This window comes from Moschus berezovskii, chromosome 16, assembly GCF_049115385.1.
Source record: "Moschus berezovskii isolate FMDL1 chromosome 16, NW_MosBer_1.0, whole genome shotgun sequence".
Lineage (NCBI taxonomy): Eukaryota > Metazoa > Chordata > Mammalia > Artiodactyla > Moschidae > Moschus > Moschus berezovskii.
This window is the reverse complement of record NC_142475.1, coordinates 79,141,558-79,213,646: the sequence shown is the minus strand read 5'-3', so window position 1 is coordinate 79,213,646 and position 72,089 is coordinate 79,141,558. Positions and strand designations below refer to the sequence as shown.

Sequence of the window (72,089 nt, the reverse complement as noted above, 5' to 3'; positions counted from 1 at the left end):
CACAGAACATTATTTGGCAATAAAAATGATGATGTACTGGTGGACGCCTCTAGGTAGATGAACTCTGAGAGCATGCCAAGTGAAAGAAACTGGTCACAGAGGGACGCATCATATACGATTCTATTTATGAAGATGCCCAGATAAGCAAATCTTTAGAGACACAAGGTAAGTTACTGGTTGCCTAGGCCTGAGATCTAGGGTTTATTTTGTCAATTAATTAAAATTTGTCAAATTTTCTATTTTACAGTCATGACTGTGCAAAAGGTGAGGTTCTATTTCTCCAAGTTCTCATTTTCCCCTCCTCTGTATTTTCCTCTACAATAATGAAAGTTCAAAACTGGGTTTTTAGTTTATCTTTATAATCCCTAAATCACCTTGCAATAATATGCTTTATCCAGTGTAATGTAGACTCTTAAATAAGCCCTCCTTTCAAGATATTTATTTAAATCTAGTTACAGTAAACTTTAATGTGAAGAGGAACTAAAAAGCCTCTTGATGAAAGTGAAAGAGGAGAGTGAAACTTTAATAGATGCTCATATTTTTTTTTCCCATTCAATTAAAATGGTGTTGTATTGAATACAACTAGATGGTCTCAATAAATGTCAGGGCTCTGAAATCTTATTACACACACATTTTTACTCTAATCTTTAGAAAAAATATCTAGTCATTCTGTAAGAATTTTCTTCTCCTTTTAAAATCTATTCTCACTTCTGATAAATCTAGACATCAGAACCCTCTACACAAGCTGATGGCTTCCATCTCATACTAAACTGCTTTCTTCTGCCGACCCACCTGTAAATTTCCCACTATAAGCATTTTATAACCCAAGAAGATTTTGCCAAACTTTAATTCACTGTTTTATATTATATTATATAGATTGGGCTTCCCTGGTAGCTCAAATGGTAAAAAATCTGCCTGCAATGCAAGAACCCAGGTTCGATCGATCCCTGGGTCAGGAAGATCATGTGGAGATGGGCATGGCAACCCACTCCAGTATTCTTGCCTGGGAAATCCCATGGACAGAGGAGCCCGGCAGGCTACAGTTCACGGGGACACAAACTGAGTGACCAGCACTTTCACTTATATTACAAAAATAACAGTTTCATTTGATTTTTAAAATATAAAGTATTTTAATGTTGAATACACTTTCCCCACAAGACAATGATCCCTAAGAATATGTTCCAGTTCACCCACCTAGTGATTGCCATATATATGCATATATTTGTATAGTTCATATATTAATATATATACAAACAAATATATATATATATATATATTATTTTAAACAGTAATACTGTAAACCCCCCACTGGACTTTTTTAACCTAAATACATTTTAAAAATTAATTGTGACATTTTACTCAATATCATGCTAAAGGCCCCATTGTAGACTAATCACACACAATAGTTCTCTATTGATAATGTTCGTGTTGGTTCTATTCCTGCTAAGTCACTTCAGTCCTGTGTGACTATTTACAAAACCTATGGACTGCAGCCCTCCAGGCTCCTTTGTTCCTGGGTTTCTCCATGCAAGAATACTGGGATGGTTGCCATGCCCTCCTCCAGGGGATCTTCCCAACCCAGGGGTTAAATCCACATAACCCGTGTCTCTTAAGTCTCCTGCATTGATAGGAAGTTTCTTTACCACTACTGCCACCATATTGTTTCTAGTGTTTTCCTATTACAAAAGATATTATGAAAAATACCCTAGGAGTTATACTTTTTTAATGCAACACTTGTAATTGTTTTCAGGAAAAAGATCAGGGAAAACACTTTTTACTAGACTTGAGTGTGTTTCCAGTCAGTTAAGACAAAGACAGCCTTCCACCTGAGGTCTTTCAAGGAGACACCTGGCCGGTCAGAGGATTGGAGTCACCTGAGGAGGGTTTTAAGGTGCGCCAGCCACATCCTGTCCCCTCAGGTGGCTGCCAGGCTATGGCTTTTACTGTGGAGCTGTTGGGAAATAGAAATATTCCCTTCCACAGTTCTAGGTCATGTGGCTGGCCTAAGAATTAAATTGACACAAAATAGATTAAGAAGAGTCTCAACTTGAAAAATAGTCACAGCCTAAAATTTGAGAGTTATGTTTTATTTGGTGGGAATTCTTAGGACTTCAAACCCAGGAGGCAGCATCTCAAGTAGCCCTGAGGGACTGCTCCAAGGAGGCAAGGAGAGGAACCAGGCTATACAGAATGTTTGCAACAAAGGGCGGGTAATCTGAACATCAAGACATTATTGTGAATTAAAGGAAACCAAAGTAATGCTCAAAATTCTCCAAGCCAGACTTCAACAGTATGGAAACAGTGAACTTTCCAATGTTCAAGCTGGATTTAGAAAAGGCAGAGGAACCAGGCATCAAATTGCCAACATCTGATGGACCATCGAAAAAGTAAGAGAGTTCCAGAAAAACATCTACTTCTGCTTCATTGACTATGCCAAAGCCTTTGACTGTGTAGATCACAACAAACTGTGGAAAATTCTTAGAGATGGGAATACCAGACCCCCTTACCTGCCTCCTGAGAAATCTGTATGCAGGTCAAGAAGCAATAGTTAGAACTGTACATGGAACAACAGACTGGTTCCAAATCGGGAAAGGAGTATGTCAAGGCTGTATTTTGTCACCCTGCTTATTTGACTTACATGTAGAGTACATCATGCCAAATGCTGGGCTAAACACAAGCTGGAATCAAGATTGCTGGAAGAATTATCAATAACCTCAGATATGCAGATGATGCCACCCTTATGGCAGAAAGTGAAGAAGAATTAAAGAGCCTCTTGGTGAAAGTGAAAGAGGAGAGTGAAAAAGTTGGCTTAAAACTCAACATTCAGAAAACTAAGATCATGGCATCTGGTCCCATCCCCTCATGGCAAATAGATGGGGAAACAATGGAAACAGTGATAGACTTTATTTCGGGGGGCTTCAAAATCACTGCACCCATTAAATTAAAAGACACTTGCTCCTGGGAAGAAAATCTATGACCAACCTAGACAGCATATTCAAAAGCAGAGACATTATTTTGCCAACAAATGTCCGTCTGGTGAAAGCTATGGTTTTTCCAGTAGTCACGTATGGATATGAGATTTGAACTATACAGAAAACCGAACACCGAAAAACTGATGCTTTTGAACTGTGGTGTTGGAGAAGACTCTTGAGAGTCCCTTGGACAGCAAGGGGATCCAACCAGTCCATCCTAAAGGAAATCAGTCCTGAATATTCATTGAAAGGACTAATGCTGAAGCTGAAACACCAATACTTTCGCCTCCTGATGCAAAGACCCTGGTGCTGGGAAAGATTGAAGATGGGAGAAGGGAACAACAGAGGATGAGATGGTTGGATGGCATCACCAGCTCAGCGGACTTGAGTTTGAGTAGGCTCCGGGAGTTGGTGATGGACAGGGTAGCCTGGCATGCTGCCATACATGGGGTCACAAAGAATAGGACAGGACTGAGTGACTGAACTGAACTGAAAGGAAACCAGATATCCCAAGTTAAAGAATTTAGTGCTTTTCTATGTATGGGAAGATGCAAGAGTTGGGGTCCCCTGATATCATTCCTTTCGTATGTATCTCAGCTCTCCTGGGTCAATATCCTGTATTTTTGTTTGTTTGCTTGTTTTTACAATCTGATGGCTGTTAAGTCAAAGATACTCTTCTCCTTCCTGAGTGCCATTAGGGCTTACCAGCTCACAGGGATGGCTGGAATCAATGATGACTATAACACCCTTTGTAAGGGGAGTGCAGAGAAAAAGAGAGCGAGCTGGGTAGTCAGGCAAGGAAAGGGAAATTAGAGGGAAAAGAGAGGGTGACTGGCTCCTAGGGAGAACTAGCATTCTCCCTTTCTGACAGAGTCCATCTTATACACCTCACCAAAGAAAAGCTCTCTGAAGGGATGGTCACATAGCTGGAGGTTTGGAATCTGGTGGTCTCGCACCTTTGAGAAGATAAGTGCCAGTGAGATAACAGAATGCCATTTGGGCAATTTGGTCAGTCTCAAGGATCACTGTGATTTATTCTTTGTTTTCAAGGTAGATATAACAAGCCATCTTATCAGTGAAAAGCCATCTTATCAGTGAAATCCCATGTGGACCCTACCACCCTTGTTTACTGATATGGCAGGAAATATTCCAGTTCTCAAAAGAGGTGAGGTTCAAAATGTGGCCAGAAATGAAGGCTTTTACAGCATCCTGAGCTCACATGCTAGTAAAGTCATGCTCAAAATTCTCCAAGCCAGGCTTCAGCAATATGTGAACCATGAACTCCCAGATGTTCAAGCAGGTTTTAGAAAAGGCAGAGGCACCAGAGATCAAATGGCCAACATCCGCTGGATCATGGAGAAAGCAAGAGAGTTCCAGAAGAGCATCTATTTCTGCTTCATTGACTATGCCAAAGCCTTTAACTGTGTGGATCACAATAAACTGGGGAAAATTCTGAAAGAGATGGGAATACCAGACCACCTGACCTGCCTCTTGAGAAACCTGTATGCAGATCAGGAAGCAACAGTCAGAACTGTACATGGAACAACCGACTGGTTCCAAATAGGAAAAGGAGTGCGTCAAGGCTGTATATTGTCACCTTGCTTATTTAACTTCTATGCAGAGTACATCATGAGGAATGCTGGGCTGGAAGAAGCACAAGCTGGAATCAAGATTGCTGGGAGAAATATCAATAACCTCAGATATGCAGATGACACTACCCTTATGGCAGAAAGTGAAGAGGAACTCAAAAGCCTCTTGATGAAAGTGAAAGAAGAGAGTGAAAAGGTTGACTTGAAGCTCAACATTCAGAAAACAAAGATCATGGCATCTGGTCCCATCACTTCATGGGAAATAGATGGAAAAACAGTGGAAACAGTGTCAGACTTTATTTTTTTGGGCTCCAAAATCACTGCAGATGCTGATTGCAGCCATGAAATTAAAAGACGCATGCTCCTTGGAAGGAAAGTTATGACCAATCTTGATAGTATATTAAAAAGCAGAGACATTACTTTGCCAACCAAGGTCCGTCTAGTCAAGGCTATGGTTTTTCCCGTGGTCATGTATGGATGTGAGAGTTGGACTGTGAAGAAAGCTGATCGCCGAAGAATTGATGCTTTTGAACTGTGGTGTTGGAGAAGACTCTTGAGAGTCCCTTGGACTGCAAGGAGATCCAACCAGTCCATTCTAAGGGAGATCGATCCTGGGTGTTCATTGGAAGGACTGATGCTAAAGCTGAAACTCCAATACTTTGGCTACCTCATGAGACGAGTTGACTCACTGGAAAAGACTCTGATGCTGGGAAAGGTTGGGGGCGGGAGGAGAAGGGGACGACAGAGAATGAGATGGCTGGATGGCATCACCGACTCTGTGGACATGAGTTTGAGTGAACTCCGGGAGTTGGTGATGGACAGGGAGGCCTGGTGTGCTGTGATTCATGGGGTCATGGAGAGTCAGACAGGACTGAGCGACTGAACTGAACTGAACTGAGCTGAGGAAATGCACAGGGCTTTGGGGCTTAGGGAGGGGGGGTGTATGGAAGAAAATGCTGAGGGACAAAGGTTGCCCTTAGGGGACAAATCTCTGGTGAATTGTCACCTCCATCACAGGCCCCCTTTTTAATGGAAATTTCTCTTATAAATGCAGAGTTTCCTTACAAAGGGGCAACTGCTACTACTTAGCAGTTTCTCAAGGTAATTAACTCAGAATAATCCTGTGACAAGGAGACATCTGAGCTGTCCAAGTCTGCCACCCTTCAATGATGGGCTGTTGATTTTCAAAGCCTGGGCTGGGGATGGAAATTGACCAGGACCAAAAACCACAAAAATTGCTGATCTCACTAAGATTAAGCCTCTTTCTTTATCTAGGGTTAATTTCCATAACCTGAAAATGTTGATTCTGACAACTTGGGCCAGTTTTTTGTTCTTGTTGCTTTTATGGAGGAGATTTTCGAAGCTGTTACTACAGCATGCATTTTCTCTGACACCGGAGAATGAATTGATTTTTGTATCAACTTTGTACCCTGTGTTCTCACTAAATTTCGCTGTTACTCTTAATAGCTATTTTGCCATTTTCTTAGTATTTTCTACATTGATTATTTCATCTGCAACTAATGACATTTTTAAATCTTTCTTTCTAATCTGTAATCCTTGGTTCTCCTTTTTGCTTTACATTGATTTGGATCTCCAGGATCACTGGGCAGAAATGATCAGAGAACATCTCTGCTCATTCCCTAAATTTAGGAGAAAACATTAAACCGTTCACCGTTATGTGCTAAGTTGCTTCAGTTGTGTCTGACCCTTTGCAATCCCATGGACTGTAGCTCGCCAGGCTCCTCTTACCCCAAAATTTCCCAGACAAGAATACTGGAGTGAGTTGCCATTTCCTATTCCAGGAGATCTTTGACCCAGGGATCGAAGCCAAGTCTTTTGCATTGGCAGGAAGGTTCTTTACCCCTGAGCCACCAGTTCAGTTCAGTTCAGTTCAGTCGCTCAGTCATGTCCGACTCTTTGCAACCCCATGAATCACAGCACGCCAGGCCTCCCTGTCCATCACCAACTCCCGGAGTTCACTCAAACTCATGTCCATCGAGTTGGTGATGCCATCCAGCCATCTCATTCTCTGTCGTCCCCTTCTCTTCCAGCCCCCAATCCTTCCCAGAATCAGAGTCTTTTCCAGTGAGTCAACTCATTGCATGAGGTGGCCAAAGTATTGGAGTTTCAGCTTTAGCATCAGTCCTTCCAATGAACACCCAGGAGAAGCCCTTAAATAAATATAGAGATTTTTAAAAATCTTAAGTAAAAGATAAAAAATACAAATGACAAAATATTATGATGTACTTTATTTTATCATGTTTTTTCCTTAGTAGTCTCTTAGATAGAGAAAGATCTTATGATCTATGATGTTGTAGTCAGGCATTCCGGGAAACAAACTCACTCAGAAGGTCAATGCAGATAGTGAAGTTCAGTTTATTATACCAGCGGGCCCAAGGCAGAGTCTTATCTTAGCCAAGGACCCCGACTAGTTTTTGTGAAAACCTTATATACCCTAAGTGTATGTGCTCAAACCCACCTCCCCAAATTCTGTGAAACTAGTCTGAACAAAGGAAAAGAAAGATACAATCAAAGTTAACCTGTGATTCGTATGCCTTAAGCCTAGGTAGTTAACAGTGGACAATTATCAATAAGCCTGTGGTCATACCCCAATAAACATAATAGAATTTATGATTCTATTTGGTTACACAGATAATTAGGGTATTCGTTTACACAGCAAAGAGTCTAGGTACGAGTTCTGGGGTTCCTCCATCCGGAGGGTCTGGTTTTCCAGTTGGTATGTCGTTTCCATAGATACTGGGCATATAGCTCAAAGTCCATAGTCCAGCCCAAGATGGAGTCCTTCTTTCAAGATGGAGCCTGTTCTGTCTGTTTTCTCCTTCAATGTCACCTTATATTAAATAGCATTGTGGTAATATTTTCATCCTGTTGCAGAAACCAATAATCGAGAAACCACACACCACATTCGAAGAGTTGGAGAACTCAGGTTTATTACGCCGGCAGGCCCAGAGGAGTTAACACTCAATGCTCTGAGCCCCAGACAAAGGGATTACAGAGTTTTTATAGACAGACTATAGTGGGCAACACTAGCTGCTAATAAGCTGGTTTAAACTAGGGGTTTCACATGCATGGGAACAGCAGTCAAGATGGGGAGGGTATGCCTGACCTTGACATTGACAGGCATGATTAAGCAGGTTGGCAGGGGCTGGGCAATTGCAAAGAGCAGAACGAGGGTGAGTGAGATAAGCTCCACTTTCTAGTATTGTAAGTCCCCACTTTCTGAGACTATGTGACCTACGTGATCCAGACTTTGCAAGGAGCAGGCTGAGTTACAGAGGCAGAACGAACAAGCAGGAGGTTATGTAAAATTTTAACTTTTGTCTTCATTCTCACCTCTTGATGCTTCTATCACTCATTGTAGAAAGCATCATCTCATGTTTTGGTAGGACATCCAGAGTGACTCATCGTTTAGGGGGCTATATTGAGCTATCACCATTTGTAATTTTGTGGATTCAATCCGAGAGGTTATGAACCAGGTAATTGCATTGAGAATATAAGAGCCAAACAGGAGTGCCACAAAGAGTATGAAGAGAGGACCTATTAAAGGGAGAAGCCACGATGCCCAGCTCCAGATATTGTTTCACTTACCCCAGGAATTAGCTAGCTTCTCTCTCCTTTTTATGATTTGTTCCCTTAGCTGTTGGGCCATGTCCCTGACTATTTCTGATTGGTTTACATAAAAGCAGCATTCTTCATTGAAGAAGAGGCAGAGTCCCCTCTTTTCACCTCTCAGTAGGTCTAGGCCTCTCCTATTCTGTAAAACCACCTCAGCCAGGGTGTCTAGTTGGTTTTGTAATGAAGAGCACAGCAATAATCCAAATTATGGATAGAGGCCAGGGTTGACAATGAAAATCCATTATTTCAATATCCAGATCCTCAATCTTCCACCGTGTGTTGACCAGCCAGCTGCCAGAGTGTGGCTGGAGCAAGGCTGAAGAATCCTCAAGCTTCTGCCATGCATTGACTAGGTCCACTTCCAGTGTGACTAGAGCAGGGCTCAGCATCCTTTGTGGGTGAGGGTTGTTGTCTTTGGAACCGGACCTTGAGGTTTTTGGGGTCCTGACTGCTTTCCAGGTGTCCTCATTGCAGGAAGCTGCTGCCTTCTTGACTCTGGTGTGATGGATACAAGGGATGACACCTATAACTCTAACAACAGTAGGGGTTGCCAGGACAACCGTGTGAGGGCCTGTCCAAACTGATAGAAGTGGTTCCTTTTTTCAGTCTTTAACCCATATCTCATCTCCTGGCTGATAGGGATGAATCCAATTGCCCAGAGGAATGGATGCCCTTCCTAAGATTTCTCAAGCAATATGGCAGAATACTTTTCCCAGGGCCTGGAGGTGTTGGGACAGCTCCAGATCAGCTAGTTGTTGGTGGTCTCTCTTGAGCTTTTCTATCACTGAGGGTGATCTGCCATATAAGATCTCAAAGGGAGAATAGCCTGAGGACCTCGGAGTACATTTACGGAGAGAGGTAAGAGTCCACAGAATGATAAGGCAGCTTGTTCCAGCATTGTCTGGGTGTTGGCCAGGGAATATTCTTGTCATACTACTACTCAGAGAAACAAACTTAACAAGAAAGATATATGGCCCAAAGATTAATAGAAGTAGGAAAGGTGTTGTGGGGCTAGCCAGGAGAACCAAGCCTAGATATTGGTTCATGACTTCAGTGTTTATCTAAAGGTCCGTCTAGTGAAAGCTATGGTTTTTCCAGTGGTCATGTATGGATGTGAGAGTTGGACTATAAAGAAAGCTGAATGTTGAAGAATTGATGCTTTTGAACTGTGGTGTTGGAGAAGATTCTTGAGAATCCCTTGGATAGCAAGGAGATCCAACCAGTCCATCCTAAAGGAAATCAGTCCTGAAAATTCACTGGAAGGACTGATGCTGAAGCTGAAACATCAATATTTTGGCCATCTGATGTGAAGAACTGACTCATTTGAAAAGACCCTGATGCTGGGAAAGATTGAAGGCAGGAGGAGGAGGGGACAACAAACGATGAGATGGTTGGATGGCATCACCAGCCCAATGGACATGAGTTTGAGTAAGCTCTGGGGGTTGGTAATGGACAGGGAAACATGGCGTGCTGCAGTCCATAGGGTCACAAAGAGTCGGACACAACTGAGCAGCTCAATCGGACATGACTGAACTGAACTGAACTGGACGTATGGGAAGATGCAAGAATTTGGACTCATAAAAATTTTTACCTGAGAACATTTGACTATCTGAAGGCCTGTTTTCCTGGTTTTTCCCAGAGCACAGAGTGCCTTATTTTTGTCCCTGAACTCCTTTCAAGGGGTATTGAAGTTCAGCATCTTGTAGTGGTCATGATTTAATCTTTGTAGAGACAGCTGGCAAGGGCAAACTTCCAGTCAGCAGGGCACCTTCATAGCCATGAAGGGGCCATGACCATGTTTTGGGGGCATTTCATGATCACTATGTCCTGTGGTGCTGGGAAGGCTCATTCCCAGGTCTAACACAGATTCCACTAACAGGCCACTAACTGTGTTGTCACTAGACCAGGCCTTGTAAGTAGTAAAAGTCTCTGGACCATACCTGTCTCAGTAGCCTCTTGGTCCAGGAACATATTTATTCTTGTTGCTTCTTCCCATATCTAGAGTTACATTGTTATAATTATTGATCTCATACAGAACTGCATATCAGCATTTTATCACAGCCTCAGTCACACATTTGGTAATGTAAGAAATAATCTTCTGAAGCAAGCTACATAGAAAATAATACAGCTAGCAATTATTAGTAAGGTCACAAGCAAGAATTTAAGTCAGGATCTTTCATTGGGTATAGCCTGGTATACCCAGGTCATCTGACTCAGTTAAATGATTATAGCCAAGTGTTCATCTCCTGGTTGTACATCATGGAGCATCTGACCTTTATCCAAAGATTGGTTATTGAGGTAAGCTTTAGAAACAACCTTAGCTTGTCTTTTTTAATAACTTAATTAAATCTTTTAGCAATATAATATAACAAGAAACTATTTCAGAAGTGAGAATTAGTAAGCACAGACCTTAATTAACAAAACTAGAACTTTACATTCAGTGAAAAATATATTTTTCTTTTTGGGGAACTCATTGTGAGGGCATTAGCAAGGGAAGGCTTTGACCCATCAAATGCAAATTAGGTCTGTCAGGGAGCTGGGAAAAGCCAAGTGGTTGTCTTAGATTTCCCATAGCTCTATCTCTTTGATTTTAGCTGTTGTTTAGCCATTTTTAATTTCCTGGAAGTACTTGGATACAATCTTAAAAACAACAGAATGATCTCTGTTCGTTTCCAAGGCAAACCATTCAATATCACGGTAATCCAAGTTTATACCCTGACTTCAGTAGTGCTGAAGAAGCTGAAGTTGAACTGTTCTATGAAGACCTAAAAGACCTTCTAGAACTAACACCCAAAAAAGATGCCCTTTTCATTATAGGGGACTGGAATGCAAAAGTAGGAAGTTAAGAAACACCTGGAGTAACAGGCAAATTTGGCCTTGGAGCACAGAATGAAGCAGGGAAAAGGCTAATAGAGTTTTGCCAAGAGAATGCACTGGTCATAGCAAACACCCTCTTCCATTAACACAAGAGAAGACTCTGCACATGGACATCACCAGATGGTCAACACCAAAATCAGATTATATTGATTATATTCTTGGCAGCCAAAGATCAAAACCCTCTATTCAGTCAGCAAAAATAAGACTGGGAGCTAACTATGGCTCAGATCATGACCTCCTTATTGCCAAATTCAGACTTATATTGAAGAAAGTAGGGAAAACCACTAGATTATTCAGGTATGACCTAAATCAAACCCCTTATGATTATACAGTGGAAATGACCAATAGATTTAAGGGATTAGATCTGATAGACAGAGTGCCTGATGAACTATGGATGGAGGTGCATGACATTGTACAGGAGATAGGGATCAAGATCATTCCCAAGAAAAAGAAATACAAAAAAGCAAAATGACTATCTGAGGAGGCCTTACAAATAGCTGTGAAATGAAGAGAAGTGAAAAACAAAGAGAAAAGGAAAGATATACCCATTTGAACGCAGAGTTCCAAAGAATAGCAAGGAGAGATAAGAAAGCATTCCTCAATGATCAGTGCAAAGAAATAGAGGAAAACAATAGAATGGGCAAGACTAGAGATCACGTCAAGAAAATTAGAGATACCAAGGGAACATTTCATGCAAAGAGGGGCTCAATAAAGGACAGAAATGGTATGGACCTAACAGAAGCAGAAGATGTTAAGAAGAGGTGGCAAGAATACACAGAAGAACTATAGAAAAAAGATCTTCATGACCCAGATGATCAGGATGGTGTGATCACTCACCTAGAGCCAGACATCCTAGAATGTGAAGTCAAGTGGGCCTTAGGAAACATCACTAGGAACAAAGCTAGTGGAGGTGATGGAATTCCAGTTGAGATATTTCAAATCCTAAAAGATGATGCTGTGAAAGTGCTGCACTCAGTATGCCAGTAAATTTGGAAAACTCAGCAGTGGCCACAGGACTGGAAAAAGTCAGTTTTCATTCAATCCCAAAGAAAGGAACCCAAAGAATGTTCAAACTACCACAAAATTGCATTCATCTCACACACTAGTAAATTAATGCTCAAAATTCTCCAAGCCAGGCTTCAACAATACTTGACCCGTGAACTTTCAGATGTTCAACCTGGTTTTAGAAAAGGCAGAGGAACCAGAGATCAAATTGCCAAAATCTGCTGGATCATCGAAAAAGCAAGAGAGTTCCAGAAAAACATCTATTTCTGCTTTATTGACTATGCCAAAGCCTTTGACTGTGTGGATCACAACAAACTGTAAAATTCTGAAAAAGATGGGAATACCAGAACATCTGACCTGCCTCTTGAGAAATCTGTATGCAGGTTTTGAAGCAACAACTAGAACTAGACATGGAACCACAGACTGGTTCCAAATAGGAAAAAGAATATGTGAAGCTTGTATATTGTCACCCTGTTTATTTAACTGATATACAGAGTACATCATGAGAAATGCTCAGCTGGATGAAGCACAAACTGGAATCAAGATTGCTGGGAGAAATATCAGTAACCTCAGATATGCAGATAACACTACCCTTATGGCAGAAAGTGGAGAACTAAAGAGCCTCTTGATGAAAGTGAAAGAGGAGAGTGAAAAAGTTGGCTTAAAGCTCAACATTCAGAAAACTAAGATCATGGCATCCAGTCCCATCACTTCACGGCAAATAGATGGGGAAACAGTGGCAAGCTTAATTTTTTGGGCTCCAAAATCACTGCAGGTGGTGACTGCATCCAAGAAATTAAAAGACGCTTACTCCTTGGAAGGAAAGTTAAGACCAAGCTAGACAGTATATTAAAAAGCAGAGACATTACTTTGCCAACAAAAGTCCATCTAGTCAAGGCTATGGTTTTTCCAGTAGTTATGTATGGATATGCAAGTTGGACTATAAAGAGAGCTAAGTGCTAAAGAATTGATGCATTTGAACTGTGGTGTTGGAGAATACTCTTGAGAGTCCCTTAGACTGCAAGGAGATCCAACAAGTTCATCCTATAGGAAATCAGTCCTAACTTTTCATCAGAAGGACTGATGTTGAAGCTGAAGCTCCAGTACTTTGGCCACCTGATGTGAAGAGCTGATTCATTTGAAAAGACCTTGATGCTGGGAAAGATTGAAGGCAGAAAGAGAAGGGGATGACAGAGGATGAGATGGTTGGATAGCATCACTGACTCAGTGGGTGTGAGTTTGAGTAAACCCTGGTGACGGACAGGTAGGCCTGGCATGCTGCATTCCACGGGGTTGCAGAGTCAGACACAACTGAGGGACTGAACTGAACTGACTTTACTAAAGTAACAAAAAGATTTTAAAAACAAATATATATCACTTAAAGGCAAAGAAATTCATAATCTGTTATCAAAAGCTCCATTCTAAGAGAACTTTGTTCTCTCAACAGAGAGAAGACCAAATTCCAGTCTGGTACCAGCTTACTGTTAATAACAAAATCTGTTTATCTGCTTAATCTTAGAAAATCTTTCCCATAAATCTTGAAGAATTAGCAGTATTCTTCTAAAGGTATGAGAGTAAAACCAAAGAAGGCAAGTTTAAAATCTGATTCTATTGCAATTGACAAAGAAACCTGGTTATTACTGTGATATGTAATACTTTAATATGATAACTAGAATTATAATTGACCATATTTTATCAGGGCATATCAGATCTATAGGAATTTCACACAATTTTAGGCTATCTATATTAGTAACAACAACCATACAGTATAACCTGAAAAGATTTTTCACCCCTTCAACAGTACTTCCCATGTAATTTAACATGCCAATGAACCCAGATAGATTAACAGCTCTTTGGGACAGCTCTTTGGCCCTCTGAAGCATCCCAAAGTTAGCTAGAAGTCAAATTATTTAGGAAGTTTTAAGGATCAATATCAAAAGGGTTTATAACACTCAGTCAAGTAGGATTATATAAGTTACTATGAAATAATAGTTATTCACTTAGCCAAAGTTAACAACAGATTTCAAAGGTAGATATAGAACAGATCAATTAAGAGGTATAGAAACTTAAATCTATTATTAAAAGGAGTTCAGCATCTGAAAAAGTTATGTCCTCTTAAGAGAGACAAAAGCCAAATTCAAGTTTTGAACCAGCTTACTTTCAACTCATTTAGGTAAACTGAATTAAATTTATTTCAAACTTAGTCAGTCCAAACCATGAATGAAACTTTTTTTCAGGGTCCACTTTCCACAAACCTTTTAATCACTTTCTCTAACAGCCACCTGTAAGTCAAACCTACTTTCTTTACCCTTCATAAAATGGAATTTTATTTTTTTGTACTTTTTATATTAAAAATATACATCCTACTTTCTTATTAGATTAGCAAACAACATTAATACTATATATTTAATACTGAATATTTCCCATTTCTTGTGAATCTGGAGTTTATTTAGGTTAATTTTTCTTATATTTAGAATTGTTTGATTTGTAATTGCTTATTTTTCTTTCAGTTCAGTTCAGTCGCTCAGTCATGTCCGACTCTTTGCAATCCCATGAATCACAGCACGCCAGGCCTCCCTGTCCATCACCAACTCCCGGAGTTCACTCAAACCCACCTCCATTGAGTCGGTGATGCCATCCAGCCATCTCATTCTCTGTCGTCCCCTTCTCCTCCTGCCCCCAATCCCTCCCAACATCAGAGTCTTTTCCAGTGAGTCAACTCGTCACATGAGGTGGCCAAAGTATTGGAGCTTCAGCTTCAGCATCAGTCCTTCCAATGAACATCCAGGACTGATCTCCTAGATCAGACCTTTGCTTGTTGACTAGATGGACCTTTGTTGGCAAAGTAATGTCTCTGCTTTTTAATATGCTATCTAGGTTGGTCATAACTTTCCTTCCAAAGAGTAAGCGTCTTTTAATTTCATGGCTACAATCAGCATCCACAGTGATTTTGGAGCCCAAAAAAATGAAGTCTGACACTTTTTCCACTGTTTTCCCATCTATTTCCCATGAAGTGATGGGACCAGATGCCATGATCTTAGTTTTCTGTATGTTGAGCTTTAAGCCAACTTTTTCACTCTCCTCTTTCACTTTCATCAAGAGGCTTTTGAGTTCCTCTTCACTTTCTGCCATAAGGGTGGTGTCATCTGCATATCTGAGTTTATTGATATTTCTCCTGGCAATCTTGATTCCAGCTTGTGCTTCTTCCTACTTTTCTTTAGGCCATTTAAATTAAGATTCATTTACAACTTTAACAATATTATCAGAATAAAAGACATACACTGAGACATACAAATCCAGACAGACAGACTGACAGAGATCTTATAGTTTTCTGTTTGAGATTTAAAATATCTCCTTGACTCCTTTTCCTTCTTTGCTTGAAGTTCTAATTTTCCCAAGGCTGAGGTCTCAGACAAAGTTGGCTGTGTATTTCAAGGACATGGAAAGGGTTAACTTCAAGCTTTTCCCTAGGCAGGCCTTTTAACAAGCCAGTTGTTTTTTAATTGCATATGCAAAAAGAATTGGTTTCCCAGTCTCCAAAAAGAAAAAAATTTCTCTCACTCCCTTCAATCAGCAATCATGCACTCACTTTCAGAGGCTATCACAATGCCTCCCTTCTCGAGTCCCCAGGTTTCCTTAACTATTGCTCCCTCCTGGGAACTCCAAGGAGGGGATCAGTCTCCTCTTCTACCCGTTGGAGTAGGACCAGACTGGGGACGGGCCCTGGGGCCTTAACTTATCCTGTGGCTGTTCCTGGTGAGTTGATCCATCCCTCCAATGAGTCCAGTCAGGGCTCGGTCATCTGGAGAGTCGGAACACTGGTCTGAAAGAGAACCCAGAATACTGTCAGGTGGCACGCCTCCTCGTTCATTTTGGGGTTCCTTTGCTCCAGCCAGGCCGAGCCACCAGTCCGGCAACTCAAGGGGCTGGCATGGTTGGAGTCTCTCTGGGACCTCCAGAAATGTTGTAGAAACCAGTAATCGAGAAACCAAGCACCACACTTGGAGAGTTGGAGAATTCAGGTTTATTACACTGGTAGGCCCAGAGGAGTCAACGCTCCAAGCTCTGAGCCCCAAACAAAGGGGTTACAGAGCTCTATAAAAGCTACAGACTATAGTGGGGAACGCTAGCGGCTAATAGGCTGGTTTAAACTAGGGGTTTCACGTGCACGGAAACAGCAGTCAAGACAGGGAGGGTATGCCTGACCTTTACACCGACAGGCATGATTAAGCAGGTTTGCAGGGGCTGGGCAATTGCAAAGAGAAGGACAAGGATGAGTGAGATAAGCTCCAGTTTCTAGTATGGTAAGTCCCCATTTTCTAAGACTATGTCACCTACATGATCCAGAATTTGCAAGGAGCAAGCTGAGTTACAGAGGCAGAATGAGCAGGAGGTTATGCAAAATTTTAACTTTTCCTCTTCAATCCTTTCATCTTAAGGGATTTTTAAAAACCAAATAATTAAGAAAAAAATGATTCTGCATTATACTTGAGGGTTGAGGAGGTGGCTCTTATTACTTTTTAGTGTGCCTCTTGAGTATAATTGACCAGCGTCACCCAATAAGAAGAGTATAAAAACAGAACTATGATATGATATAATAATATAACATTATATTTTACTATAGTGTTCATGCTTCCACAAAGCTTTCAGGTAAAATAAAATACTACTCTCTTTAATTAATTCTTCTTTTATTACTTATCACTATTGTGTGCCAGAACACAAGAAAAGTATTTCCACCACCAAGATGTCATTTTACCAAACAAGATAAATTAAAATGTGAATAAAACTCAGTACCTTCCCTAAAAAGACTGGTTTCTACAGTGCTACTGTTAACTAGAACTCAATTTCCTAATGAAAAACAAATTGTTCACCTTCTGGGAAATAATTTCTCATTTGTAAATTCGCTCAACATTTACAAAAAGCCTACAACATGTTAAGTCCACTCCCAGGTACTGGATACAAAGACAAATGAAGCGCGGTTGCTATGCCCAAGGGAATTATGACTTGTTCTCTGGTGGCTCAAATGGTAGAGTCTGCCTGCAATGCCAGAGACCTGGGTTCAATCCCTGGGTCAGGAAGATCCCCTGGAGAAGGAAATGGCAACCCACTCCAGTATTTTTACCCGGAAAATCCCATTAATAGAGGAGCCTGGCCGGCTACACCCCATGCAGTCGCAAAGAGTCAGACACGACTGAGCAACTAAGACACACACACACACACACACACACACAATATAAACATTAACAATACAGTTGACTCTTGAACAACCTGAGGGTTAAGGGCACCAACCCCCTGCTCAGTCAAAAATCCACAGGTAACTTTTGACTCCCCCTAAAACTTGACTACTAATAGCCTCCTGTTGACCATAAGCTTTACTGACAACACAAGAGGTTGATTAATAGGTATTTTGCATGTTACATGTATCATGGCCTGTATTCTTACAGTAAAGCCAGCTAGAGAAAAGAAAATCAAAATGAAGAGAAACACACTTAAGATACTGCTCTATATTTATCAGTAACAGAAGCTTGCCAGATGCATTGTCAGTACCTATATCATATGTTTATATAATACAAAAGAACATAGGTGGTTTATGTATTACTAACACTTGACATCAAAAAATAAAAGACAATGTGAAAAAGAAATCCATGTTTATTTATGGACATAATGATCTGTGTATTGATAATGAAGAGGTAGCACTATGATTGCTTCATGATAGACTAGAGTCACCGATATGATCGCTCAGAACCCAACTGATACACTAATGAGTAACAGTTATAACCATTTTTTGCATGCAGTACCCCAGCCATATTCAGAATACAGTATTGGAAACATTATTACATTTTAATAAACCTCCTGTGCTAATAGACTGTTATGCAGTTTCTCCAGTTAGGAAAGAGAGAGGCATACTGTCCAGTAAGGTAATTCTTTAAAAACAAAGTTATAAAACAATAAGAAAGCTAACACATTATCCATTACGCTGTTAATTATCACTGTTAATTACACTATTGATTATCAACTAACACATTATCAATTATTTTTCATTAAACATCACTCCCCTTATGCCTGCATAAGGCTGGACTATTCACTTCAGTACCAGTCTTGCACGGTGTTCCAACACAATGAATATCAGGTGATGATGACGATGACACAGAAACGTGTTATTAAGTTCTTGCCTCACAGGTACTGGATTTTCACATGAAGACATTCACACACCTAGCACACAAATCTCCTAAAATGCACTGGGAATTTTTGATCAGTATGCAATAGATGGATCAGATGCATCACATAAAGAGCTAAATCCTTATGGAATCTGTCACAACACTGCTTCTGTTTTATGTTTTGGTTTTTTGGCCACAAGGCATGTTGGATCTTAGCTCCCCAACCAGGGATCAAATCTGAACCCCTGCACTGGAAAGTGAAGTCTTAACCTGCCAGGGAAGTCCCATACATTCTCTGATAATTTATTTTTTTTCTTTCAAGGTTTTATTGTTTGCATATGTTTATAACACTTGTTTAAGTCTACTGCATTGCAGGCAGATTCTTTATCAACTGAGCTACAAGGGAAGCCCTGCTGCTGCTGCTGCTGCTGCTAAGTTGCTTTAGTCATGTCCAACTCTGTGCGACCGCATAGACGGCAGCCCACCAGGCTCCACCGTCCCTGAGATTCTTCAGGCAAGAACACTGGAGTGGGCTGCCATTTCCTTCTTCAATGCATGAAAGTGAAAAGTGAAAGTGAAGTCGCTCAGTCGTGTCCGACTCTTTGCGACCCCATAGACTGCAGCCTACCAGGCTCCTCCGTCCATGGGATTTTCTTGGCAAGAGTACTGGAGCCCTAACTCTACTAAAAACAAAATTGAAGAGAGGAAGCATGAGATTTCCAGAACCGGGATTAATTGTGAACATATTGGAAGAAAAGACCTATTAGAACAGAGAGGCAATAGGTGTGACTCACACACTCAGTGTGATTGATATTGACCGTCTAACCAGCTCCTGTCGTTAGAGTTCAGGTAGGGTGCTCACCTAGGCTTAGCGAGACCCAGCACGGGGCAGTGGGCACCGCAGGCACACACCTGTGAGCAGGTCACCCTGATGCTAAACTCATCCTCTGTGTGCTGAAGCACAAGATGATTTTCAGTTTTCTTCACTTTATGAAGGAAAATCCATATGTCAGACTTTTTCCTATGGAAGGGATTTTAACTGGGCAATCTGGTTCTATAAGAAAACAGCAGCCAACATGTTAGATATTTTGTATCAGCATATCATAAACAGAAATGCACAGCTCGCTTTTTTGTATATTTGCATTTAAAATAAAACAGCTGTTGTACATCTAAACTTGTTTTAAGAGAGGGATTTTAATACACTTTATATAACTTTTACAATATTATTCTTTCCAACAATTCAGCTTTTAAGAGATTAAAATGATGGAGTGTTTGAACATATACATTTGTGTTGTTTTGAAAGTAAAGTACAGAGTGTTGATTTTGCAGTGTGGCATTTTTATGTGTAACTTGAGGCAACATCCTGACTTCGCTCTTCCTCTCAGCACAGTTGGCAAAAGCTGGGGGCTTTGGCATCATCAGTGGAGGGATAGCTGGGGAGTCAGAGCGTGACCAATAATCACACTGATCGTATTGGCTTGGGGGTTCCCTGATGGCTCAGTTGGGTAAAGAATCTGCCTGCAATGCAGGAGACACAGGAGACATGGTTCAATCCCTGGGTCAGGAAGATCCCCTGGAGAAGGAAAATGGCAACCCACTTCAGTATTCTTGCCCGGAAAATCCCATGAATCAAGGAGCATTTGTGGGCTACAGTCACAAAGAGATCACAAGAGTCGGACATGACTGAGCAACTTTTCACGCATATATTGATTATATATTCATGTGGGCCTTATATGAAATAAAATATTTAGAGGAAATACAAAGTAGATTTGCAAACCTTTAAAAATCAAAGTACAATCCTTGAAAAAGAAAGTCTATAATTAAAATTGAATAATCTAATTATAATTTGAACGTCAGTGAATCCATAGGGAATGAAAAGTGTCAAGGATTTTTGACACTTACCAGTTCTTGCTTTCTTTTCTTCTTTTCAAGGAGATGACAAAATTTGTATGAGCGTGTTTTTTACCCTAACCTGAGTGTCAATGTTATCATTAAAGTTGTTCATAATTTGGAAGTTGAATTCAATACCAGGAGAATAAATGACAGAAATTAATAAGAAAATGATATTCTAATAATCAGGAAATTCAAATGATCCAAAAGCTTAAATGTTTACAGAAAAGAAAAAGATGTCATTTATTCATTCAGAAAATAATTCCTAAGGTACCCTGACAGCAGCAGTAAGATAGAATTGTAATCCTCAGATGATGTCTGTAACTCAGAACCAGACACACCATCACCCACTCTCTCCTATCCAGCTACCAATGTGGTGGGCAGTGAGGACACTTAAGAGATGACACACATGGAGATGGCCTTTACCAGAGCAGGCAAAAAGCATCTTTATGGAGACAGAGTAAGCCACTCGTGTGTGTGAGTGTGTGCGCATGTACTCTCAGGCAAGTTCATCATTTTGCGACTCGATGGACTGTAGTCCTCCAGGCTCCTCTGTCCATGGGATTCTCCAGGCAAGAATACTGGAATGAGTAGCCATACCTTTCTCCGGAGATATTCCTGACCCAGGAATCGAACCTGTGTCTGCTGCACTGCAGGCACCTTCTTTATTCCGCTGAGCCATCAGGAATGCCCCCAAAATCATCACTACAAAGTCAGAATAACAAGTCACTTGTGCTACATTGTAGACTTATATGTTTAAAAATGTGCTTGTTTTTATCCATTGATGTAGACCTTTTATAATGTATGCATTCAAACTCTGAATTGTTGGGGAAAATGTCATAAAAGTTATATAACCAGCTGGTGAGATTCCACTTGTGTCAACAGGTGGGCAAACACAGAATAACCTTTTTTTTTTTTTTTAATTCTCGGAAAGAATAATGATGATCTGAAATTTCTGCAGACCCTCCTCTAGTCAGGGAAGTGAACACAGCTGAAAACACAATCCATTTTGAATCATTCTGAAAGATTTGCAGAATTTACATAAATCCAGCAGGGGACTGTACTAACTGTGTGTTAGCAACAGTATCTATATTTTATGGCTTTCTGTTATGCAAAAATATTCTTCAAAAGATATATTTAAGTCTCAAGAATTTTTTTAAAAAATCACAAGTGCCATGTATATGTAAGAGGTACACGCAAAGACTCCACCTGTAGGTTGAAAGTGAAAGCAAAAGCAAAAGTCATTCAGTCATGTGCAACTCTTGTGCGAGCCAGTGGACTGTAGTCCATGGAATTCTCTAGACCAGAATAGTGGAGTGGGTAGCCTTTCCCTTCTTTAGGAGATCTTCCCAACCCAGGGATTGAACCCAGGTCTCCCACATTGCAGGCGGTTTCTTTACCAACTGAGCCATAAGGGAAGCCCAAGAATACTGGATGGGCATCACCGACTCTGTGGACATGAGTTTGAGTGTACTCCGGGAGTTGGTGATGGACAGGGAGGCCTGGCGTGCTGTGATTCATGGGGTCGCGGAGAGTCGGACACGACTGAGCGACTGAACTGAACTGAACTGAACTGAGCCTATCCCTTCTCCAGGGTATCTTCTTGACCCAGGAATTGAACTGGGGTCTCCTGCATTGCAAGCGGATTATTTACCAACTGAGCCGTGAAGGAAGCCCACATAGGTTATATACTTCAATTTTTTGCATACCTTGTATTTTATGTATTGAGAAACAAGTCCTATCTCTGGACACTAACCCTAACCATTAACAAAAACCACTTAATACTTTTTCAAACAATTAAAAATTTCATAATAGTTAGTAGCTATAAAATATGTAATCTCTCAGGTGGGATGTCCTTGACTGTAAGTAAAATAAACCTCCATTTCATTTTGGCTTAAAACATAAGGTCATTAATTACTTCCCAAACAGAAAGTCTAGAAATATGACCCCTCCAATGATGTTCAAACCCACTCCTCTGCACACTTTTGACTTTGTCCTCCTATGTGCTGGCCTCATCCTACGTCTCCAATCATCAGATCCATTGGAAATGCAGGAAACAAGGCACTTAGGAGGTATTCATTTCCCAACATCTTACACCAAGAATCCGCTTCATAGTGCTGAATCGGCTGTTCATTCCTAATTAACCAGTCACTCTGGAGGGGAAAGAGATTATGAGGAAGGGCTCAATCTGAGGATCAATTTGAGGGCATTGAGGAGCCAACCTCCAGAAGCCCTACATCTTAATCCTTGGATGTGATGTACCAGGACTGGAGTTTCCCTGGGGAGAACCCAGGGGCTGTGAACACAGTGCCGATTAATAAACATCATGTTTTACCTTCAAATAGGTGATGGCTTTATTGTTCAATTATCAATTGCTAAAACAAAACATTCTCCTTTCCAGGCAAATGATAATAGTGGGCTGATAAGCAACAGCATTGGAAAGGACACCCTCTCACCTCTATCAAAATCTAGTTCTGGGTGATTTTGTAAACTCCAGCATTCCAGATGGCGAGTGCACAGTGCAGCACTAGTGTTTAATGTCACTCTAACTGCTGTCGTAAAAAGCTACTATCTAATGCACCGCATCTTGTTCCCCTTAGAACACACCGCTCTCTGCGGTCCATGGACACTCGTTTTGCACACAATGAACACAGAAGCTTAGAGAGGTGGAGAATATACATTAAAGGACTTTCTGTTCACAAAATTGCTTGGAACAAAACTGTGTAATCTGTGGTAGTCAGGGTGTACAGCCTTCAATCTATCAGGCAATGAGACCCTACCTATGTCAATAGCAGACCAAACACAGAATAACCTTTTTCTAAATTCACAGAACAAAGTGATAATGACGGCCTGACTTTTCCCCAACTCCCCTCCCTAAGCAGTGCTTGTGACTGAAAATATAATTGTCCTCAGGCCCGTTTGAGAGATGTGTGGGATTTGCAGAAATTCACCAGGAGATCACACTAAGTGTATTTCAAGCAGCAGGAGAACTCTTACTTCATGGTTTTCTTCGATGCAAAATGCCCCTCAGAAGATATACTTTAAGACATACTTTAAAGTGAATATTTTAAAAATACAAGTGCCTGTACATATTAGAGCTGAAGGTGAATGCATGAAAAATTGCTCATAATTTTAAAGGAAACCTTGCATTGATGGCCAACTGCTCCCTTCTGCAGGAAGTAATGAGCTTTGATTATAACTTGGGTTTTGATTTAAACATCCTCCTTAAATATTAGTCTTGAAGCTGTATTTATGTCACTTGAGGAGCAAAAGGAGAAAAAATGAACAAGGCGGTGAAATAAGGAAGCTTTTTTTTACTGTGTGGCTTGACGTAGGAGCCGAAGCAGTATGGTAGGATGGAGTGGCAACAGCAGGTGGCACTGATGGAAAAGCACCCATATTCCTGGTATAATAGAGCCTGTCCAGCACTCTTGACGTTGGGGGATAAGTGTCAGAGCAGAACGAGAGAGATAGAAGATAAAAAATCTTCTCAAATTTGGTGCTTAAACCTGAGAAAGATCAGGATATGATTTTGTATGGTGTGTGTGTGTGTGCTGTGTGCTCAGTCGTCTCCGACTCTTTGTGACCCAACAGACTGAGCCTGCCGGGCTCCTCTGTCCATGGGATTCTCCAGGCAAGAATACTGGAGTGGGTTGCCATGCCCTTCTCCATGGGATCTTCTCAAGGTAGGGGTCGAACCTCTCTGTTCTCCTGCAGTGTAGTCAGATTCTTTACCACTGAGCCACCTGGGAAGCCCATATGATTTTATGATCTCAAATCAAACAATAGCGATGCTAGACCCCTGTGAGTTTACCAGCTGGGGTTACTGTCTAGCCCCCAATCTGGCTTTCATGTCACAGCCAACTCATAGTACTCCAAGGACTTGCAAATAGTGTAAAATAGATCCTTGCTTTGGAGAAGGGGATACTGAAGAGAACTGATCAAGTTTTTCTGAAGATTATCCCTCTACTGGTATCATGAATAGCCCTGAGAAATCCAGAAGCCTTAAAAGATCTCCTTTGCTAAAATGACCCAGCCTGAAGTCTGAAATTATCGTTTCAAAAGAAGATGAAAAATATTAAAATGCTTTTGTGATTGAGTTTATTGGATGATTTGCCATTTTCCCCCCAAACACAAAGTCCAGTGACCATTGCACCTCCAATGCACAGATTTTCATTCTTAAATTTTGGAGGGAATAAATCTGCTGCCCAGATTACTGAATTAAAAGGGCTTCTTTCAGACATGCAAGTTAAAATGACAAAGTCCTTACAATAGAACATATGAGAAAATTTTTGTGAACTTAACACAGGTTAATACTTCATAAAGAGCACAAACATGCACAAAAAAACTTTACAAAATCAAAGAAGTAATAAATCAGATGTCATTCAAATTAGAATCTTCTGAGCATCAAAAGACACTGTTAAAAAAATAAAAAGGTAAGCACCAGTCTAGGAAGAAAATATTTACAATCCATATATATGACAAAAACTTGAGTTTGGAATGCAAAATAAAACCTTAAGAAATGGTCATAAAATATAAAATAAGCACAATGATAAAGCAAATAACCAGAGCAGACACTTTACAAACAAAGATATAGACTGTCCAGAGAGCACATGTTCAGTGTGGGGGAAATGCAAATAGAAACCACAGTGCAATACCTTGGAATGGCTAAGATTAAGTAAGAGGGTGACAGTAAATATTAAAAAGATTATGGAGCAAATGGGAACTTGGGCAGCTCTGGCAGAATGGTTTGGTAGATTCTTACAACATTAGACACATATATGTAAATATATATAAAATTTAAAGGGTTGGCTTCCATGGGTGTGAGGGATAAATTGCAAACGTGGGCTCCAGCATAGAGGCATGGAGGGAAAAATAGCTCTGAATACAGGTGAACACAGGTGTCCTCTGCCTGTGTTTGTGTGTGTTAGTCATTCAGTCATGTTCAAATCTTTGCAACTCCTCTGTCCATGGGATTCTCCAGGCAAGAATACTGCAGTGGGTTGCTGTGCCCTCCTCCAGGGGATCTTCCTGACCCAGGAATTGAACCTGTATCTCCTGCATTGCAGACAGATTATCAGTGAGCCTCCAGGGAAGCTGCTGCCTGTGTTTACATCCCTTGATTCTGTGTCTCCTTTTTGTGCAGGAACATCTCTGCACAGTAACTGTGGGAATCCCCTCAGACCTCTGGAAACAGAATCTTTGCTGTTTGTAGAACTCACTGTAATTATGACCAGATACTTAATATCTGCATGTCATTTGAGAGCAGAAAATGCTTGTTTTGTTCAGTATTTGCCTTGTTTAATGTTTGTTGAATGAATACAAAGCTTATATCCTCTCCAAACGGTCCCCGATGCTTCCTCCATGCTCTTGGTCTCCTTCCCCAATCTGGGGATCTGGGCTGGGAACACAACAAGACACCTCGGCTACTCCAAGCTTCCTACAAAAGATACAGGTATTTAAAAGCCATCTGTGAGTGCTATGAATGAGGCATTATTGGGATACACAAATACACACTGTGATTATGCTGGGCAGGCTAGACAGGCAGAGCTCCAGGCAGGATGGAAGTCTTGAGATGAGTTTTGCTGAAAGAGGGCAACTTGATTTGACAGGAAGAGTTAGAATAAGAAAATGCGCCAAAGGGAAAACATTGGCTTCATCCACTCAGTGAACATAGTTACGGGTGCACAAAAATAAACACCCGTCAGCTCCTCATCCGATGCTGAAAACACACAGGAGAAGGTGACCAGTCAGTCACACCAGTGAAATGTGAGCACGTCTCTGCAGCTCGGTGTGTGCGAGATGGCTTTTGGCCGAACACCTGGATAAAGAGTCCAACACAGTAAGGGTTTATTTCTTCCCTGGGTGAGAGAATTTCAGGGCTGCTCTGAAACTCACGTGAGAACCTGGGATCTGTCCCCAGTGACCCACAGGCTGGGGGGATGGGACTGCAAGGGTGCCAGCGCCTTGTTCTGTTGTGATGGGGGCCCAAGTGGGTCACCTATACTGCCTGCTCAGTTTTGTCCACAGAGCAGGTAAGAGGGAGGGTGCATGCCTTCCTCAGGGCCCTGCACCCACATCTGCTCTGTCAGCAGCTTTGTCTGAATGGCCAGGTCTTCACAGGAGCCCGGCCTGAAGGTGAGTGACTGCACCCCTACCCTGAGAGCAAGAAAGGGACTGGCAGCAAGCCTGGGAGCTGGGACCCAGCCATGGTGTGCATGTGCAGAATCGGATATTCATCCCCAACTCTGACTGAAGGGGAAGATCTGCAGAGAGAAGACAGTGAGTTAGTCCATCAACGCACGTGGCCTGAGCATCAACACCTCAGGGGGAAGCGGGAGGCCCTGAGGGAGAACATGGGGGCAAAAATAGGCCCTTGAACTTGATGGAGCATCTTCTCAAGACATGCACATGCTAACCGGGTCCAGTCCCTCAACACCTCCTCACGTATCACACCATCAATACACCTGCAGACGTCTGCATATCCAGGGCAACCTTCTTTCATCTGATTTTTTTCCCCTCAACCTGAAATCTTTTCTTCTTTCCTTCTGTGAAGTTGGCATTATTTTAAAACATATAATCTATGTTTTTTTTTTCATTTCCTCCAATATAATTTAATTCCAAGAGGGCAGGAAACTATCCACTGGTGAACTCACACATGGTGGCTCGGTGGTAAAGAATCCACCTGCTAATGCAGGGGACACCAGAGACCTGGGTTTGTTCCCTGGGTTTGGAAGATCCGCTGGAGAAGGGAATGGCAACCCACTCCAGGATTCTTGCCTGGAAAATCCCATGGACTGAGGAGCCTGGCGGGATACAGTCCATGGGTCAAAAGAGTTGGACACGACGGAGCATGTATGCACTATAATGTGCTGTTTAAATTATACAATTAGTGCCTGTAATGGTGGTGAGACATGTGGGAACAGACTAATAAAACTTGAAGGAAGACAAAATGAATGTCTAGATAAATGATAGAAATAGATGGATAGACATAGATACTCATGCATATTCTCCAGTTTTAATGATTATTTATATATTTTCTAATCTTAAGCCTTTGGCTTTCTAGTTGTATTTTTTCTACCCTCTTACACTTTCAAGATTAGAATAAAATTGCAAGGATACAGTTTGAATTTTAATAAAAACAAAATGAATGAACACATGAGTAGAAAGAAACAACTAGATGCTTTCTAATTCTGATGGCTGGAAACCATGCAAATGTTTGGACTTAATAAATCCAATGATGCCACTTTTTAAATCTATTCCAAGTTCCGTCTCTTACAGAACAAGCCAGTCATAAACTGTCTTCTCATGCTTTGAGGCTCTCTAAAAACTGAACTAGAAAATATTCCACTTTCATTATTTTGCCATTGTAAATAAATCCTTAAATGTTTTTGAAATTTCACACGTGTTATTTATTTGAAATTTGAACTACTCTACATCCTATCAGGGCTTCCCTGTTGGCTTAGCAGTAAAGAATCCACCTTCAATGCAGGAGTCATAGAAAACACAGGTTCAATCCCTGGGTCGGGAAGATCCCCTCGAGGAGGGCATAGTAACCGACTCCAGTATTCTTGCCTGGAAAATCTCATGGACAGAGGAGCCTGGAGGGCTATAGCCCATAGGGTCACAAAGAGTTGGACAGGACTGAAGCAACTTAGCATGCACGCACACTCAATCAACCTATATAACCCTCTTCTACCCTGAAGAAAACATGCCTTTTATGATGTCATGATCAATAGCCCCCAAGTTTAATGCTATGTTGACAAAGAAAACAAAAATAAACTGCAAACTATTACACATTTATATACAGACGAAAATGGTAAATAAAATATAAACAAGTAGAATGACATTTCATGAAGATAAAATATACCCTGACAGAGTGGCTTTGGTCTCAGAAAACAAAGATTAATTGCACAGACAAGATTCATTAATGTAATACATACAAAAATGTCCAAGGAGAAAACACATTATTTACTTGATTATGCCTGAAATCCCCAGGAGTTGCGAATTTGATCCCTGGTTCCCTGGAGGAGGAAATGGCAACCCACTCCAGTACTCTTGCCTGGAGAATCCCATGGACAGAGGAGTCTAGCAGGCTACAGTCCATGGGGTGGCAAAGAGTTGGACACGACCGAGCGACTGAGCCTAGGAAGCACCACTTGAAATTCCATGTGAAATAATGCCACATTTTTTCCTAATAAAATCTCATAGCGAACCAAAAAAGAGAAAAATGTAGTTAACATTTCTTATTCAGTCACCAACATTGTGTCTCACCAGGAAGTCATCACAAGCATAACATGAAGCCTACTCAACAAAATCAGTAGAATCAGCTACAGCCACCTGGGGACTACAGTGATGCTGCACAGGTGCCTCTGGGGATCAATTTGGAATCCTCTCAAGGAGGAGCCAGTGTGTCTGCATCTCCCGGGGAGGAGCTGCCTGGGATGAGGGGAGGAGACAGGGAGGGAGGCCCCCGGTAGACAGGAAGATGAGGGGTGTGGAAGCTTCTATCTGGGAGGACGTGAAGGGAAAGGTGGTTAGGGGAGGGACCGTCAAGGTAAGGTTGGGTCTTAGGTTCTAGCCCACCTGTGAGGTGGAAGGAGAGGATAATAAGGTGAAAACAACGCCAAAGGGGGTGAGAATTCCCCTCTGGATTTCTAGGAAGAGATCCTTCTCTCCTTTTCCCTCCATGGATTTCCCACTCCATGAAGAACCCCCACAGACACACACACACTTACTCCCAGTGAAACACGTACAGAACAAAGGTGAGTGCTACCCTAGTTCTCTGGGGACCGTTCCCCTCACCTGCCCTCTCCTGAGCTTGAGGGATCCTGCCTCTCAGAAATACAGGCGCTAGAAGTCTGAGGCTCACCCAGACATGAGGACGGGGGACCTCAGATGAGAGGAGCCTCTGTGTAGACGGCCAGTGTTTCCTGGACAAGTGGGGACCAGCAAGGGGTAGGGGGTGGGACCAGCATGGAGTGAGGGGGACAATCTGCCCAGCAGGGGGCAGGGGCATCACCCCTAAAACCAACTGGGACACCCACGTCTCTCATTTCACCGTTATCACTGCCCATTTTTTCATGCCACTGAAAACTCCTGAATCGTCCCTTCAGCTTCCTCTTAAGACCATCAGGAGTATGTTTTCCAAAAACTCTTTTAAAATAGGACGTGCGTATTCAGAGTCTTTCCATATCCAAGAATATTTTTCTGCTGACTTCGGTCATGAAATCCAAATTTCTAAAACTGAATGTCTCCAATTAAAATCTCTTTTCACTCAGCACTCTCTGAAGCCATTGGATTTGCTTAGATTTAGTCCTTTTCAGACTGATTTCCCTGACACATTAGTGAGCTCTTTTGTTCAGAATATTGCCAAGGCAGGACTGCTTCCCTTTGTAATATGCTGGGTTATTGCTTTCACTTTATTTATCAGAAGAGCTTCCTCAGGTCCACCTTTGGTTTTCATTCTGGTTCTCTTCAGTCCCGCCATAACTCCTGTGCTGGCTCCTGGCTTCGAGGACTGGCGCAGGTGTGCTGTTCTGTGCTGAGGGGTGTTTTCCCATCACTCACCCTGGCTCCCATGCACCACCAACGATGGAGCTAAAGCGCAAGGACACCCTCCCTGGGCATTCGTTGCTGCACGCAGCCTTCTCCACAGTTCTGCTGTCCTTTACTTACAGGATCCAGGGAACTTGAACTCCAGCTCATCTCCGTTTGCCTAGAGTCTAATAGAAAGAGCTTACAAATCTTGAGGCTTCTATCCTGAAAGATAACTGTTTGGCAGTCCACCTTCCAATCCCTGTAAACAGTGAAAACCAGAATACGCATTCACTTTGTCCCCAGAAATTCAGATGACGTTTTTACCCTTTAAAGGTCAGTGGAAGCAGTAAATAAAATGGAGCTGGCGGTCAGCTTTTACTTGTTCTTTCAAAACAAGTAGGGAGATCATTATCCCTTCACAGTCTGTTCTTGGGCTCAGGAATTGAGGATGATTTTAATCAGAAAATTGAGCAGCCGTCTCTTTACCACGTGTTTTCAGCCTTTTCAAGCAGCCAGAGGATGTTTTCCCCCTGCCCAGAGCTATCTGACAATCATTCAAGACCAAACCCTCCCCTTCTCTAGGAGCAGCTAAAGCATATTACTTAAGTACTAAGCTGAATTCCATGGACTTAAAGATCCCCGATCACCTCTTTTCCCACAGAACGTAGTTCTGTTTAACTGAACACAGTTCAGTTAAGTTTCTTAGTCCTCTTCCTGGATCCTTCATCTCCCCCAAAAGATAGGATTCAGACATGTTTGTTTCTTTCTGCCCTTTCTTTCTCTTCCATCAAATTAGTGGATGCCCAGAGCCTTCATTTCTTACAATGAGGTCATTGAATAACTGCTTACTTCCAACAACAAACACGTGGGTATAGGAAGGAGATTTTTCTTTACCCATCTCATCATTAAACCATTTTTAACAATGAATCAGGAGATAATATTAGTCCTTTAGAAGATTTTCTAGGAGTACTCTGTCTGAAACACAACTCCCGTCAGCACTTGTTTATGACGTTGGCACGTTGGGTGTTTATTACATTTGCCTAATTGTAAAGTCTTGATACTGCTTACTAAGACAATGTAATTTCATACAGGAGTATTCATGTTCTATGTATCAAGTTCATCATTTGACTTTATATTGTCAATTGAATAAAAGTAATATTTTAGGAGAATTTATTCAGTTTCTCAAGTCAGTGACTCATATTCATGCCATTAAAATGTCTTTCTTTGCACTGTATCAAATTGTCATTTATAAAGTTTGAGGTTTTATTAGGGCAGATATCTTTTGTTCTAGTTTTGGGAATAGTGTTTTAAAATGTGAGTTCAATAATTCACAAATAAATGAATGTTCAGATAGTAGTCAGGAAATGTCATGAACATTTTTCAAGTTGTTTAAATTTATTCTTGACAGTTAATGAATTAAGTTTTGCCCTTGAAACGTCTCATCTTATTTTCATATTCTGGTATGAAATATTTACCAATGTTCTACCTGGGGATATCACTTTATATTAGTGATAGAAGACAACAACAATGACATGCAACAATAACTTTATTATGACAGTGATTATATGGTGACTGTAGAAGTACATATTGTTTGTCTGAAAACTTTAGGCAGCTAAAATTGGTTACCTAGAATTCTCTAAGCTAAGCTATTGATGGCTGACTGATAGTAATGCTATTTCTAAGAGAGAAAAAAACACCATTTTTATAGATTGCCTGAATGATTCACACAGGTAAGGTCACCAACTCATGAACAATAATTTGATGAGATCTCATTTATTTAAACTGTCTACCGACAAACTCTCTTAGGAGACTGCTCTTCTCTTTAGATCCATGAGTAAGTAATGACTTTTTAATTAATGGTTCTTTATCAGTTCATTTACCCGCTCTGAGGTAGATCTGATATATGCTGAAATACATGAACATGTATTTGGATATGTATGCACTGAGCAGGAGAATAACAAAATGCCTTCCCAAGGACACCAAGTCACATGTCCAGCAATATGTGAAAAGTCTGAGTTACAGTAGGGTAAGTAGAATGGCTCGTTGGTCACTATAAAAGCCAAAGAAATTTTTCCCCAACCAGCACTATCTGACCATCATTAAAGACTGAAACCTCTCCTACTCCATGAATAGCTGAAGTATAACTTAGTTATTAAGCTGAACTCCATGGACTTTCGAGCTCTAAAAGCACCACTTCATATGTTCGTTCAGAGAGCATGTAAGGAACCACTGTCTGTACCATCATAATGCTGGACTGGGAGTACAGGTGTTCCTAGCACACCCCTGAACTCAGAGCCTGACAGCCTGGAGGGAGAAGACCAGAGACTGTGCCCGGTCCGACATGGGGAGAAGGACCTGTAGGACTGTGAGTACCCAGCATAGGAACTGATGCCCTCCACACACCCAGAAAAGACTCCCTAGAACAATGAATGCATAGATAAATTGTGGGTATAACAGAGCTCCTAGAAATCTTTAAAGGTTTAATGCAGAATTATCTACATTAGATTGATAATGCATGCAAATACATACACATATTTTCTCTATTGGATATTTTTTCTTTAAGAATGAAAGCAACAAAAAATGTACATTATGGTTGATTGGGAAGATTTAATGAGGTAAATTGATAAAATAAGTGCCATCTGTATTCTCAGACTTCGAAGTACATTAAAATTGTTGATGTATTTTCTTTTAATTTTATTATGTTGAAAACTCCTCAAACAAAATAAATATCACAGAATGTATTAGATTGTGATCCCTTTGTCATTAACATTATGTGATGAACAGCCCAATGTTTTTAGACATCATTTTAAGGCTCATAATATCTCATTCTGGGTATTAGCACACCAAACCTTATTGATGGTTTCCTTACTATAAATGATTGTTCACATTTTTGTCCCATTAATACTAATATGATAGATGAAAATGTGTTTCTAAATGTGTGTTTCCAGTCATCTCCTAACTATAGTTTTGTCCTAGTGGCTGTTGTTCTCCTTTTATTACCAGTCTACCACTAAAATACTACCAAAAAATAAAAAAGAACTAAAAAGGATTAAAGATCAATATAAAGGTTTTATTCTAAGCCCATAAAAAGGACTTTATGGTGTTTCTGAAGAGCAGAACTCTACAAAAAAGAAAAAAAAAGGAAAGGATCATGGTATTTGAGCTCCCTGAAATTCAATTTTGATCAATTTCACTAAGCTCTCTGACTCTTTTCAGTAATTGTTGGAACTCAGCAGTGTAGTTGGAGTCTTAGAGAGGGATTCGTAAAGGTAACAGTGTTCTGTCAGACCTTTAAAGTGTGAAGGGAGGAAAGGAGGTGGAGCTACCACTAATGGCCGCTAATGATCCCAGTGCTGAGTGAACACGAGGTGCTCACTGGGGTGACCACCTGTAGACGCCCACCTTTCAGAGGACAAGCCGGGCTGTTTATGTGATGCAAGCCAGTGGCTTTTTCACATAATACTGCTCTTTGCTCCTCTAGAATTCAGCTGGAGATTGAAAAACGATGAACAGTAGTTGAGATTCTATTCCTGGCAAGAAACTGGTAGGTAAAGAAAACTTCATTCCCAAGGCATTTACAGACCAGAACTGCAATTTTCTAAAAACATAAACAATAGTGGAATGAGGCTGACTGTAATAAGGATTGCAATGAGACAAACTACAGTGTAAATAGGAGAGCTTTTTTCACACTGACAAATTCAGGTAGAAATACGTGGAAAGATCATTAGATTTCTATTCACCACACATATTTTCTAGATATAAGGCACGTAGAAATGAACAAAACAGATGGCTTGATCACATAAAGCCTCAATTCCAGTAGAATAAGGCAAGCTAAAAATAAAACAGAAAAGACAGAAATATCATTTCTGGCAATGGGCAAGACCATGAAAGGCCTGATTTGAGGCACGGGATGACAAGAGTTCGGTTTAGCCAGGATTAAGCTTAAGACTTGAAAGCAAAGAATAAATGTTTAAAGATAATAAAGAGAATTTCATATTAAAAGAGAATTGGAGAATCAGTTTCTTGGAACCCTAGAAATTAATCTAAAACTTCCAGTAACCATAGGACTGTTTAATAGTGAAAAGAACAGGTAATTTTTGGTAAGAAAGTGTGATGTTTCTCTTCACCTGCCCTCCACTCCCTTTGTTCCTGCCTGTGGAAAAGGAGAGGCTTCAGCAATGGGTATGGAGGCCCACATTCCTAGTGTGGCCCCATGGTTCAGAGGCTACTGTGGACTTGGTTTTCAAAATACTGTGAAAGTACGTATTCTTAAAATTTTATGTTCTGACCTTTCAGAAATTCCCTGAGGGACAAGCACAAATGTTGACCTTATTTTGCCTCCCTGCTACCTGGGGCTGGAGCTCTTTTCCTGAGAACGGCACTGGTGTCATCAAAACATCTTGAGATGTCCACCACCTATGCCTGTCTGGTGTGGGGACAGCAGATATGGCGGTCAGACAGACCTAGATGTGAGGAGGAGGATCAACGAAAGACTTCTACGGGAAAGAGGACTCAGAACAACCCATACACCAGTGAAAGCAGGAGTGCAGACTGCATACCCAGGCCTGGATACATGCTCAGAAAAGGCAGGAGAGTACCCCACTGGGTGCCTGGAAACTGGAGGAGATGGCAAAATTGAGAGCTGCAAGCAGTTGGCCTAGTATGGAAAGAAATGAAACTGGTACTCAAGCAAATACCTGTGTAGGCACATTCATAGCACTTTTATTCACAGTAGCCAAAAGGTGGAGATGACCCAATGGAAATGACTCATCCATCAGTGGATGAGTGGATCACACACTGTAGTGTATGAATACAATGGAATATTAATCAGCCATAAAAGCGAGGTATTTAAACATACTACAATGTGATAAATCTCAAAATTATCACACTGAGAACTGAAACAAGGCAGACACAGGACATCACATGATTCCATTTGTACAAAATCCATACAGATTGTCGATGTGTGTTTGTGAGCCTAGGGAGGTTCAGGGGCAAATGGTGATAACAAGCATTTTGGAACTAGAGACATGTGGTAGTTGTGCAACACTTTGAATGTACTAAATGTCCCTGAATTGTTCCCTTTAAAATGGCCGGTATAATCTTATATGAATGTCATCTTGATTTTAAAATGCGAGGCAACGGGGAACAAGATGGCGGAGGAATAGGATGGCGAGACCACTCTCTCCTCCACAAATTCATCAAAAGAACATTTGAATGCGAGTAAAGTCCACAAAACAACTTCTGAATGCTGGCAGAGGACGTCAGGCACCCAGAAAAGCAGCCCATTGTCTTCAAAAGGAGGTAGGAAAAAACATAAAAGATAAAAAGCGAGACAAAAGAAGTAAGGACGGAGCTCCGTCCCGGGAAGGGAGGCTTTAAAAAGAGAGAAGTTTCCAAACACCAGGAAACATTCTCACTGGCGAATCTGTGGCGAGCCTTGGAAGCTCAGAGGGCCACATAACCCTCTTTTTTTTTTAAGATTTTTTTAAAACCCACAGATTACCCGCCAAACGGTAACTGCCAGCGGAGAAGCAGCGCAGACGCCTGCATACGCCATTAGCAAGCAGGGGCTGGGCAGGGAGGAGCCGGCTGAACTGCTTAGAGAGAGGCCTGGGCTTGAATGCCGTGAGAACAATTTGAGAGAAGTGGGGAGAGCAAAGCAGACTGTGGGATAGCTTCCCCACGAAAAGGCGGAAAGCTCTAACCTACGACTCGGCCAGCCCCGCTCACAGAATAAAGGACTGAGCAGAGTGAGGCGGCTGCAGCTGGCCCATCCCCCATCCCCCGCCGAGACAGGCAGGGAGCGCAGCCAGAGCCGGAGCGGGCAACCGCGGCCCCAGAAAGGCATCTGATACAAACTGCAGACAGGCTTGTTGCTAATCAAGACTTCTTGGGCTCGGGCCAGTCGATATCCCCCTGAGAAGGTGCGCCGGTTGTACACCCAGAAAACTGAGTGGCGGGGACTGGGGAGGCAATAAGTCGCAGAGACCGTGCTCGCCAAACACCTGGTCCCCTGAGCTGCTCAGACCGGGGAAGGCACAAAACGCAGGCCCAACCAAGTCTGCGCCTTTGTGGAGTACCTGAGAACCTGAACTTGAGCCGCTCAGACCTGGGAAGTGCATACAACCCGGTGCCGGCCTCAGACCATTCCCGGCAGAGCAACCTAGAGCCTGTGCAGTATAGACTGGGACAGCATACGTGCTGTGAGCGGGGGCAAACCCAGTGTGGCCGAGACGCTGCGAGCACTCCCCACAGACGCCAGAGATAATCGACTGCAGCGTCCCTCCATTCCCAGAACAGGACTGAACAACTGAGCCTTAAAAAGTGTCCACCGACCCCCTAGTATCAGGGCGGAAATTAGACACTGAAGAGACCAGCAGACAGAAGCTAAAACAGAGGGAACCACCTTGGAAATGACAGATAGAGACGTCTAGAGACTACTCCAAGAATAAGACCAAAAACCAGAGGCAAGAGGCTTAAGCCCGAATCCTGAGAACACCAGAGAAGTCCTGACTCCAGGGAACATTAATCGATAAGAGCTCATCAAACGTCTCCATACCTACGCTAAACCCAAGGGTCAACAAGTTCCAGAGCAAGACATACCACGCAAATTCTCCAGTAACACAGGAAACTAGCCCTGAGCTTCAATATACAGGCTACCCAAAGTCACTCCAAACCCACTGACATCTCATAACTCATTACTGGACACTTCACTGCACTCCAGAGAGAAGAAATCCAGCTCCACCCACCAGAACACCGACACAGGCTTCCATAACCAGGGAACCTTGACAAGTCACCTGTCCAACCCCACACACAGCAAGGAAACTACATAATAAAGAGAACTCCACAAACGGCCAGAAGAGGGAAAGGCCACCCCAAGCAAAGCATTATAAGCAAGATGAAGAAGCAGAGGAATACCCAGCAAGTAAAGGAACAAGATAAATGCCCACCAACACAAGCAAAAGAGGAAGATATAGGGAATCTACATGAAAAAGAATTTCGAATTTTGGTGGTGAAAATGATTCAAAATCTTGAAAGCAAAATGAAGTTACAGATAAATAACCTGGAGAAAAGGATTGAGAAGATGGAAGAAAGGTTTAATAAGGACTTAGAGGAAATAAAAAAGAGTCAATATACAATGAATAATACAATAGATGAGATCAGAAACACTCTGGAGGGAACAAACAGTAGAATAACAGAGGCAGAAGACAGGATAAGCGAGCTAGAAGATAGAATTGTAGAAATAAATGAAACAGAGAGGAATAAAGAAAAACAAATTAAAAGAAATGAGAACAATATTAGAGACCTCTGGGACAATGTTAAACGCTCCAACATTCGAATCATAGGAATCCCAGAAGAAGAAGACAAAAAGAAAGACCATGAAAGAATACTTGAGGAGATAATAGTTGAAAACTTCCCTAAAATAGGGAAAGAAATAATCACCCAAGTCCAAGAAACCCAGAGAGTCCCCAACAGGATAAACCCAAGGCGAAATACTCCTAGACACATATTAATCAAATTAACAAAGATCAAACACAAAGAACAAATATTAAAAGCAGCAAGGGAAAAACAGCAAATAACACACAAGGGGATTCCCATAAGGATAACAGCTGATCTTTCAACAGAAACTCTTCAGGCCAGGAGGGAATGGCAAGACATACTTAAAGTGATGAAAGAAAATAACCTACAGCCCAGACTACGGTACCCAGCAAGGATCTCATTCAAATATGAAGGAGAAATCAAAAGCTTTACAGACAAGCAAAAGCTGAGAGAATTCAGCATTACCAAACCAGCTCTCCAACAAATGCTAAAGGATCTTTTCTAGACAGGAAACACAGAAAGGGTGTATAAACTCGAACCCAAAGCAATAAAGAAAATGGCTACGGGATCGTACTTATCAATAATTACCTTAAACGTAAATGGGTTGAATGCCCCAACCAAAAGACAAAGGCTGGCTGAATGGATACAAAAACAAGACCCCCATATATCTTGTCTGCAAGAGACCCACCTCAAAACGAGGGACACATACAGACTGAAAGTGAAGGGCTGGAAAAAGATATTCCATGCAAATAGAGACCAAAAGAAAGCAGGAGTAGCAATACTCATATCAGATAAAATAGACTTTAAAACAAAGGCTGTGAAAAGAGACAAAGAAGGAAACTACATAATGATCAAAGGATCAATCCAAGATGAAGATATAACAATCATAAATATTTATGCACCCAACATAGGAGCACCACAATATGTAAGACAATTACTAACAAGTATGAAAGGGGAAATTAACAATAATGCAATAATAGTGGGAGATTTTAATACCCCACTTACATCTATGGATAGATCAACTAAACAGAAAATTAACAAGGAAACACAATCTTTAAATGATACAATAGACCAGTTAGACCTAATTGATATCTATAGGACAGTTCACCCCAAAACAATGAATTTCACCTTTTTCTCAAGTGCACATGGAACCTTTTCCAGGATAGATCACATCCTGGGCCATAAATCTAGCCTTGGTAAATTCAAAAAAGTTGAAATCATTCCATACATCTTTTCTGACCACAATGCAGTAAAATTAGATCTCAATTATGGAAGAAAAACTATTAAACATGCCAACATATGGAGGCTGAACAATACGCTGCTAAACAACGAACAAATCATAGAAGAAATCAAAAGAGAAATCAAAATATGCATAGAAATGAATGAAAATGAAAACACAACAACCCAAAACCTCTGGGACACTGTAAAAGCAGTGCTAAGGGGGAAGTTCATAGCAATACAGGCACACCTCAAGAAACAAGAAAAAAGTCAACTAAATAACCTAACTCTACATCTAAAGCAACTAGAAAAGGAAGAAATGAAGAACCCCAGGGTCAGTAGAAGGAAAGAAATTGTAAAAATTAGGGCAGAGATAAATGCAAAAGAAACAAAAGAGACCATAGCAAAAATCAACAAAGCCAAAAGCTGGTTCTTTGAGAAGGTAAATAAAATTGACAAACCACTAGCCAGACTTATCAAGAAACAAAGGGAGAAGAACCAAATCAATAAAATTAGAAATGAAAATGGAGAGATCACAACTGACAACACAGAAATACAAAGGATTATTAGAGAATACTATCAGGAATTATATGGCAATAAAATGAATAACCTGGAAGAAATGGACAAATTCCTAGGAAAATACAACTTTCCAAAACTGAACCAGGAAGAAATAGAAAATCTGAACAGACCCATCACAACCACGGAAATTGAAACTGTAATAAAAAATCTCCCAGCAAACAAAAGCCCAGGTCCAGACGGCTTCACAGCTGAATTCTACCAAAAACTTAGAGAAGAGCTAACACCTATTCTACTCAAACTCTTCCAGAAAATTGCTGAGGAAGGGAAACTTCCAAACTCATTCTATGAGGCCACCATCACCCTAATCCCAAAACCTGGTAAAGACCCCACAAAAAAAGAAAACTACAGGCCAATATCACTGATGAACATAGATGCAAAAATCCTTAACAAAATTCTAGCAATCAGAATCCAACAGCATATTAAGAAGATCATACATCATGACCAAGTGGGCTTTATCCCAGGAATGCAAGGATTCTTCAATATCCGCAAATCAGTCAACGTAATACACCACATTAACAAACTGAAAAATAAAAATCATATGATTATCTCAATAGATGCAGAGAAAGCCTTCGACAAAATTCAACATCCATTTATGATAAAAACCCTCCAGAAAGTGGGAATAGAAGGGACATACCTCAACATAATAAAAGCTATATATGACAAACCCACAGCAAACATTATCCTCAATGGTGAAAAACTGAAAGCATTTCCCCTAAAGTCAGGAACAAGACAAGGGTGCCCACTCTCACCACTACTATTCAACATAGTTCTGGAAGTTTTGGCTACAGCAATCAGAGCAGAAAAAGACATAAAAGGAATACAAATTGGAAAAGAAGAAGTAAAACTTTCACTGTTCGCTGATGACATGATCCTCTACACAGAAAACCCTAGAGACTCTACCAGAAAACTACTAGAGCTAATCAATGATTACAAAAAGTTGCAGGATACAAAATCAGCACACAGAAATCCCTTGCATTCCTATACACTAATAATGAGAAAATAGAAAGAGAAATTAAGGAAACTATTCCATTCACTGTTGCAATGAAAAGAATTAAATACGGAATATATCTACCTAAGGAAACAAAAGACTTGTACATAGAAAATTATAAAACACTAGTGAAAGTAATCAAAGAGGACACTAATAGATGGAGAAATATACCGTGTTTGTGGATTGGAAGAACAAATATTGTAAAAATGAGTATACTACCCAAAGTAATCTATACATTCAATGCAATCCCTATCAAGCTACCAATGATATTTTTCACAGAACTAGAACAAATAACCTCACAATTTGTATGGAAATACAAAAAACCTCGAATAGCCAAAGCAATCTTGAGGAAGAAGAATGGAACGGGGGAATCAACCTGCCAGACTTCAGGCTCTACTACAAAGCCACAGTCATCAAGACAGTATGGTACTGGCATAAAGACAGAAATATAGATCAATGGAACAAAATAGAAAGCCCAGAGATAAATCCACGCACCTATGGACACCTCATCTTTGACAAAGGAGGCAAGAATATAAAATGGAGAAAAGACAGTCTCTTTAACAAGTGGTGCTGGAAAAACTGGTCAGCCACTTGTAAAAGAATGAAACTAGAACACTTCCTAACACCATACACCAAAATAAACTCAAAATGGATTAGAGAGCTAAATGTAAGACCAGAAACTATAAAACTCCTAGAGGAGAACGTAGGCAAAACACTCTCTGACATAAATCACAGCAGGATCCTCCATGACCCACCTCCCAGAATATTGGAAATAAAAGCAAAAATAAACAAATGGGACCTAATTAAAATCAAAAGCTTCCGCACAGCAAAGGAAACTATAAGTAAGGTGAAAAGACAGCCTTCAGAATGGGAGAAAATAATAGCAAATGAAGCAACTGATAAAGGATTAATCTCCAAATTATACAAGCAGCTCCTGCAGCTCAATTCCAGAAAAATAAATGACCCAATCAAAAAATGGGCCAAAGAACTAAACAGACATTTCTCCAAAGAAGACATAAAGATGGCTAACAAACACATGAAAAAATGCTTAACATCCCTCATAATCAGAGAGATGCAAATCAAAACCACAATGAGATACCATTTCACACCAGTCAGAATGGCTGCTATCCAAAAGTCTACATGCAATAAATGCTGGAGAGGATGTGGAGAGAAAGGAACCCTCTTACACTGTTGGTGGGAATGCAAACTAGTACAGCCACTATGGAGAACAGTGTGGAGATTCCTCAAAAAACTTGAAATAGAACTGCCATATGATCCAGCAATCGCACTCCTGGGCATACACACCGAGGAAACCAGAATTGAAAGAGACACGTGTACTCCAATGTTCATTGCAGCACTGTTTATAATAGCCAGGACATGGAAGCAACCTAGATGTCCATCTGCAGACGAATGGATAAGAAAGCTTTGGTACATATACACAATGGAGTATTATTCAGCCATTAAAAAGAATACATTTGAATCAGTTCTAATGAGGTGGATGAAACTGGAGCCTATTATACAGAGTGAAGTAAGCCAGAAAGGAAAACACCAATACAGTATACTAACACATATATATGGAATTTAGAAAGATGCAAATGATAACCCTGTATACGAGACAGCAAAAGAGACACAGATGTATAGAACAGTCTTTGGGACTCTATGGGAGAGGGTGAAGGTGGGATGATTTGGGAGAATGGCATTGAAACACGTATGTTGTCATATGTGAAACGAATCACTAGTTCAGGGTCAATGCATGTTATAGGATGCTCGGGGCTGGCATGCGGGGATGACCCAGAGGGAGGATAAAGGGAGGAGGGAGGTGGGAGGGGGGCTCAGGAGGGGGAACTTATGTAAACCCGGGGCAAATTAATATCAATGTATGGCAAAACCAACCAATATAATATTGTAAAATAATTTGCCTCCAATAAAAAATAAATTACCTAAAAAAAAAAAAAAGAAACACACACAAAAAATAAATAAATAAAATGCGAGGCAAAGGAACTCAGTAAATTAGATGAATTCATGAAGGAAAAAAAAGGAAAGAAGAATACCCAGTGTCCAGTAATCCCTGATCATTTCCTTTCAAGGACAGTTTCCCTGGTGAAAAGTCATGGGTCCCTTTGGGGAAGGATGGAGAAAGAGGGACCATGTAAGTTTTCTCAAGGGAGCCCAGCCCCACCCTTGCATTCCAGAGGCCCTGGATCTGTAAAATGGCTCAGATCTGAGAGCTCCCTTGACTAATGGAAGGAGCATCGGTCTTTAAATCTAATCATATTGGAGAGTTAATCCCAAGCCAATAATGTGCCAGCAGACAGGACTCTGGAGGCTGAGAAGGCCCAAGAGTGGCTGTCCTTGAGCTGAGACCAGGAGAGCCGGTAGTGTGGTTCTGAGCCCTGGGAGCGAGAGAGCCCAGGGTGTAGACACCAGTCTGGATCTGAAGGCCTGGGGCCAGGAAAGTGGGGACAGCCACACCCAGTTCACAGTCAGTAAAGCCCAGCCTCCCTGCCTGCACCTTTTCCTTCTATTTAGGCCCTCACTGGGCAGGACAATCTGCTTCACTCGTCCATCAATGCAGATGCCAGCCCCCATTGAGACAGCCTCCCAGACACATCCAGAAACAATATCTTATCATGTGTGTGGTATCCGGCAGCCTAGAAACCATCACAGTCCATGTCATGACCTGTGCTGAGGAAATTAGAGTGTCACTAATTGGACAGATTTAAATGTTAAAATATGAAAGATGTATCTTATAAACCATTATGTGAGGCAGAAAAAGATTTTACATTATTTTCTGGAAATGCTGAGTTTATTTTTTAGGCTCTACAACTTCAGTTCAGTTCAGTTCAGTTCAGTCGCTCAGTCGTGTCCGACTCTTTGCAACCCTATGGACTATAGCCTGCCAGGCTTCTCTGTCCATGGGATTCTCCAGGCAAGAACACTGGAGTGGGTTGCCATTTCCTTCTCCATGGGATCTTCCCGGCCCAGGGATTGAACCCCAGTCTTCTGCACTGCAGGCAGATTCTTTACTGTCTGAGCCATCTGGGAAGCCCTGTCTACATTTCACAGGTAAATAAAAAGGCTCAGACTCTACCTAGATGATTAAAGCCATGAAACTAGTAAGAGTCCAAAGCTTTAACTTTTGAGTCCAGAATGATGCAAACTATCCAACAGAGGACCACAGGGCTGGAAACACTGTCTTGATCTGATTTGTAATGAATTACAGCGTTGTGACTCTTGCCTGGAAAATCCCATGGACGGGACTGCAGTCCATGAGGTCGCTAAGAGTTGGACATGACTGAGCGACTTCACTTTCACTTTTCACTTTCATGCATTGGAGAAGGAAATGGCAACCCACTCCAGTGTTCTTGCCTGGAGAATCCCAGGGATGGGGAGCCCGGTAGGAGGCCGTCTATGGGGTGGCACAGAGTCGGACACGACTGAAGCGACTTAGCAGCAGCAGCAGCGGCATAGCATTGTGATGGACTTCCGAGAAGTATACAAGAAATCTAGGAATTTAGTGCTAGTCTCAAAGGAGATATTGGGATTCACATAGGGTGGTTGTGAAGAATTTATCATTCTATAGCTTTGTTCTCTGCAAATTTTTCTCAAACTGCTGGGAAATCTCATCTGTTGAAGGAAACGACTTATAAGGAAGCTTTGTGTGTGGGGAAGGATTGGATCCTGATGTAGTTCTGGGTGGTGTTTAGCCATGTGTAGTGGACCCTGGGAGTGTATGTGTGTGCATGAGTAATATACTTTCTGAAGTTTGTTTTTCATCTAGGCTCCCATCTTCAAACTCTTAAAAGTGACCAAGAAATCTGCATTCTTGGGATTATAAGGGGGATTATCAAGTTATGTGCATAATTCTGGAAAAAACAGGGAGGCCACTGTGGCAAACCTCTAAATAACTTGTGGACTGACATTTGGATAAGCCAAATGACTTAGGAACTTGGACATGGGTTATACCCCTGTGTCTTGGTTGCTTAGAAAATAAACCAGGGTGAGATATGGACACAAGTCCAACACTGTATCACCATTCCTTGAAACTGGACTTATATATCTGACCAAGAAACACTGGCACCACTTACTTTTTTTTTTTTTTTTTTTAATTCACTTTCTTGCCCAGCTTGTTGGGACACCCTACATTTGCCCAGTCCAACTGCTGGGAAATACAATCATGTAGAGTGTAGTTCACTGACTTGATGGTAGGGGGTGTTTCAGCTGGGAAGGAATGCTGCTAGGGGCAGGGAGTAAACGGAGAGGGAGAGGAGGCAAAGGAGCTGTTGGCTCACAGGTTAGCGAGCAGCCAGTCTAGAAGTTGGTTTCTAGCCATGTTTCCCATGGCTTCATCCAGTTGCCGTTCCTTGGCAAACTTCATGACCTCTTGAAGAAGATCTCCTACACTGTACCCCTTCTCTGCTGCCTTAGCTGAAACTTCAGGAAGCTGCGAGAGAGCAGAGATAGCTTGAATCATGTGATGTTTTTAGAGCCAGGACCCAGAGGGAGAAGGTCACCTACACCCCACCTACCTTTCTGCCTATGATTCTTGGATTAAAGGCTGAAAAGAGAGACTGAAGAAAGAATGGACTGCTCTGAGTACAACACTACCTCCCTGTCCCTACCCACTCCAGCCCCCTTTCTTCTTGTTCCTTGTTCTGTCACTATCGCTTACCTTCTCCAGTTGTCCATCACTGTCTCCCATGAAGGAGAGCATGGGTACGTTAAGTTGTGAGGCTGCAATCCACTGCAGGACAGCCTGGAGCTGATTTTGAAAGCTGCTTGTTGAGCACTGATTACTGACTATTACTTCAGGCCCGTGACAGTCTTGGCAGCTCTGACACATCCCAGCTTCGTGACTATATCTGGGGCCACTGGCCTGGGAAAAATTAGAGTTGTTGGATGAGGATGCTTGCTCTTCCAAATCAGTGAGGGCTGCCTCGTTGTTGCCATGCTTCGCCATGATAAGGCACAGCTTCATCACAGCTTCTACCAGCTGATTTATAATTTGCTGGTTCACTTGCTTCATCCCACTGATAAAGTCAACTTCTCGATTGTCCTGGCCTTGTTCTTCCTCTCTGTCCGTCTTCTTGAACACGGAGGTTGATTTGTTTGTCCTGATCTCGGAATGTTTGTTCTCACCTTCACATAGATCTTCACACCTGAAGGAGCTCTCATTAAGCAGTTTTTGAATAAGTGATAGAACCATGTGTGATATATCCAGCTTCTGGGAATCCAGATGTTGATTGTCCTTCCGAGAGGCGGGTGGTCCAGGTGCTCCACGAGTTTCTAGATGCTTTGTTGAAAGCGCCTTGGCACTCTGTCTACCTCCGCACTTTTCATATTGGGCACTCTGGGTCATATAGCTCATGGTACGAGGTGGACAGTCATCTTCACATTCCTCTTTGCCCTTGGCCTGCTGGGTCAGATGGTCCTGGATCAGCATAAGGGCAGAGACAATCAAGTCCTTTGCCAGTGAATCTGTGGAAGGGCTGATCTCTCTCTTTTCCTCCTTATGGGGACAGGTTTTGCTAGGCATCTTGCCTTGATCACACTGGTTTTGGGTCCACGTAATCAGGCTCTTCTTGAGGATATGTTCACTGACTTTATCAGCGCTGGTCAAAGACTCGCATTCCTCTTGTTTCCCCTTACACTTGTCCTTTCCCTTCATCTCAGCCTTCATAGCTGAACATTCAAGACTTTGCTTCTTGCATCTGGCATCATGGGACCCGGCTTTCAAAGATGTATATGACCAACACTCAGACTTAGTTTCCTTTTTCTCACCAAGAAGAGCACTGACCAAATGTTTCAGCATAGCCTGCACGATATCAGCAGCGTTTTGTTTCCCATGATGGAACAGATTCCTCTTGACAGCTGAGACAAAGTCTGAGTCGGTCATCAGGACCCCAGTGATGTTATGTAGGTTCTTCAGGCAGGAGTCGATCAAATCTGACACAATTTCTTTGGTATGATTCAGTAGCACCCTCTTCAGGACCACACAAGCTGGAATTGGTTTCCCAGAGCTATGAACTTTCAAGGTTTTCACAACAGAAACCATCATATCAGATGCCATTTGATTGGCGTAAACCACGAGTCTTTTGCTGATGGAATCTACAAATTCGTTGCTGTCTTTTTGGCACATCTGTTTGTCTCCACCTTTGTTCTTGTTGGATAATTCACTATACAGAAAGGTTTTTCGACCACCATCCCTACACTCCTCCCCAGTGCCCCGCATTTCTGCAGAGGTCACTTCTACAGCATCATGGGCCATTTCAGAGGCAATCTTGCTCACAGCACTGTGAGGGCTGTTTTTCCCTTTGTCCCCATTGGGTGGATAGGTCAAATGATGAAGACGTTTGCTCCCACCTTCTGATTTATCCTTTATTTTCTTACGGGCCATCTGGATTACCAGAGAAGATAATTGATTGACATAGAAGGAGAGATCATCCATAGAACATTCTCCATCAGGGGAGATAACTGCCCTCTGACTACTAGCAGATTTGCCTGGAGGAGAAGGACGATTCTGGTTATTGGTGGTGTTTGTGGCTGCTGTCGTTACCAGATGTCGTCTCTGAGGTTCGTTGTTCACATAATCCATCTTCAGGTGATCGACATAGACGCTGTAGTAGTTCCCAGAAGGCAATTTTTGACAGTTTCCCTCTGTCTCTCGTAATTTATGTTTACAACTGGAGGCTGAGGGGCTCAGTGCGTGTTGGAAACCCAGGGCGTACTTTTGAAGCTCATTAAGAAGACTGTTGACTCCACTTAAAGGATCAGTAGGAGCTTGTTTGAAAAGGCACACTGACCCCTTCGTCTAAAAAAAGAACAACACCCATCCATAAGAGTTTGGATAGGTACTTCTTTCCCCTATTTAGGAAATATATCTCTGAAGTTGCACAGATTAAGGATTCGGCCTTTAGAATTTTCATGGACACATAACACACAATTATATCCATTAGTACACATTCAAGCACAAGCGGCAGTGACAAAAGCTTCGGGTATATACATTTGTACATTTAACTACATATAAGTGTTATCACTATATTTGTCAATTTCATTTGCGTATGTGAACTCATCACAATATATGTCAAAAATGTGTCAGTGTCTCTCTTGTATGTGTGTATGCGCATTAATATATCAAGTCATGAGTGTGAATGTGTCAGTCGATATTGTGTGTGAAAATGTGCCTGTGTGTATGTGTGTGCATATGTGTGTCAGTACACATGTGTGATGTCACTGTGTGTAAGCATGTGTCATAATGTGCTGACATCATACCCCTTGTATTATGTCAACTGTATAGGCTAGCATGGGCATGGTAGTATGAATATTCAGTACATATATGTGAATGTAAAAATATGCATGTATATCAGTGTGTCTCTTAATATGCTTGTCACTGCCACATGTAGCTTAAGTTACAATCCAGGAGACCTTACATTGTGTTTTGTAAATATGGGCTCCTCTTTTAAAAACAAACACCAGGTGCATCCTTCTATGAAGACCCCAAAGTGAAGTTGGCCACCCCTAACTGAACCCAAAACCCTTTGGAGGATATTTTATAACTGGTTTTCCCTTCCTTAGAGTCCCCTTTCATCATAATGCATGTAAAAAAAAATGCTTCAAAGGCATCTGGGGTCAGAAATGATGTTTCTGATCATAATAAGAGCCTAGGAACACAGAACAAGGAATATTTAACTCTTTTGTCCTGAAACCAAATATCTTGCTCCAATTATCAGCTACTCCAGGCTTCTAGGACTGTGAGAATTATCATGTGCGCTAATGCCTACCCCAAACCAGCTACCAGGTATAACTTGGGATATTTATACAAAAACAAAAGAATTCCATATGTGATAGTGGTGTGCAAATGTAATTGATTCAAGCTTTTATGGTACCCACTAGCCTAGGTAATCTCTTAGACAACAGGGTGGAGACCAGGCAACTACAGTGTTCGATTGTTGTGGATTCTCTCTTTTCCCTATCTTCTCTATTGTTTTGGACACTGGGCAATGTGGGACACACAAGTCCATTACAGACCAGTAAAGAACATTGCAAATGATCTTGCTTATGAGCCTGTATCTTTGTTAAGAAAAGCACAGCAAGATTCTGTTTGCAGGAGCTACTTGAAATCAAGAAAGGGCATTCTGAGCCTCTGTGATTAGTGTCATTGTGAGATACTGTGAACTTACTGTGGGCATTGAACTTACCGTGACTCTGAACTTAGGCATGTGTCCTCTAGAATGCCATAGTATTAAAATTTGGGGGCTATTTGACAATAGTTCTCTTACTATCTCTGAACCAGAGCCCTCAGATTCAGCACTGAGCTCTGGGAATGAGAAAGGCTACATTCAGAGGCTGTCTATACCTTAGACTGGTCTTGCTTCTCAGTATCCTTGATCACAGTAATTGCTTTTTCTTCTAGATTCTCCAGGTTTAAGTCACACTGGGAACTACAGCCAGCAGCATCCTATGGAATTGAGATAAGATTCTTGTGAAAAGTTGCTTTTTTGAGATTTTTTTCAATCTGGCCCCCTAGGCTGCTACTTCAAAGCAAGAATGATGGCTTCCCACCTCAGTCACCCCCACCTTTCCACCCTCTGCCACAACCTTTCCCTTTCTCATGCTGTCACTGATAACCCTTCTCAGCAGCTTCCTGCCCATTCCAACTCTGAGGGGAGCAGAGGGTACCCACCTTAGAATCTTTATCTTCCATGCTCAGGGTAGACACATCGACAAAGCATACCTGCATCAAATTAGGAGGGTTAATTTAGAAAAGTTCCAGATAAAAGGCCTTAATTTCCCTGGAAGATGATAGTAGCACCTCCCTTATCAGTTCTTGTGAGAATTGATTGAGATAGTGTGTGTAAAGCTTTTAGGAGAGTGCCTGGATATAGTAAGATATGCAATAAACAACAGACAATTGATTTTTATTAGGCAGACAGAATCTTAATGTTACTACATTTCCTAAGTGAGAATACTTCCTTGTGAAAGAGAGAGAGTCCAAAATACAGTACCCACATTTACTGAGAAAACCAAAAAGAGAGATGATTTGCCCAAGTGACATAAACTCAAAGGTAGAACTTGTATTATAACTGGCTCCCAGTTCGGAGCACTTTCTACTGTTGCCAAAATGTGGTGTTTTTACTATTGAGAGCATAGATTTTAGGTGGCCCATGGATAAACATTTTTGTGTTTAATAGGTACTTTTTAATTGTTATTCATTAGGAAAATACATATTAGAATATCAAATCTATCATATTCTGGATAACAGTGTTTAGAGTGAAGGTAAGTTTTAAATGTAAGTCAATTTTTAAAACATTGTAGAGGAGTTGATCCTAAGATGGTGGAGGAGTAGGACGGGGAGGCCACTTTCTCCCCAAGAAATTCATCGAAAGACCATTTGAACGCTGAGCAAATTCCACAAAACAGGCACCCAGAAAGGCAGCCCATTGTCTTCGAAAAGAGAACAAAGGACTGAGTGAATACCAGAGGAGGGCTGTGAACCGGCCCATCCCCCACCAGAGGCAGGGAGACAGGTGGGCGGCAGCCAGAGCCGGAAAGGGGCCCAGGCATCCTCTACCAAACTGCAAGCAGGCTTCCAATAGCCACCCAAGACTTGCTGGGATTCTGGACGGTTACCATCTGCTGGAAGGGTTGCAGCCAGAGATCAGCTCCCCAGAAGAGACACACAGCACACCTGAGAGGGTGCACCAACTGCCACCCAGGAAATCCAGTGGCTGGGACCAGGGAGGCGATAAGACACACCGCACCTGGGGAGAGTGTGCTCGCCAAGCACCTAGTCACCTGAGCTACTCGGACTTGGGGAGGGAACAAAACGCAGGCCCAACCAAGACTGTGCCTTTGTGGAGGACCCGAGAACCTGAACCTGAGCGACTTAGACCTGGGAAGTGCATGCAACCCAGGGCCTGCCTCAGACAGTTCACAGCAGAGCAACCTGAAGCCTGAGCAGTGTAGACTGGAAGAGCACACACGCTGTGAGCGGGCACAAGCCCAGTGTGACCGAGACACTGTGAGCACTCCCCACACATGCCAGTGAGATTTGTTTGCAGTGTTCCTCCCTCCCCACAGCGCAACTGAACAAGTGAGACTAAATAAGTGACCACCTTCGCCCCCTTGTGTCAGGGCGGAAATTAGACACTGAAGAGACCAGCAAACAGAAGAAGCCAAAATAAACAGAGGGAATCGCCTTGGAAGTGACAGGTGCAACCAACTAAAACCCTGTAGTGAACACCGACTACATTGGAAGGGGCCTACAGATCTTGAGAAGTTTAAGCTGGAAAAAGGAACTATCTGAAACTGAACTGACCCCACACTGCCCACAACAGCTCCAGAGAAATTTCTAGATATATTTTTACTATTATCATTTTTGTAATTAAAAACAATTTAGGAGTCCTCTATTACCCCTTTAATTTTCATTTTTATAACCTACTATTACCTTGCCAAAGAAAAAAAGACCCTATTTTTAAGGCAAACTTCATATATATTTTTTATAATTTTTGTGATATTCTCTTGTTTTTTTAATATTGTATTTTTGAGAGTGTAGCCTCTACTTTAGATTTTTAATCTTTGCTTTGTGGTATTTGTTATCAAATTTGAACCCTTAAGAATCCAATCTTGAGTACCCAGTTTTACTTAGGAGTGTGATGACTGACTTGATTGCCCTCTCCCCCTTTTGACTCTTCTTTTTCTCCCCCAGGTCACTTCTATCTGCTCTCTCCTCCTCTTCTCTACCCAACCCTGTGACTCTCTGTGGGTGTTCCAGGCTGTGGAGAAAACTTAGGGCACTGATTACGGCCTAGATCTGTCTCTCTCCTTTTGATTCCCCCTTTTCTCCTCCTGGTCACCTCTATCTCCTTCCTCCCTCTTCTCTTCTCTATGTAACTCCATGAACCTCTCAGAGGGTTCTGGATTGTGGAGAGCACATAGGGAATTAATTACTGGCTAGATTGCTCTCTCCCCCTTTGATTCCCCCTTTTCTCCTCCTGGTCACCTCTATCTCCTTCCTCCCTCTTCTCTTCTCCATGTAACTCTGTGAACCTCTATGGGTGTCCCTCACTGTGGAGAATCTTTTCACCATTAACCTAGATGTGTCATCATTGGTGCTGTATGGATGGAGAAGTCTTGAGGCTACTGTAAGAACAAGACTGAAAACCAGAGGCAGGAGGCTTAAATCCAAAACCTGAGAACACCAGAGAACTCCTGACTCCAGGGAACATTAATGGATAAGAGATCATCCAAAAGCCTCCATACCTACACTGAAACCAAGAGTCACCCAAGAGCCAATAAGTTCCAGAGCAAGACATGCCACGCAAATTCTCCAGCAATGCAGGAACGTAGCCCTGAGCTTCGGTATACAGGCTGCCCAAAGTCACACCAAACCCACTGACATCTCAAAACTCACTACTGGACACCTTGTTGCATCCAGAGAGAAGAAATCCAGCTCCACCCACCAGAACACCTAGGCAAGCTTCCCTAACCAGGAAACCTTGACAAGCCACTGGTCCAACCCCACCCACAGGGAGGAACCTCAACAATAAAGAGAAACCACAAACTGCCAGGATACAGAAAGGCCACCCCCAAATGCAGAAATCTAAACAAGATGAAAAGGCAGAGAAATACTCAGCAGGTAAAGGAACATGGTAAATGTCCACCAAACCAAACAAAAGAGGAGGAGATATGGAGTCTAACGGAAAAAGAATGCAGAATAATGATACTAAAAATGATCCCAAATCTAGAAAACAAAATGGAGTTCCAGATAAATAGCCTGGAGACAAGGATGGAGAAGATGCAAGAAAGGTTTAACAAGGACCTAGAAGAAATAAAAAAGAGTCCATCAATAATGAAGAATGCAATAAATGAGATAAAAAACATTCTGGAGGGAACCAACAGTAGAATAACAAAGGCAGAAGACAGGACAAGTGAGGTAGAAGATAGAATGGTAGAAATAAATGAAGCAGAGAGGAAAAAAGAAAAAAGAATGAAAAGAAATGAGGGCAACCTCCGGGACCTCTGGGACAACGTTAAACGCCCCAACATTTGAATCATAGGAGTCCCAGAAGAAGACAAAAAGAAAGGCCAAGAGGAAATACTTGAGGAGATAGTAGTTGAAAACTTCCCTAAAATGGGGAAGGAAATAGTCACCCAAGTCCAAGAAACCCAGAGAGTCCCAAACAGGATAAACCCAAAGAGAAACACCCCAAGACACATATTAATCAAATTAACAAAGATCAATCACAAAGGACAAATATTAAAAGCAGCAAGGGAAAAACAACAAATAACACACAAAGGGAGTCCCATAAGGATAACAGCTGATCTTTCAATAGAAACACTTCAGGCCAGAAGGGAATGGCAGGACATACTTAAAGTGATGAAAGAGAAAAACCTACACCCCAGATTACTGTACCTAGCAAGGATCTCATTCAAATATGAAGAAGAAATCAAAAGCTTTACAGACAAGCAAAAGCTGAGAGAATTCAGCATCACCAAACCAGCTCTTCAACAAATGCTAAAGGATATTCTTTAGACAGGAAACACAGAAAGGATGTATAAATTTGAACCCAAAACAACAAAGTCAATGGCAAAGGGATCATACTTCTCAATAATTACCCTAAATGTAAATGGGTTGAAAGCCCCAATCAAAAGACAAATACTGGCTGAATGGATACAAAAACAAGACCCCTGTATATGTTGTCTACAAGAGACGCACCTCAAAGCAAGGGACACATACAGACTAAAAGTGAAGGGCTGGAAAAAGATATTTCATGCAAACGGACAACAAAAAAAAGCAGGAGTAGCGATACTCATATCATAGACTTTCAAACAGAGGCTGTGAAAAGGGACAAAGAAGAACACTACATAATAATCAAAGGATCAATCCAAGAAGAAGCTATAACAATTATAAATATATATGCACCCAACACAGGAGCACCACAATATGTAAGGCAAATGCTAGCAACTATGAAAGGGGAAATTAACAACACAATAATAGTGGGAGACTTTAATACACCACTCACACCTATGGATAGATCAACTAAACAGAAAATTAATAAGGAACACAAGCTTTAAATGATACAATGGACCAGTTAGACCTAATTGATATCTATAGGACATTTCACCCAAAACAATGAGTTTCACCATTTTCTCAAGTGCACACAGAACCTTCTCCAGGATAGATCACATCCTGGGCCATAAATCTAGCCTTGGTAAATTAAAAAGAACTGAAATCATTCCAAGCGTCTTCTCTGACCACAATGCAGTAAGATTAGATGTCAATTACAGGAGAAAAACTATTAAAAATTCCAACATATGGAGGTTAAAGAACACGCTTTGGAATAACCAACAAATCGCAGAAGAAATCAAACTATGCATAGAAACGAATGAAAATGAAAACACAACAACCCAAAACCTATGGGACCCTGTAAAAGCAGTGCTGGGGGAAGGTTCATAGCAATACAGACTTGCCTCAAGAAACAAGAAAAAAGTCAAATAAACAACCTGACTCTACACCTAATGCAACTAGAAAATGAAGAAATGAAGAACCCTAGGGTTAGTAGAAGGAAAGAAATCTTAAAAATTAGGGCAGAAATAAATGCAAAAGAAACAGAGGAGACCATAGCAAAAACAACAAATCTAAAAGCTGGTTCTTCAAGAAGATAAATAAAATAGACAAACCATTAGCCAGACTCATCAAAAAACAAAGGGAGAAGAATCAAATCAACAAAATTAGAAATGAAAATGGAGAAATCACAACAGACAACATAGAAACACAAAGGATCATAAGAGACTCCTATCAGCAACCATATGCCAATAAAATGGACAACTTGGAAGAAATGGTCAAATTCTTAGAAAAGTATAACTTTCTGAAATTGAACAAGGAAGAAAGAGAAAATCTTAACAGACCCATCACAAGCACGGAAATTGAAACTGTAATCAGAAATCTTCCAGCAAACAAAAGCCCAGGACCAGGCAGCTTCACAGCTGAATTCTACCAAAAATTTAGAGAAGAGCTAACACCTATCCTACTCTAACTCTTCCAGAAAACTGCAGAGGAAGGTAAACGTCCAAACTCTTTCTATAAGGCCACCATCACCCTAATACCAAAACCAGACAAAGATGCCACAGAAAAAGAAAACTACAGGCCAATATCACTGATGAACATAGATGCAAAAATCTTTAACAAAATTCTAACAAACAGAATCCAACAACATATTAAAAAGATCATACATCATGACCAAGTGGGCTTTATCCCAAGAATGCAAGGATTCTTCAATATCCACAAATCAATCAATGTAATACACCACATTAACAAAATGAAAGATAAAAACCATATGATTATCTCAATAGATGCAGAGAAAGCCTTTGACAAAATTCAACATCCATTTATGATAAAAACTCTCCAAAAAGCAGGACTAGAAGGAACATACCTCAACATAATAAAAGCTATATATGACAAACCCACAGCAAACATTATCCTCAATGGTGAAAAATTGAAAGCATTTCCCCGAAAGTCAGGAACAAGACAAGGGTGCCCACTCTCATCACTACTATTCAACATAGTTTTGGAAGTTTTGGCCATAGCAGTCAGAGCAGAAAAAGAAATAAAAGAATCCAGATTGGAAAAGAAGTAAAACTCTCACTGTTTGCAGATGACATGATCCTCTATATAGAAAACCCTAAAGACTCTACCAAAGAAAGGCAATGCCAAAGAATGCTCAAACTACCGCACAATTGCACTCATCTCACACGCTAGTAAAGTCATGCTCAAAATTCTCCAAGCCAGGCTTCAGCAGTATGTAAACCGTGAACTCCCAGATGTTCAAGCAGGTTTTAGAAAAGGCAGAGGCACCAGAGATCAAATTGCCAACATCCGCTGGATCATGGAGAAAGCAAGAGAGTTTCAGAAAAACATCTATTTCTGCTTCATTGACTATGCCAAAGCCTTTGACTGTGTGGATCACAATAAACTGTGGAACATTCTGAAAGAGATGGGAATCCCAGACCACCTGACCTGCCTCTTGAGAAACCTGTATGCAGGTCAGGAAGCAACAGTTAGAACCGGTCATGGAACAACAGACTGGTTCCAAATAGGAAAAGGAGTGTGTCAAGGTTGTATATTGTCACCTTGCTTATTTAACTTATATGCAGAGTACATCATGAGGAACGCTGGGCTGGAAGAAGCACAAGCTGGAATCAAGATTGCTGGGAGAAATATCAATAACCTCAGATATGCAGATGACACTACCCTTATGGCAGAAAGTGAAGAGGAACTCAAAAGCCTCTTGATGAAAGTGAAAGAGGAGAGTGAAAAGGTTGGCTTGAAGCTCAACATTCAGAAAACAAAGATCATGGCATCTGGTCCCATCACTTCATGGGAAATAGATGGAAAAACAGTGGAAACAGTGTCAGACTTTGTTTTTTTGGGCTCCAAAATCACTGCAGATGCTGATTGCAGCCATGAAATTAAAAGACGCTTGCTCCTTGGAAGGAAAGTTATGACCAACCTTGATAGTATATTAAAAAGCAGAGACATTACTTTGCCGACCAAGGTCCGTCTAGTCAAGGCAATGGTTTTTCCCGTGGTCATGTATGGATGTGAGAGTTGGACTGTGAAGAAAGCTGATCGCCGAAGAATCGATGCTTTTGAACTGTGGTGTTGGAGAAGACTCTTGAGAGTCCCTTATACTGCAAGGAGATCCAACCAGTCCATTCTAAAGGAGATCAATCCTGGATGTTCATTGGAGGGACTGATGCTAAAGCTGAAACTCCAATACTTTGGCCACCTCATGAGACGAGTTGACTCACTGGAAAAGACTCTGATGCTGGGAAAGGTTGGGGGCGGGAGGAGAAGGGGACGACGGAGAATGAGATGGCTGGATGGCATCACCGACTCTGTGGACATGAGTTTGAGTGTACTCCGGGAGTTGGTGATGGACAGGGAGGCCTGGCGTGCTGTGGTTCATGGGGTCGCGGAGAGTCGGACACGACTGAGCGACTGAACTGAACTGAACTGAACTGAAAAGACTCTACCAGAAAATTACTAGAGCTAATCAATGAATATAGTAAAGTTGCAGGATACAAAATTAACACACAGAAATCCCTTGCATTCCTATATTTTACTTATAATTTTATAAGTAAAATAACATTATATTTTACTTACAATTTTTGTTTAGTTATGACTGAAGAATGACAAAAAATTATTAGTATAAAAGCAGTTCTCTCTATTCATCACTCATAACATGTACATTCAATGAACAACACATACAGATTTTGCAATTATTTTACTTTTTCCCTATGTTATCTTTGTTCTGATTATGCTTATTGAAATGTAATATTGTCTATTGAATCCGATAATAACAATCAGGTTTTTATTTTGTAAAAAAAAAAAAAGAGAAAACAGAAAGAGAAATTAAGGAAACAATTCCATTCACCATTGCAATGAAAAGAATAAAATACTTAGGAATATATCTACCTAAAGAAACAAAAGACCTATATATATAGAAAACTATAAAACACTGATGAAGGAAATCAAAGAAGACATAAATAGATGGAGAAATATACCATGTTCATGGTTTGGAAGAATCAATATAGTGAAAATGAATATATGCTCCAAAGCAGTCTATAGATTCAATGCAATCCCTATCAAGCTACCAACGGTATTTTTCACAGAACTAAAACAAATAATTTCACAATTTGTATGGAAATAAAACAAAACTCGAATAGCCAAAGCAGTCTAGAGAAAGAAGAATGGAACTGGAGGAATCAACCTGCCTGACTTCAGGCTATACTACAAAGCTACAGTCATCAAGACAGTATGGTACTGGCACAAAGACAGAAATATAGATCAATGGAACAAAATAGAAAGCGCAGAGATCAATCCACACACCTATGGACACCGTATCTTTGAGAAAGGAGGCAAGAATATACAATGGAGAAAAGACAATCTCTTTAACAAATGGTGCTGGGAAAACTGGTCAACAGGATGGGAACACATGTACACCCATGGTGGATTCATGTTGATGTATGGCAAAACCAATACAATACTGTAAAGTAATAAATAAAACTGAAAAAAATGTTAAAAAGAATGAAACTAGAACACTTTCTAACACCATACACAAAAATGAACTCAAATGGATTAAAGATCTAAATGTAAGACCAGAAACTATAAAACTCATAGAGGAAAACAGGCAAAACACTCTCTGACAGGAATCACAGAGGGATCCTGTATGAACCACCTCCCAGAGTAATGGAAATAAAAGCAAAAATAAACAAATGGGACTTAATTACACTTAAAAGCTTTTTCAGAATGAAGGAAACTCTAAGCAAGGTGGAAAGACAGCCTTCAGAATGGGAGAAAAAAATAGCAAACGAAGCAGCTGACAAATAATTAATCTCAAAAATATACAAGCAGCTCCTGCAGCTCAATTCCAGAAGAATAAATGACCCAATCAAAAAATGGGCCAAAGAACTAAATAGACATTTCTCAAAGGAAGACATACAGATGGCTAACAAACACATGAAAAGATGCTCAACATCACTCATTATCAGAGAAATGCAAATCAAAACACAATGAGGTACCATCTCATGCCAGTCAGAATGGCTGCTATCCAAAAATCTACAAACAATAGATGCTGGAGAGAGTGTGGAGAAAAGGGAACCCTTTAACACCGTTAAAGGGTGGGAATGCAAACGAGTACAGCCACTATGGAGAACAGTGTGGAGATTCCTCAAAAAACTAGAAACAGAACTGCCATATGACCCAGTAATCCCACTGCTGGGCATACACACAGAGGAAACCAGAATTGAAAGAGACAGGTGTACCCCAGTGTTCACCGCAGCACTGTTTACAATAGCCAGGACATGGAGGCAACCTAGATGTCCATCAGCAGACGAATGGATAAGAAAGCTGTGGTCCATATACACAATGGAATATTACTCAGCCATTAAAAAGAATACATTTGGATCAGTTCTAATGAAGTGGGTGAAACTGGAGCCTATTATACAGAGTGAAGTAAGCCAGAAAGAAAAACACCAATACAGTATACTAACACATATTTATGGAATTTAGAAAGATGGTAACGATAACCCTATATGTAGTACAGTGAAAGAGACACTGATGTATAGAACAGTCTATTGGACTCTGCGGGACAGGGCGAGGGTGGAATGATCTGAGAGAATACCAATGAAACATGCATATTATCATATATGAAACAGATCGCCAGTCCAGGTTCGATGCATGAGACAAGTGCTCAGGGTGACTGCACTGGGATGACCCAGAGGGATGGAATGGGGAGGGAGGTGAGAGGGGGGTTCAGGATGGGGGACACATGTATACCCATGGCTGATTAAATATTGTAATTTAATTTGCCTCCAATTAAAATAAATTTAAAAATACATTGTAGAAATACATATTAAATAACAGTATGAATGGCGCTTGAACGTGATAAAAAATATGAAGTACTATGTAAAGCACTCTTAATTTGGGAAACATAGCGTGAAGTATTTTGACCCCCTGAGGGAGTCCAGCTTTGGGGCAACTTACTGGGAGCTAGGAGACATCATTATGACTTCAGAGGTGTGAGGTAATAAAGGCTGGGAACTAGGCAACCACCACCCCTCACTCCCCTCAGCCTCCCTCCCCGGCCTGCCCCCCCCCCCAGATCCTTTACATCACTCATCTGGCCCCGCCCTTAAATTGTCACTGTGTGATCCATGACCACACTGATCCCCTACAGACCTTACTGAGCTTGAATCCTTGGATAAGTCACTATCCATTAGCCTATCCTGGGCTCCAGAATATCTATCCCCAAACACCAATCCTTTCCACTCCTTGGTAGGAGTCATTTTTGTGTCTTACCACTTTGCAGTCCTGATTTTGTCCTGTTGGGCTGTAGAAAGCAACCTTGCTCATGCCCCTGGGGCTGTGTAACCAGTCAATACCATCAGACATCTGGAAAGAGAAATAAAGTAAATCTGAAAGTCTAATATATGATTTTAAGAAACTGAATTGGTTAAGAATCCCTGGAGGGCTTTCTAAAACCCATCTGTGTTTCATATAAGGTTTAGGTTGGGAAGTGATAGGGTAAGCCATGGGGGAAGGACACTCTGAAATGTTTGGACCTGAAGATCGAGATCATTATCTTTTAGCTCAGTCCACGGTCTACTTTAATTTAGATTCCCCACACCAACTATTTGAAACCAAGGGAGTATCATATTGACCTGGGGAAATGCCAGTCAGGAAAAATGACAGCCTGGGAAACAAACTGAAAAGGGGGTCTACACACTGTAGGGGAGTCAAGTTCACCTCATTCCCTTTAACTGGATTTTAGCTAAACCTAGTCTAACCCACCGGAGAAGGAAATGGCACCCCACTCCAGTGTTCTTGCCTGGAGAATCCCAGGGAGGGGGGAGCCTGGTCGGCTGCCGTCTATGAGGTCGCACAGAGTCGGACACGACTGAAGCTACTTAGCAGCAGCAGCAGCAGTCTAACCCACGTCTTAGGTTAACAGCTATAAAACTTACCACACAGGGCCACTGGAGAAGGCTAAGGTCAATGCTAGTAAAGTGAATAAAGATTTCAACATATGGAACAAGTTTCTGAACATTGAGACCACTCAATCTAATAGCTGTAAGTATAACTAAGAGACAAATGTCTGAGGGAAGATCAGACCCTGATCCCACAGGACAAAGTTTAATTTTACTGTTGAAAGAGAGAATCAACTCTGCCAACTTCCTTCAAGCCCCTTGACACCTCCCACACTTCTGTCTCCCTCCTTTCCTCCTCTTTCTCTTCCTCCCTTCCACCGTCTCTCCTTTCCTCCATCTCTTCTCCTTCCTCCCTCCTCCCCACTTTCTCCTTTCCCATCCTCCCTCCCTCCCTCTCCTTCCCTCTGCCTCTCTCAGTCTCAACATTTTAATAACTGTCTTCTGATGGCTAGCCTTTCACAGGATACTACTACCTTTCAACCCTTTGCCATTCTCCCTAATCCCCTCCATCTCATTCCCTTAAGATCTTGGACTCTCCCTTCAAGAAGAAGGGGGAGGCACAGAGGTCCCTCATGATTTGGATATAGCCTAAGTCTAAATCCTAAGAAAAACAAACAAACAAACAAAAACCTGTAAAAAATAAATTTATGAACTTATTACCTTGATAATGAAGTTATTGTAGACTTAGGCTGAAAATGTGCCACCTAGAAGGGAGATGTGCCCCTTGGGATGGAACTGGGCGGTGCCAAGTTCTTGGGCACGTGCAGCTGGCTGCCACCCCCGTCAGCTGTTGGATGAGACTGAGGGAGCCAGGCTCTTCCCTGCTGCTTCTGACCCTGGCGTGTGACATCAGGGTTTGTGGAATCATAATGCCTGAAACCATAGCAACCCAGCAGAGGCGGGGCAGGCTGGAAAACTCAGTAGCCCTCCATGTCAAAAGCATATCAGGCTGTCTACAGTACAACACATCTTTTTCTGTTCTGTCCAGAAGGGTACACATATTTCTTTTATATTTTGTCCTACTCACAACTCCTTAAGATTTCCCTTCACATTCACAGATCCTTAATGCCTCCCTTCATGTTCACCATGCCTTAAGATCCCCTTTCTCGTTGCTCTTCAGGCTAGACTTCCAGAACCATCTAGTCATATTAGTTACCAGTGTGGTGGGGTCTGTATTGTTCATATACAGAATGACAACCAGCCTCTTTGAGCAAAACAGTATTAATTTTCATAGCTTATTTCCCTTTGGAAATAAGAAATTTAGACTTATGTGGCAATAAATCTTTGGATTTATGTAGAAATAGAGAAACGTTAAAGTCCTTTCTGGGTATCCTGAATAAAATTATGAAAGAAAATTTGAGGCCGCCTTAGCCCCTTCCCAAGTTTCACCTCACCATTAAGACATCCCAGTAGCTAGTCAAAAAGAAGGAAGAAGATGCTCTTACCTTTGAGGCATCAGAATAGGCTATTTTGTAGGACATTGGAATGGCTTTTTCTTTTAAATTTGGATGTTGTGATGACCCTTTCAGTTTGGCTCAAGATGTTGCTGCTTTCCTCAACTCTTACACAGTCAGGCACTTTGTCCTTAGGATTCTAGTGTCTACTTGGTCCAGCAAGCTTTAGCCTTTCTTAATGAGACATAATTAGCCCCCCCTCCCCAGAGCCAATCCACTTGGGTCAGGGTCAGCTCTTCACATGCTCCTTAACCCATGAAAAGACCTGAGCCTCACTTATTCTTTTCCATTATGGTCAGTGACAGATTGCTGGCTACAGTATTTCTTAAAGCAATATCCATTACACTTTTAGATGCCTTCAGGTTAGCCCCAGTTTGGAAACATTAGCCCGGAACCAAATCCTCTTATTGTGCCCAAGTCTTATCTTGTTTTTTCCTTGTCCTTTCTCCACCAGCCTTCACCTTAACCTCCTGGGAACAAATGTATCTAAATTAAAAATCAGTTAAGATGAACACCTAAATCATAGAGTTTCAAATCCTTGGTTCTACCTTCATTTCTTCTGTTATCTGTTACCTCAAATTACATGTCTTAACCCTTCTGTACAATTTTGATCTTGTCAGTTCATGGCATCAGAGACAACACCAGGACTGATCTCCTTTAGAAGGGACTGGTTGGATCTCCTTGCAGTCCAAGGGACTCTCAAGAGTCTTCTCCAACACCACAGTTCAAAAGCATCGATTCTTCGGCGATCAGCTTTCTTCACAGTCCAACTCTCACATCCATACATGACCACGGGAAAAACCATAGCCTTGACTAGACGGACCTTGGTTGGCATGAGCACAAACCACAGAAAGAAGAATCACTTCACTGTCTTCAAACATTGCAGCAATGAGAGGTAAATAAACATTCATATGCTCATTTTAATTTTATTTTTAAAAAATCCGGAGAATTGAGACTTTTCAAAGGTTGAAACTAAAGTAATCCCAGATTCATATAAAAATGTATTTTCTGCCTTTTAATTAAGATGATTAATGCAATTAATAGTGATTGCTTTTTCTAATGAATACTTAATTTACTCTTTGGGAAATCACTTAAGATTACAATTCATTACCAAATAATTGTGTACTCTTTAGTGATTTGTGCTGTTAATTCATACTGATGAAGGGGATGAACACTTCTAAACTTAAATTTCTAGCCTTCTGTATAGTTTCTTTTGCTAATAAAAATCAACGTCAATCAATGCTGTTGATATTGTTGGTTAGTTGCTAAGTCATGTCCGTCTCTTTGCAACCCCATGGACTGCAGCGTGTCAGGCTCCTCTGTCCTCCACTATCTCCCAGAGCTTACTCTAATTCATGTCTTGAGTCAATGATGCCATCCAACCATCTCATCCTCTGTCATCCGCTTCTCCTCCTGAACACAATCTTTCCCAGCATCAGGGTCTTTTCCAATGAGTCGGCTGGTCAAAGCATTGGTCAGCTTCAGCATCAGTCTTTCCGGTGAATACTCAGGGTTGATTTCCTTTAGGATTGCTTGGTTTGATCTCCTTCCTATCCAAGAGATTCTCAAGAGTCTTCTCCAGCATCACAGTTCGAAAACATGTGTCTCAATGGAACCAAATAAAAAGTCCCAAATACTTTTTTGTATGATATAATATAGAATATATTTTGCTACATTATATATATATATATATATTATATTATATAACCACCTTGGAAGTGTGTGAATATATAAATATACATATATATATATATAAACATATAATTAAATCAATTAAGGAAAAAAAATGTTAAAGAAAACTACGTGAACTACTTTCACAAGTGAAAACTTGATTGTTTTTACTCCATTCTTTTATGATAACATTATATATTTATTGGTTGAAAATATCAAGAGGTTTACTTCTTAAAAGTTCATTTATAAGACTTTAGTTCTGGAAAAATGCTTTAGACAGGTTCAAAATAACATGACCAACTCACTGATATTACAGATATCACTTAGATTTCTACAAGCAGATTTGATCAATCTCCTGTCAACTAGAGTAAAGAAATAATAACTTCTTCAGGAGAAGCTGAATGCCTGGGGAGGCACCCAATGTATTTAATAAAAGTGAACAATGGCACGAAAGATGATGAATCTTACATACTCGCTTAGCTTGGTTACAACAGCAGTGTTATTTTTTGTTTGCCCCATATCTCTGTAATCTGTCTAATGCACATTTTATTTTCCAGAAAGAATTCTTATTGAGGATATATGTGTCTGACTGCTAAGGCAGTTAAAATAATAATTCTAAATACATATGGTTCCAAACCCTCTGAACAGAGCTGAAGTCAATGAAGTGTGCATGCTTAGTTGCTCAGTCATGTCCGACTGTTTGGGACCCCATGGACTGTAGCCCACCAAGCTCCCCCGTCCGTGGAATTTTCCAGACAAGAATACTGGAGTGCATTGCCATTTTATTCTCCAGGTGTTCTCCCTGACCCTGGGATTGAACCCGCATCTTCTGTCTGCAATCTGCATTGCAGGCAGATTCGTTGCCCTCTGAGCTATTGGGAAGCCCCCAATGGTAAGCAAGGAATCAATTTAATCAATGAAAGACCACCCAAGTTCTTATTATACCCTTTGAATTATGCATCAGAAAATAGAGGAGGCAAAAAAGCCCTAAACCATAATATGGAATCAAAACTGCAGGAATGGGGCTTGAGGGTCTCCAGGTAACAGCAAAATTAAAGAAAACAACAGATGCTGAAATATCTAAAAGAGCAACTTTCTGACCCATGTCAGACACAAAACTCTCTCTCAGAGTCATTTCCTAGGGATCCAAATTGCCACATGCCACCGCTCAGGTGGGGCCATGATGGAGCCTTCCAGGGTCCCCTCCCAGATTCATCGGGCCATAGCTTGTGAGAGATGGGCTTTTGAAATTAGACAAGTGAACTCAACAGCAGGGGCTGTTCCACGTTCTTTCCCTGTGAAGGAAGTTTCCTGGTCAGAGCAGTGTTTCCTGGAGTATCCTCTTGGCAGATAGAGCATTCCGAATGTCCACAGATGGCAGTGCTGGCAGATGCATTAGAGACAAAGAAAGAAAAAATACATCAGGGAACCCCCTATCTTTTCATGAGATTACTGTTCCCTGTAGAATGGCGGTGATCCAGTGTATGGAAATACCCCCTAACCTCCAGTGCGACCACTTAACAGCTGGGACTTTGGGAGATAATTAGGGTTAAATAAGGTTCCAAATCACACAGGACCCATACCTTCACGAGAACAGACAACAGAGATCATTCCTTGGGGTGTTTATAAAGAAAAGGCCATGTGAGGACACAGCAAGAAAACACAAGAGATGCAGGTTCGATCCCTGGGTTGGGAAGATCCCTGGAGGAGGAAGTGGCAGTCCACTCCAGTATTCTTGCCTGGAGAATCCCATGGACGGGGAGCCTATGTGTCAGTCGTTCAGTTGTGTCCAACTCTGCCACCTCACGGACTGTATCCCACCAGGCTCCTCTGTCCACGGGATTCTCCAGGCAAGAATACTGGAGTGGACTGCCATTTCCTTCTCCAGGAAATCTTCCTGACCTAGGGATCGAACCCATGTCTCTTGTGTCTCCTGAACTCTCAGGCAGATTCTTTACTAGCTGAGCCACCAGGGAAACCCCACATAATCTCAAAATTGACTAAAAATACCACTTCTTGCTTTATTACTATAATTTAGTGAGATAACAGCTAATAAAGATCTACATGTACCTTGCTTTCAATGAATGTTAGTTTTTACTTCTATTTTTTCCTCCCACCTCTCTAATATTTACTGCACTTAAATGAGAAATGACCAGAAGTATTTTATATTGTCTGATTATGTTAATATCACATAACTTTTACATCCTGAATATACGTTAGACAAGAGAGTCTGTTTCCTTATGAATTACATATTCCATCAAAGTAAATGAGCCTGAGAATATCTCCTTACACAAGATTATTGACTTTTAAGTGGAAATTACAGAGCATAGCTGACATGTACCATGCATAATTTATAATTCAAAGGAAACATCAATACAAATGAAATTCTCTAATGCACAAGAAATGACTTGGTTTCTTTTTTTCTTTTCACTAAGAAAATTCCTGAGATGATCAACAGATAAGCAGAAAAGGTAATGGTATGAAATGATTTAGTGCGGCAAATGAGTTAAGATTTTCTAATTCAATATTTTATTTTGGCATATAGTCTGACACTCATTAAGGAAATATTTTTCTTAGGATCAGATTGTCTCTTTCAATTTTGCTTCAGTTCCTTATTTCAGCGTTGATTTGTCCCATTTCTCAGTGACCTTCCATAGATGCCATGCAAGTTCATGGTGATTTCCTTCATGCTGTGTGCACATGACTCTCAGAGTCCTTGGAGAAACAGTTTTATTTTCCTTGGGAAATTAAAGAACAACAACTACTACATATTAGTATTGAAAAATAATTTTAAAGGCATAGACTTGTGCTGGCAAAGAACGCACAGAGAGGAAAAATCATTTCCTTCTACCACTTCTTTTCAAATAATTTCATGAAAGATCTATATTTATACTGAAAAGAATTTAAAACATTTTAAGATGTTATAATTCTCTACTATCTGTTCCTACTAATTGGCTGCTAAATAATAACAGTTACCTATAAAGCTATTTTCTATCCTATTATTCTTAGGTAAAATACAATGTTCTTTGTTCTATGTCTATTGTTCTTATTAGACAATTTTCAAAATGTAGAAAGTGGCATCAATTATTTTAAAAATTATCTCAAGTCATTACTTACATTACATGGCTCCCTAGTTTTGTGTTGTTCTAATCACAGCATTTTAGAGGAAGAGGAAACACTGCTTTTGAGTTTCATTGCCTCAAAAGTCAGAGTACATCACTCAGAAATTCTGCACCAAAAGGTCTGTAGACCTGCCATGTACTTTGTAGATCTTTCCATCTTTTTCTTTTATGCTCCCTCATACAGATGTGTCACATCTGTAACACAGGCGTTACCAGACTTGTTATATTCCAGACAGAAATGTTGTGAAGTGACTGTTGGACAACATGGCAATTTTCTATCCATCTCTCCACAGTACCATGTGTGACGTCAGCATGAAGAGCCCCAGGTTAACGCTCCTTATAGCATCTACTTAGGCTCAGTTACTGGAGTTAACTGCCAACCTGGACTCATTGCTGTGTAGCTGATGAACCAATATATAGGCATCCTTGTCATCAGGCTTCTGATTTGGTTAATTTGTGTTGCCTGAGGGGTCGCAAGGCTTTGACTGTTGCCTCTTCCAAAGGTCCCTCTGCACACACCAAAACCCAAGGGGCCTCCGTGGTGGGGAGGAATGTAAGCTCACCATGGCTCCCCACTTACTCACTGATTTCACCCCAAGATTATGAAAACAATGACAGTGCCCACTGTGATCTCAGACCTCTTCCATTACTTTTAGTTTTTTTTATTTAATTTTTAATCTTACCTTGGTGTATAAGAGATTTATAATGCTGTGTTACCTTCAGGTGTAGCGCACAGAGATTCAGTTCGACATATACATATATTCATCCTTTTTCAGATGATCTTCCCATAGCATAATCACAGAATATTTTAAAGCATAGTGAGTACATATCGTCAAAATGTTATGAAAATGACATTTTTTTAAAATCTGGTATTAGAATAGATCCCTCTTAAATGGCTTCACATCAGTGTTCAGCTTAGACGCACCTGGAGATGTTGGAAAGCAAGGTTATTATTTTTCCTTCCTTCCAAATGGAAATCAACAGCCACTGAGATGGAACTTGCTCTACATTCAGTTCTTGACTTCATAACAATATCTATTAACCATGTGAACGAGCAGAACAGATACCAAATTATATGGCAGCAGAGATTCAAGGAGAAATAGACCAAAGACTCAAGGTAAAAGACACCGTGAAGCCTCATGAGTACGGTTTTGTGTTCTAAAGCCAGCAGCATATGATTCTACAGCTGCCTAAAATCATATTAAACAAAGAAACCATACTGTATTTATCATACAAGAATGCAAGTGAGCCGCTGAAAAATAAACCCGTGTCTAACACCCTGAGTCATGTCCTACTGGGGAGAAGCAACCTTTTTACTATTAGTCTGGTTTTCTTTGCAAAGCAGCATTATACAGTTGAAGGTGAATAACATACAAAGTGAAGCAACTGGTCTAAACAGAATCAAAACAAATTTGATTTAAAATGTCATCAATATATTTCTCCATCTTTCCTTATTGTGCGAGTTGCTCAGCCTCGTCCAACTTTGTGACCCCGAAGACTAGCCTGCCAGGCTCCTCTGTCCATGGGATTTCCCCGGCAAGAATACTGAAGGTAGACATTTCCTCCTCCAGGGGATCTTCCTGACCCAGGGATTGAACCTAGGTCTTTCACATTGCAGGCAGATTCTTTACCATCTGAGCCACCAGGGAAGCTTCTCAGAACTCTCCTATGGAAGACAAATTCTGATACACGGGGAGCGGGGAAGGCAGAGAGCCAACGTTTGATCAAAACTCCACAAAGCTGATTCTGGCCCGCTGGCAGGTTCATTTCGGGCTTGGCCATCAGCAGTAACGGTCCTCACCAGCCTTCTGCCAAATGCAGTGAAATTCTTTTCCACTGCGCGGCATGTGGGGAGGCTTCTTCACATCTCAAAGACATGAAACTCTTCTACCCACACCCAGCAACACTGTACACACCAATATTCACAGCCCACAGCTTGTATGGAGCCTTTACAGATGTTCAGTATTTTTCTGAACTCGTCTGCTTATCAAATTTTTGTGAATTATTCAGTTGGAAGCAATCAGACGGCTGTCAGTTCTGCTTTCACAAGACCGTATGTTTCACAAATCACATTCTTACACCTTTATCTGCTCTTCAGTGATGACATTTGTGGTGTAAGTGCTAGCCCCTTTTACATTTCACTTTCAAATTCTTTAAAAATATAATTATTGCTCTTCACGATAGCTGATCCTTGAAAAAAGAAATGGCATTTTGAGCTAATCCTTTTCCAGTTCTGGGGGTGGTGTCAGACTTTAATTATCAAGGCATTTTGAATTCTTATATATGGAGAGTTAAGAGACCCTACCACTACCAGCAACGAAACATTGCCCATGCTTTCTGGCAGCACTCAGGTGTATGTACAATTATTTGATCTGTATCTATGATGAGAAAAGGGTAGGAGAAGATATTTGATTCCAAGTCATAACCCACTGAGTTAGTAGTAAAAGAACAAAATGAAACCTACTAAGGTTGATATTGGCAGTCTTGGTTGATAATATCCAAGTTCATCCATTCCAGTGATTTCTCCCAAGAAGAAAATGCCTTTGGAAGAAATACCAAGCCTTAGAAATGCAATGTTCTGGCTGCCCTGAAGTCCTTAAGAGACTTCAGTGCAGTAGCCAGGTTATCAAAAAGATCCTTTGTACCATTTCCAAAATGCTTACCCATTCAACCATGCTGCCGGTCAGAAGAGTCCTATAGATAACTGTGTGATAAAAGCTCCTAGCAAAAATGTTTAGAACATAAATGCAATGATAAAATAGATCTTCTCCAGGTTTCTGCTTATTTATGTCAAAGATTCATTCCCTTTACAGAGGCACAGTCATTGGAATACTATCCTTTTGCTTACATGTAATTCTTACACCTACATACACTCTCTCTCCAACTTCTATAAATTATTACTTTATCATTCCATTTAAGTTTAATAGGTCACATCAATTAAATCTGTCCTTGCTTAAGGTAAAACGAAAGAATGCGGTGGTCTGCAATGCATAACCTGACCATTACAGTAAGTGGTATCAGAAACAAGGATTTAATATCTTCTCTAATTGACTGAAGGCCAGTGAGAATAAGTATTAAATTATAGGATATCTGGCAGTTCTGAATACCAGCAGGAAAACAGATACCAAGAGTGAAGGGTCAGTCAAGGCTGTGTTTAGACTATGAGTCTGTTGCCCCATGGCCTTAAGATGGTCACATAAGTTGCCAGGAATGTGGGGTAGGATGGCTATCTTTCTTTGCATGTAGAACTTGGTAGCAAAATATTACAAAGTCAAATTTTATTTTGGGGGCTTGAATTATGGTCATAAGATGAGCAGGTCTTTATATATGCCTCAAAATGATTTCTCATCTCTGGTGCCATGTGGGTGAGGGCAAAGGGAGAAGAAAGTCAATCACAGAGTCAGGTCCCAAGTATTGCTGCAGACAGAGCTGTCTGGCCTCTTGTTTTTCAAAATGTAAAAGTCTTATGTCTGTGTTTCCTTTGCTGCCCTGCATGTAAGATTATCAGTACCATCTTTCTAGATTCCATATATATGCATTGATACGTGATATTTGTCTTCCTTTTTCTGACTTATTTCACTGTGTATGATAGGCTCTAGGTTCATCCACCTCATTAGAAGTGACTCAAATGTGTTCCTTTAGATGGTGAGGGTTCAGAAGGAAGGGACACATGTATGCCTGGCTGCTACATGTTGATGTACGGCAAGAATCATCACAATATTATAATTATCTTCCAATTAAAATAAATTGACTTTTAAATGTCAAAGATTTCATTAATGTTTTTATCTCCATTGCCAGAGTCAGAAAAGAAATCCAAATGAGACACACTTTGAGATGGTTGACTGTTTGCTCTCAGATCAGTTTACATGCATCTCACTCATTTCAGGGAAGTTTCTGACCCAGAGGTCTGCTTACATCCTTCCAGCAAAATGATCCTCCCCACAAGGCCACCAGGAATCTTCTTTGAGAACCCAACTTAAAAACTGTGAAAGGAATGACCATCACTCATGTCTCGGTAGACCTGTTCCTTTGACTTATGTTATAAAGCAGTGTATGAAGAGAAGACACTTGGCCCATGCTCTGGTCCAGCTGGGGGCTGGTGACTTTTCATCTGGCTGTCACTCTGAGGTTGGAGGTGAGGAGCGCCCTGATTCACTGTGCTTACACAGGAGTGCTGACTCCTCCCTCTGAGGCCGGTTCTAAATCCAGCAGCAGAGGAGCTACTCCCTGAAAGAGGCACCCATCACTAACCCAACATCACCAGCTATGGTTCAGAGGAGCTCTTCAAAATAAAACACCAAACTGGATACCTTTGCTGAGAAGGCTCTTTTCCTAGAGCCCAGGTGAGTGACATCTTCTCACCAATGGCATCCCAAAGTATTAGACCACTTAACCCTACTGCTTTGCTGACAAAGATCTGTCTAGTCAAAGCTATGGTTTTTCCAGTAGTCATATATGGATGTGAGAGTTGGACCATAAAGAAAGCTGAGTGCCAAAGAATTGATGCTTTTGAACTGTGGTGTTGGAGAAGACTCTTTAAAGTCCCTTGGACTACAAGGAGATGAAACCAGTCCATCCTAAAGAAAGTCAGTATCGAATATTCATTGTAAGGACTGATGCTGAAGTTGAAACTCCAATACTTTGGTTACGTGATGCAATGAACTGACTCCTTGATGCTGGGAAAGATTGAGGGCAGGAGGAAAGGGGACAATGGAGGATGGAATGGTTGGATGGCATTAACTCGATGGACATGAGTTTGAGCAAGCTCGGGGAGTTGATGATGGACAAGGAAGCCTGGCATGCTGCAGTTCATGGGGTTGCAAAAAGTCAGACACAGTTGAACTGACTGACTGAACCCTAACGCTAACCCCACACTCACCAAGGATCACAACCTACCCTTCCCAGTAAGCGTGGGTGCCACCCCCACACTCGGTAGGCTGCCCTCACTTGGGGGAGGCAGCAAGTTCAACTTGCTGAAAGTCTTGTCATTGCCATCATTCATGCAAAAATAAGACCTTAAAATTGGACCTCAAAAGATGAGATGATAAACCTCAATATCGTATACAGTAAACCTGAAATTTTACCTGAATTCTAGGGCAGTAAGCGTACATCAACATCTTTTCAATGCTTTCATTTGCTTCTAGATATAATTCATCTTTAGGTCAATACTCAGCCAAATACCTCATTTCAACAGTGGAACAGGACATTTAGGTATTAGCTAGGGAAAAATCACTTCCTTTTTTATGTTTTCTTCATTCTACTGTTGGCTGTAAAGCTTTCTTCAGGAAAACTTTGACTAGTCTTGACTCACTGTTCTTTTCCTACATAACAGAATAAGGAAAGAAAGTCCTAACTTGAATTGCACTAAAGTGCCATAATATTCTCAGATTGTATTGTAAAAATTTTCTGTTGTGCTTTGAATCATTAAAGTACTGGCTTTGAAAGTTGTCAGGCACAGAAATGTTTACAAGTTTGTTCCAAAGATACCTTTAACACAAAGTCAAATCATAAAATAATCAAATTGAACTTGAGCTGGACTTGATTAATTAGTTTTGTCAACTGGAAATCACAGTCAGGATTTTGAAGGAGATTCCCAATTCCTCCAGGCTTTATTACATGGCATATTTTCAGCATGTTTGTTTGTTTTCAGTATCAATTTTAAAAAGCCCGGTGTAGCTGATAAGAATCACATGGTTTCTCAGGATGGTCCACATGGCATTTTAAGGGCAAGGTACTGATTCTCAGCATGTTTTTTTAATTTTTGTCTTTGGCACAATGGTAAAGAAAAAGATAGTGTTGGTTCCTAAGAGACTCTTCCTGTTGCATTTTCATCACTATCTTTTCTTAACCCTACAAAATAATGATTTTAGAAGTCTATTTGGCAAGAGACAGATGTTAAGCATTCTACCATTGTGTATTCTGCTCACTTCGTGTAAAGAAAAAAAAGTGATCCCATACCTGAGTATATCAGTTTTACTGAAATATTCACTTTTAATAGCTCCTTGTATCCTTCTAGAAATTCTCTGTATCTATAAGAATGTATGTGATTTTAACTTTTGTAAATTTGCACAAAATTATCTACTAACCTTCTGAAAATTGCTTTTCTACATCAGACAAGCAATCAATCATGGGTAGGTGGTAAATCTAAATGTACAGGATAAAACAGAAAAGATTCTCAAATAAAATAAAAGGTATGAAAAAACATTTCCCTAAAGAGGATTTACAGATGGTACCTAAGTACATTAAAATTTGGTGAACATCATTCGCTATTAGGTAAATGCAAGATAAACCACAACAAATGATCACTACATGCCTGTAAGAATGGCCAATTTAATTTTTTAAGTGACAGCATCAAAGGCTAACAACATCATCTGTGGAAGAACTCTGTCACCCACATTGTTGCCGGGATGTAAGACTGTGTAACTACTCTGAAAACGGTTTCACAGTTCCTGACAAATTAAATCTGTCCTTACCACATGACCCAGCAACTGTACTACTGGGCATTTATCCCAGAGAAATAGAAACATATCTTCACATGTAAAACCCTGGAAATGAATGCTTCTAAGAGCTTTGTGT

The 72,089-nt window shown here is 41.1% G+C and overlaps 1 protein-coding gene across 1 annotated transcript; it reads right to left on the bottom strand.

Annotated features, from left to right (window-relative positions):
- Nucleotides 1–43,872: 43,872 nt before the first annotated feature.
- LOC129557849 (A-kinase anchor protein 4-like) lies at nt 43,873–60,821 on the bottom strand. Its single transcript, XM_055428485.2, has 6 exons — nt 60,712–60,821; nt 58,638–58,730; nt 48,456–48,506; nt 48,129–48,230; nt 44,445–46,583; nt 43,873–44,216 (listed from the first exon to the last, which is right to left on the bottom strand). Exons 1-6 carry the CDS (start codon nt 60,745–60,747, stop codon nt 44,061–44,063), a joined length of 2,577 nt encoding a protein of 858 aa, XP_055284460.2. The 5' UTR covers nt 60,748–60,821; the 3' UTR covers nt 43,873–44,060.
- Nucleotides 60,822–72,089: the final 11,268 nt, after the last annotated feature.

Excerpts from the sequence above, each read along its gene's own strand:
- LOC129557849 (XM_055428485.2), bottom strand. The coding sequence starts at position 60,747 with ATGTCCTACAAAATAGCCTATTCTGATGCCTCAAAG. Across the intron at positions 46,584-48,128 it reads AGAAGCAAGACCAGTCTAAG|ACGAAGGGGTCAGTGTGCCT; the intron begins GTATAGACAGCC and ends TTCTTTTTTTAG. Across the intron at positions 44,217-44,444 it reads GTGATGGACAACTGGAGAAG|CTTCCTGAAGTTTCAGCTAA; the intron begins GTAAGCGATAGT and ends GCTCTCTCGCAG.